Source organism: Spermophilus citellus, assembly GCF_964194105.1.
Source record: "Spermophilus citellus genome assembly, chromosome: 15".
In the NCBI taxonomy this organism is placed as follows: Eukaryota; Metazoa; Chordata; class Mammalia; order Rodentia; family Sciuridae; genus Spermophilus; species Spermophilus citellus.
The window spans coordinates 44,400,267-44,456,436 of NC_138195.1; the positions used below are offsets into that span (position 1 = coordinate 44,400,267).

Consider the following 56,170-nt stretch of genomic DNA (forward strand, 5'->3'; position numbering starts at 1 on the left):
AACTCTCCCAAACCCCACCCACGCGGCTCCTCCAGGAACACCACACACCAACCGGAACTCCCTCTCCCGGAACTTCCCCAACCAATGAAGCCAGATTTAAAGTTAGGTAGTCAGTGTAGTTAGATCGGGTCTAATAACGAGTGAAATCTAAAATGGAGGCCATGCTGAGAATGATGCAGGGAAATGCAGGACAACTCATGGAATGTTAATGAAGTCCAGGAAAAAGCCCAAGGCCAGAGCCCATCCCAAAGAAGTGTTAATGAACAGCCCCCAGCAAACTTGAAGGTGCTGACTCAGAAGTCCTTCCCGCCCAGATTACTTCTTTGGCCCACCTGTGTCCCACCCCTCAGGCCTTCCCACCTACATTCCATCACTGAAGGAACTATAAAAAGGGGAGACAACCGCACTTCCACGATTCCACCTCTTGGGTCCCCTTCTTCCTCCGGGAGAAGTCTTTTCTGCTGTCCTTTAATAAACTTCTAATTTCTACTCTGACCTTGCCTCGGCGTGCTTCTCTGGTGTTATTCTTCAACATTGGGGAAGCAAGGACTCGTCACAGGTCAACAGCCAACAGCGGTAACACCAACACGAACTCCCCAGGCAATCCTCCAGAGAACTCCAAAGTAGGGGGCGCCCGAGGCGGACAGTAAAGGTCTAATATACAATTGAATCAATCCAGCATCATCTTAATGGCTCGCCTCTCAACCAATACTATTGGCAAAATGCCAGGGGTTATTCGGACTCCACTGTGGCTCTCAACACACTTGCTTAATGTGCCTGAGGCCCTGGGTTCACTTCCCAGCACTGCAAAAACAAACAAACAAAAAAATAGCCTTACATTTCTGGCCAACTTACACTTCTGGATGTCTTCCTCTGTGTGTGCTAGGCCAGATAGAGAGAGCCAGTGCAGGGCTTGTGTGGCCACAGTTAGGGCTCCACAAACACTGTACTCCTGATCTCAACTTAGGTTTCTCACACTCGTTCCCAGGAAGTCCATCTTAGTCCTTTCAACTCCAAAGGGATAGGACTCCTTCCCAGCTCAAAGGCCACCTCTTCTAATGCCTACCATGTCCACTTCTCCAGAGCATTACACCTTACTGCATTACATCCACGAGTGAACTACTCTGTACAAGCCCTTTTTCTAGCAAGACTCTGATTTTAAACACCAGAGCTTGGTGTCTCATAAGTGCTTGTATCAGTCAGCTTTTGCTGCATATTAAAACATTACAAAACTTAGAAGTAGCTCAAAACAACAAATACTGCTTTAGTTCCTGGTCTCATGGGTCAGCATTTTATTTTATTTTTTTATTGATTTTTTTAAAAAAATAAATGACAGCAGAATGCATTTGGGTCAGCATTTTAGGCTGGGATTAGCTGGGTGGTTCTAGTCACAGCTGGACTCCCATATGCATCTGTGACCAGTTGCCAGGCAGTCAGCAGCCTCTGTTTCTGGGGGTGGTTAGCTGTCAGCTGAGGCAAGTGGGCCACCTGTCTTTCATCTACCAGCAGGCCAGCCCAGGATTGCTCAAATAGAACTGCAAGGTCCCAGGAACGAGAGTGGTCTTGGGCACATCCTCTCAAGCTGTAGGCTCAAGACGGACACTTCTTCACTTTCACAGTTATGTCAACTACACGGATGTAAGTCAAGTTCAAGTTGAGGAAAGAGACTCTCATGTCCTGATAGGAAGAGAGGAGAGTCACATTGCAAAGATTGTGAGTAGGCAGATGAGGGGAGAATTGATCTGATTTTTCAGTCTACACCAGGGCTCAATAAATACCTCTGCAATGCCTAGATCACAGTGTGTACTCGGTATTTATCAATAGTGCTAAGATTTTTAATCACATCAGATACTGACTCTGTTTAATGCAGTCAATTAATGAGATTTTTATCTCTCACTTCCAGGGAGGGACTAGAAATTGCAAGCCATTCATTTCCATCTTCAGTTTCAGAACAGCAAAAACAAGGGGGTCACAAAGGTAGATTGTGCAAGGTAAGCCCCACCCAGACTTCTCAGTGAAAAAAAAAAAAAAAAAAACTCAACAGGCTTCAAGCAGGTTCCTCTGAAGAGATCCAGAACATCTTTGGAGGTCGGGAATCCTTAGAGACCTTGTCCAAGATTGGCCACCTGAGTCAGAAACCATACACTTTCACCTGTAAACAGAAAGGGACTCAAATGCTTACTAGGCCTTGGACATAGCCCTGATTGGTACTGGAAAGCCTTGTGAATTTTCCAATTGCACAAGGAAACCTCTTGTGCAATTACAAAGTTGTTATATAACTGCTCCCTGAAGGGTCTGCCCTGAACTTAACAGCATAAATTTTCAATCCTAGGGGCTGGGATTGTGGTTCAGCGGTAGAGAGCTCGCCTAGCATGGGCAGGACCCGGGTTCGATCCTCAGCAAAATAAAGGCATTATGTTGTGTCCATCTACACCTAAAAAAAATAAATATTTTTTTTAAAAAATTCAATTCTAGGGTACTTATGAAAGGGGCACCACTCTGCAGACTAAGCTCAACTTCTGTGACTGAAGACCCTGATGGGGACCACTTCCCATTAGACAGTTTCTAGAAGCAATCTCAAGGCCTATTATGGGTTGATTAGTATCTCTCTCTCTCTCTCTTTCTCTCTCTCTCTCTCACACACACACACACACACACACACACACACACACAGAGCTATGTTGGAGTCTTAAAGCCCAGTATCTTTGGATGTAATTCATTTGAAGGTACACTCTTTAAAGATGTAATCAAGGGCTGGGGTTGGGGATCAGTGGCAGAACGCTTGCCTTGCACATGTGAGGCACAGGGTTCGATCCTCAGCACCACATAAAAATAAATAAACAAAATAAAGATACTGTGTCCATGTATAACTAAAGAAAAAAATATTTTTTAAAAAGATATAATCAAGTTAAAATTGAGGTCATTGGTGTGGGCTCTAATCCAATATGACTGGGGCCCTTATAAAAAGGGAAAATCTGTATGCAGACACACACAGGGGGACGACAACGTGAACAAACACAGAGAGAAGATGGCCACATCTAAGTCAAGAAGAGAGGTCCAGAAATATTCTTCCCTCACAGCCCTCAGAAGAAATCAACCCTGCTGAGCCCTTGATTTTGGATTTCTAGCCTCCAGAAATGTGAGACAATGTATTCCTGTTGCTCAGCCACCCAATTTATAAAAGCCCTAGTAGACAAATACAAAGCTTTACATTTCCCCTCTATTCCTTCTCCACCTGTAGGCCCTCATCTATCAACTTTTTTTTTTTTTTTTTTGTACTGGAGATTGAACCCAGAGGTGCTTTACCACTAAGCTACATGCCCATTCTTTTTAATTTTTTTTGGTACTGGGAATTGAACCCAGAGGTGCTTAAACACTGAGCCACATCCCCAACACTTTTTTTTTTGGGGGGGGGGGGTACTGGAGATTGGGCACTCTACCACTGAGCCACATCCCCAGCCCTATTTTATACTTTATTTAGAGACAGGGTCTCACTGAGTTGTTTAGGGCCTCGCTAAGTTTCTGAGTCTGACTTTGAACTCGGGATTCTTCTGCCTCAACCTCCTGAGCCGCTGGGATTACAGGTGTGCACCACTGCTCTAGGCTCATCTCTCAACTCTTAAGGGAAAAGTACATTCAGATGGAAGCAAAATATGAAGACATGTGCGAGTCAGACCCTCCATGCATCCTCCAGTCCCTGTGTCCTCCATCTGGGCCCTCATTTCTGTCTGCAGCTCAGTTACCAACAGCCAGGAACTCAGGTCATTCCAAGTTTCTGCCATTCTGTGACTGAAAAGCAGTTCACCCGGTCACTCTTCTACAAGATTCACCCTGTGAGAGGAACCCAGCAGAAGCTAGGTACTGCAGGTTTGCAGTAGCAGGCAGTGCCCTCAAGGTGCTTTCGCACTACTGTGGAAAGCAAGAGTCACACAGAAGTGACTGTGAACAAGCATCTCTCAGGCTTTAGCCCTGCCACCTTCCTGAGTTTTGCTATATCTGAGCCCCACCCAGTGGTGAACTTGAGTCACTCACACAGGCTCCAGGATCTTGTTCATTCTGCACATCTTCTCCCAGCTCTGTGTTCATGTTCAGTGCCCTGTTGGGTACTACTTCCCAGATTTGGGTCTTCATGGACCAGTAGAATTTTGGGGGGGGGGGTTTACTAGGAATTGAACTCAGGGACACCCAACCACTGAGCCACATCCCCAGTCCTATTTTGTATTTTATTTAGAGACAGGGTCTCACTGAGTTGCTTAGCATCTCACTTTTGCTGAGGCTGGCTTTGAACTTGCAATCCTCCTGTCTCAGCTCCAGGAGGGTAGCATTACAGGCATGCACCACTGCGCCTGGTGTTGATTTTTTTTTTTTTTTTTTTTGAGAGAGAGAGAGAGAGAGGGAGATTTTTTAAATATTTATTTTATAGTTTTTGGCTGACACAACATCTTTGTTTGTTTGTTTGTTTGTTTGTTTTTTAATGTGGTGCTGAGGATTGAACCCGGGCCACACGCATGCCAGGCAAGCGCGCTACCGCTTGAGCTACATCCCCAGCCCCTGATTTTTTTTTTTAATAAATATTTTTTAGATGTAGTTGAACACATAGCTTTATTTTATTTATTTTTACATGGTTCTGAGGATCAAACCCAGTGCCTCACGGATGCTAGGTGAGTGCTCTACCTCTTGAGCCACAACCCCAGCCCCTGAATATGCATTTTTTTCCAGCCACTGTGTTAGGTGTTACAGAGTTTAGGAAAAAAATTGCTGCTTTCCTGAAACTTTTGTTTGTTTAGTGCCAAGGATTGTTGAACAAGGGGCACTTTACTACTGAGTTACATCCCCAGCCCTTTAGTTTTTTACCTTGAGGCAGGGTCTCACTGAATTGCAGAGGTTGGCCCTGAAGTTTCAATCCTCCTGCTTCAACCTCCTGAATGGCTAGAATTACAGGACTACACCACCAGGTCTGGCCTGAAGCTTTAATATGAAAGTAGAGACAGATGTTAAAGGAACATACAAATACATGTTCATTATTACAGTTTGTGAAAAGTGCCTTGCAGGAAAGTACAAGAAGAGAAAATAAAAGGGAGGGCTGATTTAGATTGTGTGGTTGGGGAGGCCTCTTTATGGAAAGTGCATCCAGCAGAGACCTGAAGAGAGAGCCTGAGGGCTGGGGCTGGGGCTCAGTGGCAGAGAGCTTGCCTAGCACATGTGAGGCACTGGGTTCAATCCTTAACACCACGTAAAATAAAGGCATGCTGTCCATCTACAACTACAAAAAATTTAAAAAGAGAGAGTGAGCCTGAGTGAACCAGAATAAGAGGAGAAGAGGGTCCCAAGCAGAGGAAGGAGTAGATCAGAGCCCCAGAACTGCAAAGCCTTGGTCTTTGTGAGGAACCGACAGAACCTTAGGCTGGTGGACAGAGAAGGAGAGGGAACGCTAGAGGCAGAGGGGTGAGCAGGGGTCGGCTGCGCTGGTCCTGGCCATCTGGTATGTCTTAATGCAACTGGAAATCAGAGAGGCTTTTGAACAGAGCCATGACGAGATCGGGTTTGTATTGGAAGTTTCCTCTATCTGCAATGAGGAGAAGAGTTAGTGGGGTCCAGGAAGAACAATGAGGAGACCCTGTCTTCCAAGGAAGAGGTGATAGCAACAGCACACAGAAGATGCAGAAGAGCAGGAGGAAGAATCACCAGAGCTGGGCAATGGTCTGTATTTGGGGAAACCACCTGGCTTCTAGTTCAAGCCATTATGGGATGGTGCCACGGAGAGGAACAGGTTTGGAGAATGGAGTGATCAGGCGTGGAGATGTTTCATGATGTGTTTGAGGTCAGACTGACACATCCAGGCGGGGGTGTCCATAACAAGGTCACCCTGAGTGAGCCAGGCTGTGTCCACACTTTATATACATTTTCTTACTCCAGTCACAACACCACCCAAGGAAGGCATCGTTTGTGCTGTCTGCATTTTAGGGATGTGAAAACTTGAGCACAGAGGCTAAAGGCCTTGCCTGAAATCTTGAGGCTTGTACATGGCAGAGTTGAGGTTCAAGTCTGTCGACTATACTCCAGCCACAGTGGTGCCAGGTAGGCTGAGCTCCCCCAGGGAGCAACTCAGTACCACGCAGTGCCCCCAAATTACCACATCTCCTCCCACAAAGCCCTCAGGAAGGCCCAGACCCAGCGTGCTTGTCCCAGCCTGCTTGTCCCAGCCTGCCTATAATGGACCTGTCACATTAGCCCCAGCCTGATGAGTCACATTTGGGAAAAAAAAAGGACAATTTAAAAATTTGTTAAATAATATCCCCACCACCAACAACTACAAAAATGCTATTTGCAGTGTGCAGAAAGTGGCAAAACATTAAAAAAGACAATGGGGAAACTCACTTGTGATCCTACCTTCCAAAGGTAACTACCAGCCCATTATCATTTAGATGACTGTCGTTTTGATTATATATTTCTATACTTTTTCATGAAAACTATCATTATATACATATGGCTTAAAAACCTGTTGGTTTATTTCCAATAGGAAGAATTCCTAGCAGTGGAATCAGAGTTCAGTAGCAGTTAGGTCAAAGAACAAGCCTTTAGGGAGGTACCAGTGTCACCCTTGTTATAAAATTTAAGGAGGCACTCCCTTTTCAGTGCCAACCCTACTCCTTGAAGAAGCCTGAAAGTAAGTTCCTCCTTAAGTCTGGCACCCATTGCTTTGTTTGCCTCACTCTAACCCCACCCCCAGCTTCTGGGTCCTAGCAAGAAACTAAGATCCAGAGGTGGGTCTTGGAAATGAAGCTCTTGTGAAATGTGCCTGGTTGGGGCTGCGGTTGTAGCTCAATGGCTGAGTACTGGCCTCACATGAGGCACTGGGTCCGATCCTCAGCACCACATACAAAAATAAATAAATAAAACAAAGATATTGTATCCATCTACAACTAAAAAAATAAAAATAAAAAGGTGTGTCTGGGTGGAAAGGACAACTATGTCTGCAAGTACACATGCGATACCTGCTTGTATATCACTTTGTATACCGATTAGTACAGTTAAGCTGCTGTAACAAAGACCCCCCAACACTGGGCAGTTTAAATGGAATAGTTTATTTTTTTCCTCAGGAAACAAGTGATCCAGGGGAGGTTGACAGCACTGCTCTGAAATGGAGAAAGTTATTCTGTCATTTTTTTAAAATGTTTATTCACTTTTTTTTTAGTTGTAGTTGCATACAATACCTTTATTTATATGTGGTGCTGAGGATTGAACCCAGGGCCCCACACATGCCAGGCGAGTGCTCTACCACGGAGCCGCGACTTCAGCCCCTATTCTGTCATTTTTAACATGGCCCTGCCTCTCTGGGTCCAAGGAGGCAGGTGAGTTATTACACCAGTTCTGAGTTGTCAGGACCAGAGGAAGCCACTTTGCCTTGAAGGAGATGACCCAGATGCTGCACACATCACTTTATTTATATCTCCAAGTCCGAATTTAGCCGTATGACTACACCTAGCCACAAGTGAGGCTGAGAAATTAGTCTATGGCTGGGTGGTCAAGTGCCCAGCTAAAACCTATAGATTTTATTACTGAAATGAAGAAGGTGAAATGGATACTAAGAGGAAATTAGCAGTCTCTACAAAAGGAGGGATTTGAGATAGAGGTTCCTGCAATTCAGCAGGTGAGGACCAAGCCAAATAAATAAACATTATTTTTCATATTCGGGCTACTGAGACCTGTGGATATATAGGTGTAAATACAGACCATGTGTCCCCTCTCTAATTATGAGCTACTTGAGAGAAAGGCTGAGACTGACACTGACATATCTGCTACAAAGCACAGGGATGCAGATCCCCAACATGCTTAGGAAGTGTTTATTGATCAACTGTTTAGTCACCAACAGGCCAGGAAACCATAAATTCATTCATCTTCTTCAGTCTTTTTTGTAGACCAGCCTTTCTGTCCCGGACTCACCAGGATATCAGCAGGTGCTCTTGGTTGCTAGTTCAATATCCACCCTTCTCTTTTTCCTTACCACTACATCCTCTTTTTTTTTTTTTTTTTTTTTGGTAGCAGAGATTGGACTCAGGCATGCTTAACCACTGAGCCACATCCCTAGCCCTTTTTTATTTTTATTTAGAGACAGCTCTCACTAACTCGCTTAGGGCCTCACTAAGTTGCTGAGTCTGGCTTTGAACAGGTGATCCTCCTGACTCAGCCGCCTGAGATGCTGGGATTATAGGCACACACCACCTTGCCCGACTGCTCCTCATCTTCGTTAGGGCAGCAGTATGCCAGCCAAGCACTCACTTTCCCTCCCTCTCTTCTGTGTCATGATCTGTTAAATTGTGCTAGTTTGCTACAGCTGTCAAAACAAAGGACTAACAGCATAGGTTAAGCAATAGAAATGTACTGTTTCACAGTTTGGGAGGCCAGAAATCTGAAATCAAAGTATTAGCTGGATGAGATCCTTCTGAGTATGTGAAGGAAGTACCTGTTCTGGGTGTCTGTCCTTGGTTTGTGCATGGCCATCTTCTCCTAGTGCCTGTGTACGCCACCTTCCAGCTGTGCATGCTGCTTGGGTCTGGATTTCCACGTTTTATAAAGACCACTCATGTTGGGTTAGAACCCACCCTAATGCCCTCTTTTTAACTCGATTGCCACTGTTAAGACCTATCTCCAAATAAAGTCACTTCTGAGTTGGGACTCTAACATATCTTTTGTAGGGTGGAGGACGGGAGCGGGGGGAGGAGCAGGATATAACTCCACCTGTAACGCCCCTGAAATAAAACCAGAAATCAGTTGGGGATTTCTGGGCAAGTGTTTACATTGCTGATAAAACAGATGACTCTCCTCCTGCCTTTTGATAGTACAACGTCTGCCACCATCCCCTGGTCACGAGAGAGGAGTCCCCACCAGCTGCAGTAGCCAGACATTTTGTTCTGTGGTTTTTTTTCCCCCCCGACATTGAAGGGGAGTTTGCTATCAGCCGTAACTGAGGGCCTTCCTAACTGTCCCAGCAGCTCCTTAGACTGTCTTTAGTTCCTCTATGTGTGTTAGAGGATGTTCGGAACCTTATATAACCTTAAGAATTTTCTAGGGGGGCGGGGGCGGGGCTGGGGTTGTGGCTCAGCGGTAGAGCGCTTGCCTAGCATGTGAGAGGCCCTGGGTTCCATCCTCTGCACCACATGAAAATAAATAAATACAATAAAGGTATTGTGTACATCTAAAAAATAAATATTTTTTTAAAAAGAATTTTCTACTGTGAGTGTGTATGTGTGTGTGTGTGTGTGTGTGTGGCCATTTAATTTTTTTTTTTTAATTTTGAGACAAGTTTTACTAAGTTGCCTAGGGTAGCATTGAATCTGTGATCCTCCTGCCTCAGCGTCTCCATATATTCCTCTATCTTCTGATATCTTATTCTAAAAGTCAAGCAGAGGCCAGAGCAGTAGCTCATGCCTGCAACTCCAGCAGCTCAGGTGGCTGAGGCAGGAGGATGGAGAGTTTGATGTCAGCCTTGGCAATTCAGTGAGACCCTGTCTCAAAATAAGAAATAAGAAATAAAAAGGCTGGGGATGTGGCTCAGCAGTAAGCCACCCCTGAGTTCAATCCCCAGTACTACTAATACTAATAGTAATAATAATAAAGGTCAGAAAAACAGAATTGTAATCCCAGAAACTAGGAAGATTGAAGCAAGAAGATAACAAGTTTGAGGCCAACCTCAGCAATTTAGTGAGATCCTATCTCAAAATAAAAAACAGAGGGCTGGGGTTGTGGCTCAGTGAAAGAGCACTTGCCTAGCACATGCAAGGCCCTGGGTTCAATCCTCAGCACCACATAAAAACAAATAAATAAAATAAAGGTATTGTGTCCAACTACAATCATATATATATATATATATGAAGCAGGGTTTATTTAAAAGGGGTAACATAGGCTTCTCCCACAAGGGAGAAGGGGGCCATAGCTGGTAACATGGTATCCCCCAAAAATAAATATTTTTTAAAAATAGAAAGTGCTGGGGATGTAGATCAGTGGTAGAATGCTTCTGTGTTCAAACCCCAGTACCACCAAATAGTAAATAAATGTGCAAATAAATATCAGGCAAACTGACAGAGTATTGGAAAGGCAAAGGCACACATGTTTTTTACCTAAATGCCTGCAAAGGCTGGGCTTTGAAGAGACAGAGGATGCTGGGCATGGTGGCGCACACCTGTAATCCCAGCAACTCGGGAGGCTGAGGCAGGAGGCTCAGGAGTTCAAAGCCAGCCTCAGCAATTTATCAAAGCCCTGAACAACTCAGTGAGACCCTGTCTCAAATAAAAAAATAAAAAGGGTTAGGGAGGGGGCTCAGTGGTCAAGCACCCTGGGTTCAATCTCCTGGTACTAAAAAAAAAAAAAAAAAAATGACACAGAATGGAGATGGAATGAGCCTCAGAGAGAGCTCAAGACCTGAACCAGGGAAGTATAGGAACAGGACAAGGGAGTGGAGAGAGAGGCAGACAGCAGGTAGTCAGAGCATTTCTCACCGAAGGATGAGTCATATGGGGGAAGCTCAAGAAAGTCCCAAGGAAAATTTCTCTGCTACCTAAATATGATAATTAAAAAAAATCACAGGGTAAATGAAAACTGGGGAATATCTAGGTCAGGTATAACAAATTCATATGTTTCCAGGACCCAGGTAGTTACATAGAGTAAAGCAGGCAGGTGAAGACTGGAGTATGGTCCCTCTGATGAGGTGGCTGTAAACCAGCTCCAAATATTGCTGCTGTGCTGTGGCCTAGAATGGCTAAACCTGACTTTTTAAAAGCTAGAAATATATCTTTTATATTAGAATATCCAGGGCCGCCCCCCCCTTTTTCTGGTACTGGGGGTTGAACACAGGGGTGCTTTACCACTGAGTTACATCCTCAGTTTTTGAGACAGGATCTTACTTAGGGCTTAATTACTTACTAAGTTGCTGAGGCTAAGTCTGAGGGCTGAGGCTGGTCTTGAACTTGCAATTCTCCTGCCTCAGCCTCAGGAGTTTCTGGGATTACAGCTATGCACCACTGCGCCCGGCTGGAATACCCAGTTTTTTTTTTTTTAATGTTGGCAACCCATCAATCAATTTTGAAAAATTCAGATGGGCCAAACAAAATGCATCTGTGAGCTGGATGTGGTCACCAAAGTGCTATCTCTGGTCCAGCCCCATCTCATAACAAAGCAGTGTTCCACACTTCAGTGTCTCACACAAGCCTGCCCCAGCCCTTCCCAAAAACCGTCCATAACAGAGACATCACTAGAAATCTGCTATACCCTGCTCTCCTAGACAAGGGTCCACTTCTCTGCTGCAGCTTTAGAAAGGGCGCTGGGCATCCATTGATCTTTTCTCTTTTGTATGTTTATTTAAAAAAAAGCCATATAGAAATAATAAATACTCATAGTTCTTCAGGCTGTCCATAAGAGAGTAACAAGCAGAAATGAGAGCAGAGCAGGAGACAGCAGGCTCCATTTAATGGATACACCACGTGATGTGCTTGAGAGACACCCTGTCAGGGGTTCAGCAAGGAATATGGGCTGTACCCACAGATTTTGGAGGCAGCCAGCAAGGAAGAGGACAAAGAAGCAAGACCTGGCTAACAGCAACACTCTGTGAGGGGCAGCTGGGTGGCAGATGGTGGCTAAAGACTGAAAAAGAGATGCCAGGAAGGAATGAAGAGAAACAGAAGGGACCAGGGTCCAGAAATGCAAGGGAGGAGAAAGGGTTTTTAAAAAAATAATTGCCGGGCATGATGGCGCACACCTGCAATCCCAACTACTCAGGAGCCTGAGGCAGGAGGATTGCCAGTTCCAGCTCAGCCGGGGCAACTTAGCAAGACTCTGTCTTCAATTTTTCTTTTTTATCTTACAAAGTGTTGGGTGTGTAGCTCAGTTGGAGAGCACTTACTTAGCGTGCACAGGACCCTGGGTTCCATCCCTAGCATGGAAAAAGAAAAAAGTCAGACAGGGACTAAAAAGTGTCTATTGAATGTGACATCAAAGTAGTTTGTGTGCAATGAATGGCTGAGTAGAGGCCCAGGACAACAGTGGTAGCTAGAAGGGCCTGAGGGCCTGGAGAGGGAAGCTTCAAACTCATGGACGTGGGCCAGCTCAAACTGACGGCAGCAAACCAGGGGGAACAAAGTCCATTGGAGAAACGCAGAACAGGGGCCCAGGAACACTGGAGCCCCTCAGGTTTCTTTTTTATAGAACAAAATAGAGCTTTTTGAATAATTCCCTGCCTTAGATCTCCTCAGACTGCCTTAGCAAAATCAGACTGCACCAGGCACAGTGGCGCAGGCCTGTAATCCCAGCTACTTGGGAGGTTGAGGCAGGAGGATTGCAAATTCAAGGTAATATAGGGGAAAGCTATATAAAAAAATAAAAATAAAAAAGGAAGAAGAAGGAGGAGGAGGAGGAGGAGGAGGAGGAGAAGAAGAAGAAGAAAAGAAAGAAAGAAGAAAAAAACCCACATACTGAGTGGCATGGACAACAGAAGTTTATTTTCTCACTGTTCTGGAGGCTAGAAGGCCAACATCAAGGTGCTGTCTGACTGGGTTCCTGGCGAGGGCCATCTTCCCAGTTTCAGATGGCTGCCTTCTGGCTGTGTCCTCACATGGAGGGGAGAACTCTAACACCCCCATGTTCTTATTAAGGCAGTGGCCCTATCAGAAGAGGCTCCACCCTATGAATGCTGTTTTAACTGCAGTCATCTCCCTGTAGGCCCCGTCTGCAAACACAACTACCTTGGGGGCGGGTGAGGACTTCACCATAAGAATTTTTTTTATATATCTTTGTTTATTCATTTATTTTTATGTGGTGCTGAGGATTGGACCCAGTGCCTCACACATACGAGGCAAGCGCTCTACCACTGACCTACAAGCCCACCATAAGAATTTTGAGACACTGGGTTCAATCCTCACACCACATAAAAATAAATTAATAACAAAATAAGTGTTGGTGAGGATGTGGGGAAAAAGGGATAGTCTTACACTGCTGGTGGGACTGCAAATGGGTGCAGCCAATCTGGAAAGCAGTATGGAGATTCCTTAGAAAACTTGGAATGGAACCACCATTTGACCCAGCTGTCCCACTCCTTGGTCTATAAAATCAGCATACGACAGGCACACAGGTACATCAATGTTTATAGCAGCACAATTCACAATAGTTAAACTGTGGAGCCAACCTAGATGCCCTTCAATAGATGAATGGATAAAGAAACTATGGTATATATACACAATGGAACATTACTCTGCATTAAAAGAGAATAAAATCATGGCATTCGCAGGTAAATGGATGCAGTTGGAGAATATCATGCTAAGTGAAGTTAGCCAATCCCAAAAAAACAAAGGCCGAATGTTTTCTCTGATAAGTGGATGCTGATCCATAATGGGGATGGGGGGAGCAGAGGAGGAATGGAAGAACTCTAGATAGGGCAAAGGGGAGGGAGGGCACAGGAGGGGGCATGGGGGTAGGAAAGATGGTGGAATGAGATGGACATCATCACCCTAAGTACATGTATGAGGACACGAATGGTGTGACTGTAATTTGTGTAGAACCAGAGACATGAAAAATTGTGCTCTATATGTGTACTATGAATTGAAATGCATTCTGCTGTCATGTTTAACCAATTAGAATGAATGAATGAATAAATAATAAATAAATAAATATAGGTATTGTATTCATCTACAAATAAAAATATTTTTAAAAAAAATTTTTTTGAAGAATTTTGAGGGAACACCATTCAGTGTCCAGCACTCCACGTATTCACCTCTATGTCTGCATGTCACCAGACCGTGCTGGCCCTCATTCAAGATTCAAAGAGGACCAGGATGCCCTGGAAGAGGGGCTGGTGACATGGCCCAACCTCACAGCCAGTCATTACTACCCCAGGGATTCTGAGTCCGGCTCAGCAGCGTGGAGGGATGAATAGCCCCACCCAAATCCTGCAGAGGCCATGGTGCAAAGAGATGACCCAGGCAGGCGGACCTGATGGCTAGGTGGGAGTTCCTCCAGGTCTGCTGTGGTCCCTGCCTGCACTGGGAGCTAGGGCCACACTCAGAGCTGAGCACATGGTTTGGAATAAATTAGTTGATGGACAGATGGAAGCCAGGCAGCTTGTGCAATAACAGATTCAATCTTCCTCTCTGATCCCAACTGTGCCTACCCAGTCACCACAAAAGGATTCCCACTGGAAGCCCTGGACTCCGCCCAAGAGAGGCCAGGGCTCCCAGGGCAGAGCACCTCTTGCCTCAACTTGGCCAGCACGGCCTTTGGCTCACCAGCTCTGTACACAGTGTCCCCTGCCTTGGGGCTGGGCCGTTCAGGGCGTGGCTCACCACTCACTGTTTGGATGACTGCATTTCCATTTCAAAAGTGCTCTCTGGAGTTGGAGCTCAAACTCTCAAGTTCAGCACATTCCACCAGACATGGTGTGACCTTAAGAGTACTGCCCAGGATGACGTTCCTTCCACCCTGCAGCCAGGGGCAACAGAGGGGGAGTTGTACCCACGGAGAATCTTCCGCTAAATACCAAGATGGAGAGGAAGAAAGACAGGAAGGACAGGTGTTGAAGTGTAGTAAGCAGGCAGATAATAAACTGGTTTCAACAGAGCACCTTGTTATGCCTAAGTAACTTGAAGCAAGCTATCCTTAATTTTATTTTTTTCTTTTGGTACCAGGGGTTGAACTCAGGGGCACTCAACCACTGAGCCACCCCTATTTTGTATTTTATTTAGAGACAGGGTCTCACTGAGTTGCTTAGTGCCTCGCTATTGCTGAGGCTAGCTTTGAACTCCCGATCCTCCTGTCTCAGCCTCCCCAGCTGCTGGGATTACAGGCATGCCCACGGCGCCCAACCAGCCTTAATTGTCTGAAGTCTAAAATGACAGACAAGAGACCCCTCCAACAAAGCCTCCAAAGGAGTAAATACTAAGACCAAAGCATGGCCCTCTCATGAAATAGCTGGACAGACGGCCATCCCCCCTGTCCCCTCCAGCCCTGATGGACTCTGGCACCTTCTTGGATTCCGTTTGATGCCAGATCACCGTCCCCATCAGCCAAATCTTGGCTGGGCCTGACATTTAATCCTCAGAAGAGCACTCTTAAATAAGGATTGCTCCTCCTACTTTTCAGGCAACAGGCCCAGAGTTCCTGATCATAGAGCAAGCTGGTGGTACAGCCAGCATTTGAACCAAAGCATGTCAAAACCTGTGCATGGTGAACTGTTCCCAGCAACCATGAAAGACTGGAGAAACTTCTGGAGGACACTTTGGACAAGCTAGCTTCTCTGAGGCGGTTTCCTCATCTATGTAATAGGCATGATAACTCTTACCATGCATGGGCTGTTGAGGTATTAAAGATCTCTAACAGGCATCTAGCATAGCACCTGACCCAGCCTTGATGCTTATAAATGTTATCTATTATTATGTATTATTATCACTTTCTCAACAGTCTGTTTCTCATATTTCAAGAGCTCAGGAAATGATACTGCTGAACTCATTGGACTTCAGCAGATGTGATGATAAAGGGTGGGCACCTGAGGGATAGCTGGTACTCTTTAGGAATGCCAGAGATCGGTGCTTGCAGGAGAGAGTCCACAGGACCAACCAGAGCTCTTGGCCCAGCTCCCCCAGCTCCTGGCTGCATGATCCAGGAGCAGTGGGTGACCTCCTTTGAGCTCAGTTTCTCATCTGCAAATTGTAGATAAGGATAATGAGCACCCTGCTCCCATCACAGGCTGTGGCTCAGCTGAGATAATGGTTGTGAAAGTGCTTTGTAAAGTGGAAAAATGTTATCCGGATGTAAGGAACCATTAGCCTCATGGTGATACAGATCTCATGAGGGTGGTTGCATTGCCAAGGGTGGGGACCAGCCTCCCTCAGACCCTGGGAAAGACAGCACCAGAGGGAACAGGCAGCAGAATGTAGGTGAGTTACAAGAATGAGTTTGGGGAAACTAAGGTGGCAAAATACCAGGATGGATGACTACAGGTGGGGTACCCCTGGTTAGGACAGCAGGTCACTTCAAATTTTTGAAACTCTAGGTATATTGATAAATTTTAAAAATTCCAAGACAGGGTTGCCCGTATGCAGTATATTTTGCATTTTCCACACTGGCAATACATCAGGTATGGCTCTAGAGGGTCCTCTGGTTGTGGGGTCAAAATTACTCAGCATTCCCAGTCCCCAACTATTTAGATAACCTCATTTAGAGAGAATATCTAACCTGAGATCACTAGAGGCTCTGTTAGTCTCCCATGGTAGGCTATAGGGGAGATGACAAAAGTATGTCTTTCCTCTCAATTCTCATCTGATAAGCAGTCTTTGGAATATCCAAAAATGGAATACTACCCAGCCATAAAAAACCACACTACTGATAGAAGCTGCGCATATGTGAGTGAAGAAGCCAGACATAGAATAACATATGCAATATGGTTCCATTTCTATAAAGTTTTAGGACAAATAAAACTAATCAAAAATGAGAGAAAAGCTGGGTGCAGTGGTGCATGCCTATAATCCCAGTGGCTCAGGAGACTGAGTCAGGAGAATGGCGAGTTCAAAGCCAGCCTCAGCAACTTTGTGAGGCCCTAAGTTTCCCAGTGAGTCCTGTCTCTAAATACAATATAAAAGTAAAAGGGCTGGGGACGGGGTTCAGTGGTTAAGTGCCCCTGGGTTCAATTCCTCCTAACAAAACAAAACAAAACAAAACAAATGAGAGAAAGAAGATAATTGATTACCTGAGGCTGGAGCTTGAGGTTGGGGTTGGGGGCTGCTGACTGTAGGGGAGTACAAACAATTTTGGGGTATGATGAAAATGTTCCGTATCTTGGTTGTGGCAGTATTCCCAAGGGTGTAAACTTTATCAAAATGCATTCACGCATACACTTGAAAGGCGTAGTGCGGGCTGGGGATGTGGCTCAAGCGGTAGCGCGCTCGCCTGGCATGCGTGCGGCCCGGGTTCGATCCTCAGCACCACATACCAACAAAGATGTTGTGTCCGCCGAGAACTAAGAAATAAATATTAAAAAAAAAAAAAAAAAAGAAAGGCGTAGTGCGTGTGAAGTACACCACGAGCCAGATGATCCACACAAATTCACGTCTGAATGGGAAACCTGAAAAGCTTCGGCCCTTCCCCACGCCCCCAACACTCTGCTTGGGACTGAGTCTAGTTTCTCTTTCTCAGCTTCCAGAGAGGTTTTTGTTTTGTTTTGTTTTGTTTTTGCAGTGCTGGGGATTAAACCAGGGGCCTTGCAAATGCTAGGCAAGCCCTCCACCCCTGAGCCACACCCCCAGCCCCCAAACTGACTATTAAATAGGGGTGGTGTTGAAACATATCTCCCAAAGTTCCTCTAGCTAAGGACAGTCACCAAGAAAGTTAAAATATATTCTCTGGCTAGTTCAGCCTAGCAAAATCTACACACCTAGTCACCTGGCCTTTGTTTCTGTGAATTGTAACTACTCCTGAAGGGACACAGGAGACACAATCTAGTAGCTGCTCCTCTCCAGTTTGATCAAAGTGCATAAAATTCACTTTTTTTTTACATTGATCCCTTATTTCTTATGTGGGTGAGTGGATGGGTGGGCTGTATAATCCTGCCAGTGGGGACCCAGGCAGCTCCCTGGCTGGGCTGCCAGTACCAGTGTGAGTTAGGCAGGAAAGTTGGGGTGTAGGGGTGATCCGCAGGGTCTGGCACACAGTAGATGCTCATTAAGTACTTGCTGAGTTCATGGGCAGTAAAAGCAAAGACAGAGGACAGCTGCAGGCCAAATCCGGCCACGGCCACTTGTTTTGTAAATAAAGTATGACTGGACTCACCTCATTTGTTTGTATATTGTCTATGGCCGCTTTTGCCCTGCAACGACAAAATGAATAGCTGTGACAGAGACTATGTGACTTGGAAAGCCTAAAACAATTACCCTGTGACCATTTATACAAAATGTTTGCTGACCTCTGAGGTGAGGCAAGGAGGGGATGCTTTTAGGAATTAATCCCAGAGCCAGGCATGGTGGTTACACATCTGTAATACCAGCGGGTCAGGAGGCTGAGGCAGGAGGGTCGCAAGTTGGGAGGCCAGCCTCAGCAACTTAGTGAGGCCCTAAGCAACTCAGCGAGACCCTGTCTCTAAATGAAAAATACAAAGAAAAAAAAAGGGCTGGAGATGTGGCTTAATGGTTAAGGGCTCCTGGGTTCAATCCCCAGTACCAAAAAAATAAATAAAAAGTAAAAAATTAATCACGGAGGCTAGGAGGAAGGAAAGTAGAAGAGGTGAGAAAGATGGTGGAGTGAATTCCATTGTCCAGCTTAAAGAAAAAAAAAATTCCTAGATTTTTTTTTTTCCTCCAGTGCTGGGGCTTGAACCCAGAGGCTTATGCTTGCTGGTCAGGCGCTTATTCAGCCACTGAGCTACCCCTACCTTTCCTGGTGGATACACAGGTCAGTGGACTCGATACCACTCTTACTGCCTTCTGGTTCCCTCTTTCTTCCTCACAATGTGCAGGCTGGGAAGCTCAGCGATATTTTCCCATGATCCCTTGTAGCCAGTGCTTTGAGTTACACCAATGAGATGTCCTCCCACAGGACTTGCATTCAGAACTGAGTCGAGTGGCTGAGAGGTAGTGTTGCTCCAGGCATCTGCCTGCTGATGAGGATGCAGCAGGCTTTGTGAGGCTTTGATCCCCATCTCTGAGTTTAGGCTGTGTTGGGGTAGAGCTGCTGTCTGTCCCCAGTCTCATGATTGTGTATGGCTCAGATTCCAAACTTCCCAAGAAGTCTCTCTACAATGTTGTAAAGGTCACTCCTGGAGGCCCAGCCTGGAGCCCCTTTTCTCTAAGTTCTTTTAAGCACCTACTTTTGTCTTCTCTGAATGTCTTTTTTGCTATTGCAACTCACTCCTGCCTGCTCCACTATTTAAAAACATGGAATATGTTGTTTAAGTGAAACAAAGATTAAACAAAGTGTTTATGTCTTCTCTCCCATTAAACCTCTCTGAAATGAGAGTAGATAATTTTTTTTTAGGTACTGGGGACTGAATTCAGGGGCACTTAACCACTGAGCCACACTCCCAGCCCTTTTTTATATTTTATTTTAGAGACAGGGTCTCACTGAGTTGTTTAACACCTCACTAAGTTGCTGAGGCTGGCTTTGAACTAGCAATTCCCCTGCCTCAGCCTCCCAAGCCACTGGGATTACAGGTATGTGCTACCATGCCCAGTTTCCTCTTTTATTTTTTTTAAACATTTATTTTTCAGTTGTAATTGGACACGATACCTTTATTTTGTTTGTTTATTTTTTAAATGTGGTGCTGAGGATTGAACCCAGGGCCTCACACATTCTAGGCAAGTGCTCTACTGCTGAGCCACAACCCCAGCCCCCCCCCCCAGCAACCTATTTTAATCTTGAGGCTTTTTCTTTTTACTATTTATTTACTACTACTACTAATACTACTACTACTACTTATTATTATTATTAGTAGTAGTAGTAATAGTAGTAGTACCAGGGATTGAACCCAGGAGTGCTCAACCATTGAGCCACATCCCCAACCTTTTTATTTAGAAACAGGGTCTTGCTTAGTTGCCTAGGGCCTCCCTTAGTTGCTGAGGCTGGCTTTGAACTCACGATCCTCCTGCCTCTGCCTCCAGAGACACTGGGATGCACCATTGCGCCCAACTTTAGTTTATTTTTATTGGTGCATTAAAATTATATGTAATAGGGGGCTGGGGATGTGGCTCAAGCGGTAGCGCGCTCACCTGGCATGCGTGCGGCCCCGGGTTCGATCCTCAGCTACCACATACCAACAAAGATGTTGTGTCCCCCGAGAACTAAAAAATAAATATTAAAAATTCTCTCTCTCTCTCTCCTCTCTCACTCTCTCTTTAAAAAAAAAAATTATATGTAATAGCCAGGCACGGTGGCACACACCTGTAATCCTAGCAGCTTGGGAGGCTGAGACAGGAGAATCATGAGTTCAAAGCCAGCCTCAGCAACTGCAAAGCACTAAGCAACTCAGTGAGACCCTGTCTCTAAATAAAATACAAAGTAGGGCTGGGGATGTGGCTCAGTGGTCGAGTGCCCCTGAGTTTAATCTCTGGTATCCCCCCCAAAAAATCATACATAACATTTGAACTCATTATACCATATTTGTAGGTGAGCATAACATAATTTGATCAATCTCATTCCCCAGTGATGATCTTTTAAAAGGTAAAAACCCTTAAGGACTAAGAAGCCAGGAAAGGTTATGGCAGTGCCTGAGGAGGGCAACACAATTTTGGAAGCTAGAAAGTGGAGACAAATGACAAGAGACGAGGCTGACTGGAAAATGTGAAGAAGCAGTTAATAAGAAAAAGGCCACTTGGTATCTAGGACTCCAGGAAGGCTCAGCCTTTGGAGAGTCCTGGTACTTCTGTTATGGGGGGAGCGGGGTTTAGAGTGGAGCTGGGAAAAAAAAAAGAACCGATTTGATATCACTGAAAGGAGCATCTGGACACCCCCCACCCCCCGGTACCCCTCCACCATTCTATATGGATGAGGACCTCCTCTGTGCCCCTGGGGGATGAGGGGCTTGTCTTCTCTAGAGGCTGAACAACAGGCACAGTCCAGCAGGACTCTGAGACACCCCAGCTGTGACCTGAGGAAGCTGTACTGAAAACAGAGTCATCAGAAGTCTGCACTGGGAAGCCCATATTCGTAATGGAGAGAGGGTCCCTGCTCCCTCTCAGCTCCAGCTTGGCCCTTAGATACCTGGTACTCAGACTTACATGCCCTGGCAGGAAATCAAGGATGCTCTGGGGAACAATGTCAATCAAAAGACAAAACATCTACAGATACTGGCATTGGGGGCTCCCCTAGTTAAATGGCTGGCCAAGACCCATCTACCCTACAGAGGACCCTACCCTGAGACAAGCCTTCTTTTTTTGAGGGGGTGGGGTACCAGGGATTGAACCAAGGGGCATTTAATCACATCCTCAGCCCTTTTTTGTATTTTATTTAGAGACAGGGTCTCACTGAGTTGCTTAGGGCCTCACTAAGTTACTAAGGCTGGCTTTAATCCTTCTGCCTCAGCCTCCCAAGCCATTGGGAATACAGGCATGCGACACCGTGCCCAGTGAGACAAGCCTTCTTATCCTGTGCCCACTCTGATCCCCATGGAATGGGAGGAGAATTTGCAACTCATATATTTGATGAAGTTCTGGTGTTCTGAATACATAAATTGCTCTTAAAAATTTAATAATAAGTCCAATAACCAATTTTAAAATGGGCAAATGATTTGAATAGACATTTCTCCAAAGAAGATAGACCTTGGAATGGCTTCATGGCATCATGAAGATGCTCAGCATTATTAATCATTAGAGAATGCGAATCAAAAGCACAATGAGGATCCACTCCACACCACCTAGGATAGCTAAAATGAAACACACAGGCATTAACAAGTGTCGGTCAAGGACATGAAGAAACTGGAACTTCACATACTGCTGGAAGGACTGTAAGATAGATAAAAGGCGGGTGATACTTCACTCTCCCTCAAACCTGAGGACTGTATTCTAATTCAGCCTTCATTGGTTTCACTTCATCCCATCTGAGTCTTGCCCTCTAACTTCTTCTTCTATCTTCACCCTTTGCTGTAGCCAGAAAGCCAGCCCACAGCCACCGATGTCCCTAGAACACAAGAACTCTGTAATTAAAGACAGATCAAAGACGGGATACATTTGTAAACCACACACTTTGTAAGCTCTCCACAAATGTAAACTGCTATCTTTTGCCTTTTCCTTCCACTTGAAAATGCGTCTTTCTCTTGCCACATCCAAAGTAGCAGAGCTTTCAAAGTTAAGTTCGCCTCCTCCCCCCACCTCAATTCTGGGGGCTCCACACTGCAGGGCAGGTAGAAGACTTTTGCTCTAAATTCTGGGGGTCTCACCACAAAATCAGTACCACATTATGATCTGGCCCAAACTTCTCTGTGCACATTCTTTTGTCTGCATCCCTGTCAAACACCTGCTGGGCTTTGTAAACAGTGAAATCATCAATGTTTTACTTATGTTAAACCCTTAATCTTTTTTGGCTTTACTCATTAAAGCAATATTCATCCTTGTGATGTGGTGGCTATTGGTCTTTTCCTTTTCCTAATGGTCCTATGTTGTTTTATGTGTGTGTGCAGGGACTGTCTCTGGAAGCATACACAATAAATTGATACCAATGGTTGTGCCTGAAAAGAGGAATTGAGAATCTGGGAGAAAATGGCACCATAAATCTTTCTGCTGTGCTTGATTTTTTTTAAATGCATCTGGCATGCATTGCTTGTATTTAATAATAAACAATTTAAAGTACGAATTCACTTTTTTGTGGTGTTACTGATTGAACTCAAGGGCATTTGACCGTTGAGCCACATCCCCAGCCCTATTTTGTATTTTATTTAGAGACAGTCTCACTGAGTTGTTGAGCAACTCACTTTTCACTGAGGCTGGCTTTGAACTCGTGATCCTCCTGTCTCAGTCTCCTGAGCCACTGGGATTACAGGCACAGTTTCGCTTTACTTATTTTATGCGCGCACACACACATATTTTTTTCAGTTGTTAACAGATACCTTTATTTTATTTATTTTATGTGATGCTGAGGATTGAACCTAGTGCCTCTCACATGCTAGGCAAATGCTCTGCCAACTGAGCTACAACTCCAGCCCACAATTTCACTTTTGGGGGTTATAAATGTGTAGGAAGCGGAAGTTGGCTTCAAGAAAGTAGTGTTGATTGACAACCCCCCCACACACGTTGATTGGCAAATAAACACACACATTGATTGACACACACACGTTGACTGACAGACACACACACACACGCACACGCACACGCACACGCACACGCACACGAAAGTCCTCCTCGTCCTACTTCGCCAGGCTCAGTAACGCTTCACATAGACTCCCTCAACCCACTTCCCTCAGGCCAAAGTTAAGCCCCGCCCTCTAACCCCGCCCCGCAGGTCCCGCCCTACATCACGTCACCTCCGGCCGGCAAGCTTTCCCCGAACTCCCTCTGGCTCCCGCCTTCGCCCGCTTCCGGTCGTCGTCGTCGCCGCTGCTGCCGCTGCTGCTGCTGCTGAGGCTGCAGGCGGAGGCCAGAGGACCGGGCGGCGGCGGCGGCGGCGGCTGAGAGGGCGGCGGCGGGAGCGGAGCGGGACGAGAGAGCGAGAGAAAGCGACCGAGGAGCTAGCGCAGCGCGCCTTGCCGCCCGCCTGAGCAGCCGGAGCCTTCCGGGCCCGCCGCCGCCGCCGCCCGCCTGCCCGCCCGCGGACAAAGCCTAGAGCCCGCGCCCAGAGCCATGTCCTCGTCCGCCGGCAGCGGCCACCAGCCCAGCCAGAGCCGCGCCATCCCTACCCGCACCGTGCCCATTAGCGACGCCGCGCAGCTACCTCATGACTATTGCACCACGCCCGGGGGGACGCTCTTCTCCACCACGCCGGGAGGTGAGACCGCGTCCCCAGCAGCTCCTCTGCGTGCCCGCGCCGCCCCCGGGACCCCGCTCGCGGCTTCGGGACCCTGCACTTTGCCTTCTGGCTGGCGCGCGACTCGAGTCTGCTCGCGCCTGCTCACCCGCCCACCCGGGAACGTGGCTCGAGCGTCTCAAAGAAAGCCCCGGTTCCCGCTTCGTGGCAGTTTGACGAACTCGACCCAGTTTCTCTCCCCTTCGCCTCCTTCCCAGGCGGATTCGGCCGCGCGTGGCACTCTGCGTTACCTTCCCCTCCTGCAGTTTGTGCTCGTTAATGCTTGACTTCGCGGGTGTCCCCCTGGCCTTCCTAGAAAGGAAGTTAGAGAGCGGGATTCAGTTCTGGGACCCTTCGGTGACATGTTTTGCTGTTTTTAAAAACGTCAGGAGGAGGCTGGAATGCAGAGTCCCGAAGCCTCGCCCAGTGTTATCCTGCTTTGACAGCATTGTTTACCTTGTTGGACTAGGCCCCACGGGTGGGGGAGTCCCCAGGCCGCGAGGACAGTATGATACAATAATGCTCAAGTCATAGCCAAGGGGAAGGAGGTGAGAATGGTGGAACGCTGGCAGCCTTAAGGGTAGAGTTTCCGAGTCTCCGCCTTTGGAGATGGATTGAAGGGGGGCTTTTTGTCAAGCAGGACACTCTGGTCAAGTGAGGTTGCCTGATCCTGGGAAAGAGGCGATGCACAGGGAGGTTCCTGGCATTGCTTTTCAAAGGAGGACCAGGAACTGTTTACAAGCAACAGTGGGGTAGAGGTGAAGCTTGTTGAATTGGTCAGGGAGAAGGGAGCTCAAAGGTTGTCTGTCTCTTGCCAGGGCTGTTCTCCAAAGGCAAAAGACTGGAACCAGGCTTCCTTTTAAGTTTAGATCTTTGCCTTCTTTTAGTGACCAGGCAGTCATCCCCTTGTAGACAGAGGGTGGGGACTTCGCTGGCAGCCCCTGCGGTCTACAGGATCTCTGGCCTTCTTTTTGTGGGCAGGGATGGCAAGTTGTACTACAACCAATCCCTGAATCCGTTGCACAATGGCAAAGCTTGTAGAGTAAGGGAACTGCCTTGCCAACACCAAGGAATTTAAATCTAGGAGAGAGAGTTACTGTGGATAGATCTATGGATAGGAAGTGGAAGTTGACTCAAGGAAAGTAGTGTTGATTGACAAATAAACACACATGCACACAAAAGTCTTCTTCATCCTCCCTCCCTTGGCTCAGTAATGCTGAGAGATCCGTGCTGTGCTTCCAGCAGTCCAGAACACGTGTTGCTGTAACAACACAACCAGCTATGATTTTTATTTGGAGAAGAGACTAAACTTTTAGCTATATATTAATTTTCCCTGAGGGAAGAGCCACAGAGGGAACCCCTTTTGCCATATTTCAAAAGCTAAACTGTTGTACTTTCAAAACAAGGGCTTTAAAGATAGAAGCCTGTCTCATACTCTGGATTAGTTCCTAAAATGCTTGGGAAGATTTCTGCCAGAAATACTGATCCATTTACCCTCCCAACACACTATCACTACTGCTTGATCAAATATCACTTAACCTGCCTCCACACAGCTTATATGCATACTTTTGTTTTACATTTAAATACTTGTCATTGGCTCATCTGTAAAGTTGAGTTTGTATTTACTGGTAGATCTGCATGCACAAAGTGATCTGTTTTTGGATACACAAGCGCTCGTTTTAATACTTAACAGAATACAATATCACTGCAGTTGGGTTTAATCACTATTTTAACAGTTTAACTTAGTGCTGATTAGTTGTGGTTGTGTAGTACTTGACATTTTTCTCCTTTGGAGATTTTCTGACCTCTGATGATTTGTTTCCTCTTGCTACACCCTTCTTCTCCCTCTTACCATGTAATTTTATTTCCCAGAACCAGAGTGAAGTTATTATTTGGTCACCTCTAGACTCCCAAACTAACGTGGATGCATATCTTCAGTGAGTTTTGTGTGCTTAGTGCAGTGCTTTGCACAAAACAGAACAATACTCAAAAGTAGGAAATGCAATTGCTCTGAATGGACTTAAAATCCTGATTTGGAGAGATAGGAGGTGCAGATAAGATTTTTAGTCAAGTGCTGGTTTACATTTAGACAAATGAGAGTCAGTAGGCTTATATTAGAAATCTAGGCTAGGTATGATGGCACATGCCTATAATCCCAGCCAATCAGGAGGCTGAGGCAGGAAGGTTGCAAGTTCAAGGCCAACCTCAGCAACTTAGTGAGGACCTAAGCAACTTAGTGAGACCCATTTTCAAAAAAGGACTGGGGATGTAGCTCACTGGTCAAGTATCAGTAGGTTCAGTCTCCAGTAGAAAGAAAATAATGGGGGGAGTACTTTTCCTGTCTCAAACTTCTGGAAACCTGGAGTGGATAACAGTTGATGAGCTGTATGCCTTAGATGATCAGACTGGGCAGATGTGTTTACAACAATGCCAACTTTGTATTTCTCAACCCCTTTGAGAGTCCTTTATTCATTGGATATCACAGGATATCCTACTCTGGAAGTTTCTCAAAATTGCTTTCCTGTGGTTTGGGAAATGAGAGGTGGGTGAAAATACATTTACCATAACATCTTGGATTTCTTGTATTGCTAAAAGAGTGCCTGAAAAAATATTCATTATTAAAAAGGGGAAATTTTTTTTTGTCCTATCTGCTGGATTCAAGTGGTAGAGCTCATGCAGCAGGCCCTAGATCCAAGTGCCAACACCACAAATAAGTGAATAGATTGTAGATAATATTCAGTTCTTGCATTGGGAGGATGCTTCTATCTTTGATGGAAGGTAAGAGTTAGCTTCAGTTTGTATGTGTGTGTTGTTGAAGATTAAACACAGGATGTTGAGCCTGCTAGGCAATTGCTCTCCCACTGAGCTAACCCCAAGCCCTAGCTTCACTTTTATAATATTGGTTAGCCAGAAGGAACTTAATGGCTTTCTTTTATATTTGAAAGAAACTGAAACCCAAAGAAACCCAAATTGGCTGTATCATACAGCCAATTAACGTAGGTGGGTAGTCTCAAATTTAGTACACTGGCTACTATTCCAATTTTTCTTCCACTATATGTGGCGCTGAGGGTCGAACCCAGTGCCTCACACATGCTAGGCAAGTGCTCTGCCACTGTCCCACAACCCCAGCCCCTCACAAACAATTTAAGAGACTATTCTGTCTCTGGAATACTAGCTAATGTGATTTTGCTACTTTATTAGTCTTTTCCTAGGCATGGAACTGTGACTTGGGAGAGTTGTGCTCTGGGGAGTGAACAGACACTAGACCTCTTTTAGCCTTTCTTTTTCATATATAGCATCCTCATCAGCTATAGAAAATAATGCTGTAATGAACAACAAAAGGTCACTAACTGATGGTCTGAAATCTTGTTTGTGCTATAACTCTTCCTTTCTTGCCTTCTGGTTCCTTTCTTCTGCCCTTAGTTCACTGGGGAAAAATTACCTGAAGGCCATTGAAAGAATTGGTAAAAGAGAAGCGGGAAGAAGGGGAAAATAATTCACTTGGAGCGAGCTATATAAAAAAAAATTGTATTTTGGGAGAGACCTCCTTAATCTGGTTTCTTTCTTGGGATGAATGAGTCATACTCTATAGATATGGGGAAGGAGGACCAATTTCTGATGTTTTCACAGCATTTCTTATTGGGTGACTTCAGGCTGAGTATATTCTAGGCCAATACCTTCGGAGCCAACAGTGTGTTTATTTAACTCAGTAACTTCAGTTCTTAACAAGAGGACTGCATTATTACCTGTGAGAAGTACATGGAAAACATAATGAAGAGTATTCATCTCACTTTGCCTTGTTGTTAAAGAAGATACCACCATTTACTCACCTCAGAATTATCACAGATTAATGTGTTGTCATTCTGTAGGAGATTCAGCTTTGGTCTCATATGTCAGCTGCCAAAGTATATATTGAAGATGTCCTTCAGCTTTTATGTTGGATGTGTTGTTGATTTCTGGGGCGGGAGAACTAAATTACAGTCCCAGAGAAGGCAGCAGTCCTCATCCTCAGGGCAGTGTGCCATATGGAAGAAGCACCTCTGCCTGACCGAAGTCAGATAATCTGAGTATGATGAGGGGAAACAGCTCCTATGGGTGGATAGATAATGCAGCATACATGGCAGACATTCATGTACTTCCCTGCTGCTCCCCCAAAGACTCCTGTGCAAAATAGGAAGGAAAGTGATAAATCTACACTGGCAACACCAAGGTTATTAAGGAGAGAGATTTTTGTTGTTGTTGTTGTTGTTGTTTTTAGTTGTAGATGGACACAATACCTTTATTTTATTTTTTGTGTGTGTGGTGCCAGGGATTGAACCCAGTGCCTCACACACTGTGGCACTGAGTCACAACCCTGCCCCAAGGAGAGAACTTTTTGAGAATTTGTCTTAAAAGTAGTTGCAGGGGTGGGTACTGGGGACCAAACCTAGGGGTGCTTTACCATTGAGTTGCATCTCCAGTTCTCTTTTTTTATATATATTATTTGTTTGTTTGTTTATATTTAAGATGGACACAATATCTTTTTTATTTTATTTGTTTATTTTTTATATGGTGCTGAGGATCCAACCCAGTACCTCACATGTGTAAGGCAAGTGCTCTACCACTAAGCTATAACCTCAGCCCCTTATTTATTTATATTTTTAAGGTTTTTTTTTTTAAGCTTTATTGGCATATGATTTTTTTAACTTTATTTATTTTTTTATGTGGTGCTGAGGATCAAACCCAGTGCCTCCAGCCCTATTTTTAAGTTTTGAGGCAAGTTCTCACTAACTGGCTGAGGCTGGCCTTGAACTTGCAATCCTCCTGCCTCAGCCTCCAGAGTTGCTGGGATTACAGATGTGCACCATCTGGATGAGTTGTGGATGTCCATCCATTAAAAGAGGAAAGGATCCTTCACAGGGCAGTTTTTTGGTGAATAGCAGGACTTGTTCTTGGCTCCCAAGTTGTAAGGTGAGCAAATTAATGTTTAGAAGATTTTTGCTGTTCTATTTACAATAGCTCTATTTATAGTTGAGACTGGCAGTAAGTAGGTAAGGCCTAGACTACTATTTCCAGATATAGTCAATGTTTTACTTTGCTTTTTGCAGGCCCTTTAAAATCTGTATGTTCTGCCAGGCAAGGAGGCTGAGGCAGGAAGATCACAAGTTCAAAGCCAGCCCCAGCAAAAAGTGAGGTGCTAAGCAACTCATTGAGACTCTAAACAAAATACAAAATAGGGCTGGGGATGTGGCTCAATGGGTAAGTGCCTCTTGAGTTTAATCCCTGGTACCATCATCACCACCCCACCACGCAAAACAAAATAAAACAAAAAACCTGTATGTTTCTTAATATTCAGCAACTATCTACCCCTGGTGTGCCCAGTATTTAAAGATCCCCTTTACCTGGTTCTCAGACCACAGCTTTAAGCTAAAAGCTCAGAAATTTTGAGTATTTACATCTAAATAAGTAATTGTTTAGATCTCTAGGATAAACACCTTGACAAATAATTTGTTTCATTATGTAGTTTTAAAAAGAAAAACCTCACTAAGCAAGGATAAATTGGAAAAAACAGTTAAGTTTTTGTTATTCCTTGAAATTTTCTAAATCCAAGATCATGTCATCTGTGAATAAAGATAGTTTTTTCTTATCAATCTGGATGCCTTTTAATTGTCCTGGCTAGTGTCTTCAGAATGTGTCACATCTAGTACCATAGTAGACACATATGAATAGATGTGACATGGAGTAAAACATAGAGAATGGTTCTTTGCCTTATTTTTGATCTTAGGGGAAAGCAGCCAGCCTTTCATCATTAAGTAAGCTGTTAACTGGGGGCTTTTTGTTTTTGCATTACTAGGAATTGAACCCAGGACCTTGTATATACTAGGCAAGTGCCCTACCACTTAGCTACATCCTCCATCCTTCATGAGAATTATTTGAGACAGGTCTTGCTAAATTGTGCAGGTTGATCTCAAACTTTCAATCTTCCTGTCTCAGCTTCCCAAGTAGCTGAGATTGCAGGTATATACTACCATACCCAATTTTACTGTGGTTTTTCATAAATCTACTTTATTGGGTTGAGGAAATTCTTTCTAGTCCTGTTTATTGGATGTTTTTAATCATAAAAAGGTGTTGCAGTGCTGGGAAAAGAATCCTGGGCCTTGTGCCTGCTAAGTAAGCTCTTTACCATTGAGCTATACCCCAGCCTCCCAATTTTTTCTTCTATTGAAATGATCATGTGTGTTTTGTGTCTTATTCCATTGTTATGTATTACATTAATTGATTCTCACATTTTGAATTGGTTGTATTCATGAGATAAAATCTTAATTGGCTTTGGTATATAATACTTTTTATATGTTGCTAAATTCAGTTTGCTTAATTCTGGGGATTGTACCCAGAGATTTTCTACCACTGAGCTTCATCGCCAGCCATTATTTATTTTTTTTATGCTTTTTTAAATTTTTGGGGGGCTGGGGATGTGGCTCAAGCGGTAGCGCGCTCGCCTGGCATGCGTGCGGCCCGGGTTCGATCCTCAGCACCACATACCAACAAAGATGTTGTGTCCGCCGAGAACTAAAAAATGAATATTAAAAATTCTCTCTCTCTTTCTCTCTCACTCTCTCTAAAAAAAATAAATAAATAAAATAAAATAAAATAAATTTTTTGAGACAGAATCTCTCTCAAGTTGCTGTGACTGGCTTTGAACTTGGAATCCACTGCCTCAATATCTGGAGTAGCTGGGATTACAGGCAGTTGCCACCACTCCTGGTTTAGTTGTGGACTTTGGAGTCTGTATTCATAAAGCCTATTAGCCTGTACTTTTCTTTTGATATGTTTGGTGTTGGTATTAAGGTAATACCACACTTTTTTTTTTTTAAGAGAGAGAGAATTTTTTAATATTTATTTTTCAGTTTTTGGCGGACACAACATCTTTGTTTGTATGTGGTGCTGAGGATCGAATCCTGGCCGAACACATGCCAGGCGAGCGCGATACCGCTTGACATCCCCAGCCCAAACACTTTATTTTTATTGTTTTTCAAAATGCCCTTCTGTTAGGAACTTTAGATAGGGCGAAGAGAAGGGAGGAGGCATGGTGGGTAGGAAAGACGGTGGAGTGAGATGGACATCATAACCCCAAGTACATGTATGAGGACACAAATGGTGTGACTCTACTTTGTGTACAACCAGAGACATGAAAAATTGTGCTCTATATGTGTACTATGAATTGAAATGCATTCTGCTGTCATATATAACAAATTAGAATAAATATACATAAATAAAAAAACTGGAAAAAATGCCCTCTGTTTATAGCAGAAGTACTGACTATTGTTTACTGGTGAAGATAGACGATTGGCTATAGATTCTCAACTACTTACCTGAAAGTGTGAGACTTGGGATTCTTCTTTAAATGTCCTGGTTAATCATTAGGGCCTCAGAGGAGCTGCTTTTAACACCAGAGATTGATTGTTAGTTGTTGGGCTGTTCCTACATTGGAAGGAAATTGCTCTCTTGTTTAGTAAATTCTTTTGGCACCAGGTAAAAACATTAACCTAGAACTGTGACATCTCTAGGATTAGTATAAGCTCCTTCTATGGGTAAAAGTGGAAGATACTTTTTATTTTTTTTATTTTTTTTTAGTTTTCGGCGGACACAACATCTTTGTTGGTATGTGGTGCTGAGGATCGAACCTGGTCCGCCCGCATGCCAGGCGAGCGCGCTACTGCTTGAGCCACATCCCCAGCCCATGAAGATACTTTTTTAAAAAAAAGTAGTAGTAGTAGTAGTGTTGGAAAGGAAAGAAAGCAATAGTAGGAATGAAAGCCAGGTTTGAATCCTAAAGTGTTTTCTCCGTACCATTAGCAGTGATTGTTAATTACTAGCATTACAGTGACTTGAAAACATCTGTGAAATTGAATCCAAAGAATTGATCCGAGATGCAGTCTACATATTTAGCCTATATTTTCTTGTAATCAGAGCCAGGCATTTCTGGAGAGAAAAATTTCCAGGTGTACAAGCCCAAAGAGCAGTAGGAGTATTTGATATACTTCATTTTGACTCAGATTTCCTGATGGTTGAGATAGACTTAAAGTCGGTAGTCCTTTATTTAAGGGTGGATGGTGTCATATTACCATTTTGGACCTGGTACCTAGCCCTCAGCATCTGATTCAACTCATTTTGAAACCTAAATTCAAGTAAACCAGATTTGTCTAGAGTACCTGTGTTGTTTGTATTGTGTCATGATACCTTTGTCACTGTGTGACCTTTTGCAAATACTTTTAACTTCTCTGGATGTTTTTTTTCATCTGTAAAATGAGAGACTTCCCCCAGATCCTCTGTAAGTTCTTTTCTAACACTGGACCTTCTGAATAGAAAATCATTTGATCAGCTTCTCTTTTAGCCTAGAGTGTGTTCTGTTGTGGAGGTGGCCTAAGTGATTGGGCAGAGTCCATTCTTTTTTTTTTAATTATTATTTTTTTAGTTGTAGTTGGACACAATACCTTTATTTATTTATTTTTATGTGGTGCTGAGGATCGAACCCAGGGCCTCGAACATGCTAGGCAAGCGCTCTACCGCTGAGCCACAATCCCAGCCCCAGAGTCCATTCTTAAACATTAATATCTTGGAAATCTTGCTCCCAAATATTGAATCTTGAAATTAATCAAGGGATAATTGGATAGATATTTCACAAACCTTGGGTGCCTTCCATTTGCCATAGTGTTTAGCCATATTGTTAGAAGGCCCTGAGGCTTCTAGTTGGGTCTTTTGTTGATGTAAAAATTGTCTCTATTAATCTTACTAGTACTTTAGGGATTTGATAGTTTTGCATGCCTAATGTGGTTCGGCCACTGTGGAGAGCCATTCTGACACGTGATTGGGTGACTCCCGTTAAGGGCCTGAGGCGCTCTGGCTGTGTCGGAGCTTTCCCGACCCTTTCCTGATGAGAGAGCCCATCCGTGTGGGGGTGTGCGTGACCACTGACCCCGGAGACCCAATCACTGGCCCTGACCTTGGAGTACAGCCCCCCCTCAACCTTCATTGGATGGAATTCTCCCCTGAATCTCTTGTTCCCCAAATAAAAAGCTACTCCCAGGCGTGTTCGCTCTCTCTCTCTCCTGCTAGCCCAGAGTAATCCTCGCTGCCCTGCTGGGCGGGAACCAGGGAGGCGAGCTGTCTCGGACCTAGCAATATAAATAAGGTAACTGGTTTGTGTGTTTTATTTTGATCTCTTCTAACTAACTTAATGCCTAGAACCTCATTAATGAAACCACTGCGCAGGCCGCGTGGTAGAGGCCACTACCAGTCTCCCTGGAAGATATTGAGACATGCAGCTTTTAGTTTCCTTTGATAGAGCTTTTCAGGAGTCTATTCATCCAGAACCTTCAGGAACAACAATGTTTAAGGCCTGGGGTTGTAGCTCAGTGATAGAGAGCTTGCCTTGCACATGAGAGGCACTGGGTTGGATCCTCAGCACCACATAAAAATAAAGGTGTTATGTGTATCTGCAACTAAAAAAAAATGTTTTTTTTAAAAAAAGAACAATGTTTAAAATTGAAGTTTGGGGCTGGGATTGTGGCTCAGCGGTAGAGCACTCACCTAGCAGGTAAGAGGCCCTGGGTTCGATCCTCAGCACCACATAAAAATAAATAATAAAATAAAATTGAAGTTTGATCATGGATATTCTCTAAACCAGTCAAACACAGACCTTGTTATCATCACCTTTCTAAATAGAAGGAATAAAACTCTTTATAGTCCTTTCTGTATTTTTACCTCTTATTTTCCCTATTTATTATGGGGGTGGGTAGTACTTGCCAAGTGCTTTGTTGTTGTTGTTTTTAAATTCAGTTTTTTGTGGTCTCTGCTGCCCTAGCAGTATTGTTCTCTTGATTTATAAAATAAGTGGCAAGCATTTTTGTTTCAATTCCTTATAATTCTTTTAGCATTGTCACTGATCTTTTAAAGTGTATTTTTATGGTGGTAAATGTATGTAGCATAAAATTTACCTTTTTAAGTGTGTAGTTCATTGGCAGTAAGTGTATTCACAGTGCTCTTATAATCATTACCTACCATTATCCCTTTCCAGAATTTTTTTTCATCCTAAGTAGTGTCTTACTATGGAAGATGAGGATTTTAGTTGACATATTTACCCTTTTCTTGGAGGTGGAAAAAAATATACATATATGTACATACATACATATATACACATACGCACACTCTTCTGTGTACTTTTACCTTCCATCCTCCCAATTTCTTAAACCCATTCTGGTTACTATTTATTAAATGTGGATAAATATTAACATATGTGATTGGCGTTGTTAGTTTTCTGTCCAACATCTATTTCCTCTTCCATGCTGTCATAAATTCCCTGATTTCCTAAGTGGCAGTTTGCCAAGAGCAGGGATATAACCATGACTTCTCTAAGCTAGTCATGGCTTCCCCGGTGTTAGATCTGGTGGGCATCTGACCCAGTTCTGGCCAAATGGGATGTAGGGGGAAATCTGCTAGAGGTTTTATGAGATTTTGCTTTCTGCTGAAAAAAGTCCCATGAGGAAAGCCCATTCAACTCCACCATCCTCTATTATTATATGAAAACAGGACCATCTCAGCCTTAGAGGATTTTGTTACTGGCTTATTCAAGCTGTGCAATTTAGGCAAGTTACTTAACACCCGCTCCCACCCCCCACAAGCTGTCCATTTGTATAAAAGGATGCTTCATTTTGGAAGCAGCCTTGGTTAAACAGAATTGGATGGTAGAGGACCCAGTGAAAGTCTAGTAACAACTACTCTGTAAGTTAATCAGGATACTGTGGACTTTCTGTGCTTTTTTCCCCAACATTTCTTAGATATATATAGCTTGATATATGGATTAATTATTATTTAATCTATGATGCTTGGTTTTGAAAGAGGCCCTTAGGCTTGAATGACCTGTTTCTGTATGAGCCATCTTGGCAAGTATCATTTCAGCTCTCATGGGCCTTGTTGTTTTCTACCATTTGAGAATCATTCGTTTTTAGATCAAAAGGGAGCGCATTTTTTCTCCTCTCTATTCTCCATTAAAGGGACTCTATTTTGCTCCTGACTTTTCCTAGTAATATCAGCTCTAGAGAATGTGGTGGGATCAAGGTATTTTTTTTTTTTTTTAATATTTATTTTTTAGTTCTCGGCGGACACAACATCTTTGTTGGTATGTGGTGCTGAGGATCGAACCCGGGCCGCACGCACGCCAGGCGAGCGCGCTACCGCTTGAGCCACATCCCCAGCCCCGGATCAAGGTATTATATAGAGTTATCCTAATATCTGTTCACTAGGGGATGAAAAAAATTATATTTATCTATAAATGCTCATATTTGTTCTGATATTTAAACATGAAGACTAAGTAATATATGCACATTTTATAAACAAAACAGCATAGAAGCACATAAAATGCCACCAGGTGGCTGGGGACGTAGCTCAGCAATAGAGCAGTTGCCTAATGTATGGGCAAAGCCCTGGGTTCATTCCTCAGCACCACCACCAAAAAAAAAAAAAAAATTGCTAGTGAACTACCATTTTCAACATTTTCTGTTTATAATGTTTGTTTAGTTACCACGGTTGCTATAAATAATATATCATAATTTCTAATACTAGACAATAGTACTGACTCCTTATTAGAAAAGACAAGGAATTTAGGGTATTTTATTGCTTTCTACCTCTCATTTCCTGTTTTCTTATCTATGCTGGAGATGGAACCCAGGACCTCATATATGCTAAGCCAGTGCTCTATCACTGAACTACATCCCCAGCCCCAACTACCAGTTTTTGTAGTTGAATTTTGTTTTTTGTAGTTACCTCTAAAATTCCAAATAATAATAGGTTTGATCCAGTACTGAGATAAAAATATAGTTAAACTCTGTCTCAATCTGTCAACCTTAGTCCTCCATTGTCCTGGAACAGTTTGAGTGTAAAAATTGAAAATCAGTAAATTGTGTTTTTTATGCCTTTCCAATTTAAGAACAAGGAGTATGATTGTTTTCATAGAAAAGGAAATGCAGCCAGGTTGCACATGTAATCCCAGCTGCTTGGGAGGCTAAGGAAGGAGAATCACAAGTTTGAGGCTAGCCTAAGCAACTTATGTAGCTCGGTGTTAGAATACCTCTGAGTTCAATCCCCAGTAATGCAGAAAAGGAAAAAAGAAATTACAATAATGTATTATTTGTATAATTACAATAATGTATTATGTATCATCGTCCAGAAATAACAAATGATTAAAGTGATAGAGCTACTAATTACCTGGAGTTGGTCACTACCCAGTATGTACACAAATCAAAGCAAAGCATCCCACTCTACCTCATGTATATGTACAAATATATGTCAGAGGGAAAAAGTACAGATTTTCCTCAATTAACAATGTGGTTACATCTTGATTAACATTGTAAGTTGAAAATAATCACAGGTTGAAAATGTATATAATACACTAACCTACAAACCTCATAGCTTAGCAGTATAGTACAGAAAATCCAGTTACTTACCCTCTTGATTGTGTACCTGACTGAGAACTGTAGCTAGCTGCCACTGCCTAATATCATAGGTGTCATGCTAGATATTGCTAGACCAGGAAAAGATAAAAATTAGAAGTATGGTTTCTACTGAATTTTTATAGACCTTTTTTTTTTTTTTCCTGTTTATATGCTTATTTATACTGGGGATTGAACCCAGGGGAACTCTCCCACTGAACTATACCCCAGCCCTTTTTTTTTTGAGAGAGGGTCTCATTAAGTTGATGAATATGACCTCACACTTGTGATCCTCCTTCCTCAGCCTCCTAAGTTCCTGGGATTACAGGCCTGTGCACCACTGTTTATGGATGAATTATATATGAATTGTATCTCTATAAAACTTTTTTTGGGGCTGGGGATGTGGCTCAAGCAGTAACGCGCTTGCCTGGCATGCGCGGGGCGCTGTGTTCAATCCTCAGCACCACATAAAAATAAAATAAAGATGTGTCCACCGAAAACTGAAAAATAAATATTAAAAAGTTCTCTCTCTCTCTCTTTTTTTTTTTTTTTTTTTTTTTTTTTTTTTGGTGGTGCTGCTGGGGATTGAACCCAGAGCTTTGTGCATGCAATTGAGCTATATTCCCAGTCCAGTAAAACTATTTTTTAAACCTTGTATTTTATCAGGTCTGCCTGGTTTTTCTTTTTTTTTTTAATATTTTATTTTTTAGTTATAGTTGGACACAATACCTTTATTTTGTTTATTTTTATGTGGTGCTGAAGATCGAACCCAGGGCCTTGTACATGCTAGGCAAGCACTCTACTGCTGAGCCACAACCCTAGCCAGATCATGGTTTTTCAAACTTTCTCTCATAACTCACACATTAAGGCATAATTCCTACTACCTATGCCATAGTTGGTTCAGTTCTTTACTACATATAATTTAGAAATATTGCTTCTGTCCTGTGCTTTTTTTTTTTTTTTTTTAACCACCTCATCACTGTATTTTCCAAACTGGGTAGCAGTATAAAAGTACTGCAGAAGTTAGAATGATCTTGTTTCAAATTGCAGGTTGAATGTGAAAGCTCACCTTTCTGAAATCTAGTCATGAACAAGAGTTAGTTGAGGGCTGGGGATGTAGCTCAGTTGGTAGAGTGCTTGCCCTATGTGCAAAAGGCCCTGGGTTTGATTCCCAGCACTAAAAAAAAAAAAAAAAAGAGAGAGTGTGTGTAGATGACACACAGGTGTGCAAGGTCCATCCACTAAAGCCCCTTCCCTGTTCTTGGAAATCTGTCAGGCCCTCTCTCATCATGTTTGCCATTATTTTGCATATCATCCTAATAAGCCGATTGCTGATTTCGAAACCCTAATAGATTAGAATCCATTTAGAATGGGTGTAATTGGTGTGCAATGGACTGAATCCTATCTCCCAAAATTTGCATGTTGAAGCCCTAACTCCCAATGTGGTGATATTAGGGGATCTATGATGGTATTAGGGACCCTGGGAAAGGTAATCAGGTTTAGATATGATCATGATGGGTTTAGTGTCCTTACAAGTAGAAAGACCTGAGAGATTGCTCATCTGTCATGTGAGAACACCCTTCACCAGAAACTACCTATGCTGGCACCTTAATTTTGGACATCTAGACTCCAAAACTGTGAGATAATAAATTTTGGTTGTTTGAATCATTCAGTCTGATATTTTGGTATGGCAGCCTGAGCTGACTGAAACATGGGGGGAAAAACATCTAATAGTTTTATTCTTTTTATTATAATATGACAGGAGTATTCTTATTTTTCTGCTTGAGAATCTAAAGGTCTCTGTTAGCCGATAGTGGTTTTTTTCTTTCTTTTTTTTTTTTTAATTGGTACATTATAATTCTACCTAGTAATGGAACCTTTTATTACATTTGATACATACACATAATATAATTTGGTCAGCTTTTTTTTTTTTTAAAGAGAGAGTGAGAGAGGAGAGGAGAGAGAGAGAGAGAGAATTTTTAATATTTATTTTTTAGTTCTCGGCGGACACAACATCTTTTGTTGGTATGTGGTGCTGAGGATCGAATCCGGGCCGCACGCATGCCAGGCGAGCGCGCTACCACTTGAGCCACATCCCCAGCCCCATGACCCTTGATTTTCTGAGCTTGTCTTATTTTGCTAACCTAATGCTCTCAATTTCCATCCATTTTCCTGCAAATGACATAATTTCATTCTTCTTGGTAGCTGAATAAAACTTCATTTTGTGTGTCTGTAGGTCATTTTTTTTATCTATTCATCCATTGACAGACACCTAGGCTTTTCCATAATGTGGCCATTGTGAATCGTGCTACTGTAAACATGTATCACTGTTAAATGCTCACACCAGTTCTTTAGGGCAGATACCAAGGAATGATATAGCTGGGTCATATGGTGGCTTCATTCCCAATGTTTTAAGGAATCTCCATGCTGGTTTCCATAGTGATTGTATTATTTTTACAGTCCCACCAACAGTGTAAAAATGTCCCTTTTCCCTTATATCCTCTTTAGCATTTATTATTACTTATATTCTTGATGGCTACCATTCTAACTGGAGCAAGATGAAATCTTGGTGTAGTTTTGGTTTGCATTTCCCTAATTGCTAAAAATGTTAATTTGTTTTGAGAAGAAATTGCTCATTTTTTGATAGGGTTATGTGGGGGGGGTTGGTAAGTTTTTTGAGTTCTTTATATATTCTGGATATTAATCCTCTATCAGAAAAGACACTAGCAAGGATTTTCTCCCATTCTGTAGGTTTTCTTTTCACACTCATTTCCTTTGCTGTGCAGAAGCTTTTTAATTTGATATCATTGCATTTGTTACTTCTTGGTATTATTTCCTGAGCTCTAGGAGTCCTGTTGAGGAAGTCATTGTGCCAGTAGTAATTTAGGTTCTGCTTCTTTAAACTGAATAGCTTTGTAAGGTAATTTTACTTCAGCATATAATATTGCCTTTAATTTGGATGCCTAAACCCTGAAAGCATCACCCTCCACACTTAAGCCTAATGTAAGCAGGGTAGCCACAGACTATTACTTGCCTTTGTTACTTAGAGTTGAGAGAGATGCTGGGCTACCACTTCCTTTTTCCACTGTCAACCCCTTTAGCAGACGTCACTAAGGATCACCACATTCTTTCTTCCTGAGCCAGCTGAGGTCGTAGAATCAGCAACAGAGCTTCACACATCTACTTTGGGCCAACATCAGACATCTCTAATTGTTGCTTAGTTTTGTATCTTATTTATGGTCATTAGTAACTTGAGAAGACCATGACTAAAAGAATGGATAGTACTCTGAGGTATGATTTATGAAATTGTGTAAATTTCAGGTGTACAGGTTCATGATTTTATGTGTATATATTGTGAAATAATAACCACAATCAAGTTTAACACATCTATTATCTCATATAATTACCTTTTTTAGTATATGGTAAGAACATTTAAGATCTACTCTCAGCAGATTTCAAGTTTTTAATGCAGTATTGTTAATTATAGTCACCATGCTGTACATTTAGATCCCCAGAACTTAAACTTGTAACTGAAAGTTTGTACCCTTTGACCATCTTTTCCCCATTTCCCCTGTCCTAGCATCTACCAGTCTACTCTTTTTTTTTTTTAATATTTTTAAGTTGTAGATGGACACAGTACCTTTACTTATTTATCTTTATGTGGTACTGAGGATCAAACCCAGTGCCACACCCATGCTAGGCGAGTGTTCTACCACTGAGCCACAACCCCAGCCCCGAGTCTACTCTTTATGAATCGTACTTTTTTTATACTGCATACAAGTGAGATTATAGAATATTTGTTTCTGTCTTATTTCACTCAGAAGATTCATCTGCCATCAAGGTTTATCCATGTAGTCACAAGTGGCAAGATTTCCTTCTTTTTATGGCTGAATAATATTCCTCTGTATAAGCGTGTGTATGTGTACATTTCATTATTATTACTATTTTTGCAGTTCTAGGTATTGAACCCAGGTCCTCCTCATTGCCAGGCAAATGATCTACCACTGAGTCACACACCCAGCTACACCACATTTTCTTTATCCAGTCACTTAATTGACAGATATTTAAGTTGTGTCCATGTCTTGGCTAGGCTGTAATGAACATGGATGTATAGGCATCTCTGAGCTACTGATTTCATTTCCTTAGAATAGATATCCCAAAGTGATATTGGAGAATTATATGGAAGTTGTTTCTACTTTGGTGATAGCTCACTGGGATTTTTGATTCGTGTTTCCTGATGGTTAGTGATGTTGAGTTCCTTTTTAGGTACCTGATATTCACTTGTAAGCAGCAGGTTTTCATAACTATTGGGTAAAGTGTGCTTTTCAGAACTGTTGTTGTTTGTAAAACATTCAGGTACTTCTTACCAGCAAGCCAATTGTTTTGTGGAATAGAGTTCTACTGTGGGGAGGATGTCAGTCTTCGGAAAAAGCCTTTGACCTAAAGGTGACTGTTTTTCCACATATTTATTTATTCATTTAAAAACTTGTTTTGGACATTTTAATGTTAGGATGCAGGTGAGATATTTATAAATAAGACACTGCTTTGTCATCAGGAATGTAAACTACAGAGAGAGGTCAATAGATGTACAGGAGTCTGTCCTAAGTGAAGTGTTTTGTGCAAGCTAAGAGAAAGAATGGTTAAAAGAAGGGGAGAAAGTATGGCTTAACAGAGGAAGTGGTGTTGAGCAGAAAAGAAGAAAAATATCTTCTTATTGTGTGGGGGTAGCAGTATGGTTTGTTTCCCACACAGACATCTTTATTAATAATGGGTCCTGTTTACCTCTGTTAGGATTTGCAGGAGTTTCCTGCCAGAAGAGGAAGAAAAGGCATTCCAGATGCCAGTGAAGCCTGTTCACAGGTTGGGAAGTTAGAATTTTGACTTGAATTATAAAATCCTTAAAGATTAGAATTAGGTGAAATTCAAACCAAATCCCTTAGTGTTATATGTTGGTAGCCCTTTAATTTATTTCAAATTCTTTTCAACCCTGTTTTCCAGGAACTCGAATCATTTATGATAGGAAGTTTCTTTTGGATCGACGCAATTCTCCCATGGCTCAGACCCCACCCTGCCATCTGCCCAATATCCCAGGAGTCACTAGCCCTGGCACCTTAATTGAAGACTCCAAAGTAGAAGTAAACAATTTGAACAACTTGAACAATCATGACAGGAAGCATACAGTTGGTAAGGGATGCCAGTGTTGGGGACCAAGCGGGTGGCTCTAGGAATTTTTATGTCAGTTTTCTGTAGGTTGAAAAATGCTGATACAACAGGTATAATGATATTTAGTAGATATATGTCTCTGAAGTCCTCTCACCTCCCAAAGTTTATTGAACTGCTTTGGAAGCCCTGAGTTCTAAATTATAATCAAATCTCATTGGTGGGTGGAAAACAATCCAAAGTCAGGGCATGGTTAACCCAAAGTTGACTCTTGGAACCATACCTGAAGGACTGCCTGGTCGAGGCTTTATTAGGCCAGGGATTAACACCCCGCCCTCCCATACACACACACACACATACACTCACATACAGAGAGGATGTCAGAGCTCCCATTTCCATCGTCTTTAGAGAATAGACCTTTTTCTTTAGAAGAAAGATATCTTCTAATTATCTGGGTGTAGCAGTATGGTTTCTTTCCCACACAGACAGACACCTTTATTAATAATGGGTCTTCTTTTTACCTCTGTAGAAGCAGAATAATGATGTAGAAATGGCCAGCTCTTGAGTAAACCTCAGGGGTTGCACTTTGATCCCCCCAGTACTGGGGATCAAACCAGGGCCTCACACATGCTAGGCATACTACAGTACCACTGAGCTACATCCCCACCCCTTATTAATTTTATTTTGAGACAGGGTCTTGCTAAGTTGCTGTGATTAACCTTCAACTTGCCTACTGCCTCTGTCTCCTGAGTCTCTGGGATTACAGGTGTGCGCCACTCTGCCTGGCCTTCACTTGGGTGTTTTTGTTTTTGTTTTTGTTTTTGGAGCGTTGGGGAGGGGGTACTGGGGATTGAGCTCAGGGTCACTTGGCCACTGAACCACATCGCCAACCCTATTTTGTATTTAATATTTAGAGACAGGGTCTCATTGAATTGCTTAGCACCTTGCCTTTGCTGAGGCTGGCTTTGAACTCACAATCTTCTTGTCTCAGCTCCCGAGCCCCTGGGATTATAGGCATGTGCCACTGTGCCCAGTTCACTTTGGTTTTTAATGAACAAAGTCTCAATACATAGAAGGTCTCAAGTTCAAAGCTTCCAGAAGAGTGTGCTCACTTGATCTCTGGCAGAGAGCTCCTAGAAGCTGCTATGTTGTGAGCTATGGACAAGGGTATCCTGGGAAAGTTCACTCGTGTTCTTTTGCCCATTTTCTCTTTCCCACAAGTGATGTGATTTTTTTTAAAAAAATTCCATATAAAAAAGGCCAGCCAAGGGCTGAGGGTATAGCTCAGTGGTAGAGCACTTGCATAGCATGTGCAAAGCCTTGAATTCGACCCCCAGCACCACAAAAACAAATGAACTGAAAATTAAAAATATTAGGCAAAGCAAAGTAAAACAGAATGAGTGCTTTGAAGTAGCAGAGAGTGGGATTGTTTGAATTATTTTCTTGACCCTTATGTATAGGAAATGATATTTTAAAGTGTTTTGCTTTTCTTTTTGTGCTAAACTTTGCGTTTCTTCATCCTACCCAGGGGATGATGCTCAGTTTGAGATGGACATCTGACTTCCCTGTGAGGAGGAGAAGAAAAGCAGCAACACCAATGCCTATGTGTACCTGATCTGGCTGTAGGATCAACAGTGAAGAGACACAGAGGCAGCACCAGCATCCCCAATGCATCTCCACCTCTCCCTCCTCCTCTGTGCCAAATGATGGGAAGATGAGATTCATCTGACCATTTCTCCTCCCTTTCCTATCCCTGCCCAGTTAGATTAGCTTGAAGGCCCTTGGGGTGTTTCCTTAGAACTAAGCAGTCCATAGAGGAAAACTAACTGTGGCTTCACTGGTCATTTCTCTATTGAAACCACTCTCCACTTCAGATTTATTCCAAATCAAGTCTCACTCTACCAGCTGGGATTTCTGGGATACAGAGATTTGGCTGGTTGATCATTATTTGTGTTCTTTTCTTTGTCTCTCTTCCTTGAATCCTACTTGTTTAGTGCTGGGTTTGGGGTCTTTAGATCCAGAATGGGGAAATTACAAAAAGAGGGCTGCTTTCTCTTTTGAGTTTGAGTTGTTTGTCCTTAGGGACAGTTTGTGCAACTCTGATAGCAGTACCCCGTGACGCTGTTCTGAAGTCTACTTCCCTCCTTCCTCTGGGAGGAGTATCTTCTGTCTTTAATATTATAGTTTGTCTTCCCATTCCTTTACTTAGTGCAAATAAATTTGTGCAGATACTTTTAATCTTTACCACTGAAGGGAGTCCTTGGTAACCAGGTGTACTTTACCATTCTTCTGCCATTCCTCCCTGCTTGAATCTTGTTGCTGGCAGAGTTCTCTGAATTGTGAGATCTCCACGTGATTTTTTTCTGCTCCCAGAGCAGGTTCATAAGAAGGAATTGAGGCATTTTGGTCTCCACAGGGTGGGTAAGGACTAATCCTAGTATTCTGCCAGATAATGCCTAAGAATGACCTCTGAAGACTGTTGAACCATTTCAGTACCCACTTTTAGTAGTCAGTTGCTTTAAAATCCAATCAACATTGTGATATTTGTTGTTTCAGATTTCAGTTTCTTCTATTTTGAGTTTAAAGTTGACTTTCAGAATGTTCTTAGAAAAGAACTACATATTTTTCCTGTTTGGATCTGCTTTGTTTGGCTGCTGGGATAAATAAGCATGGGCTTAAAAATGTGTTCCTTTTTTTTTTTTTTTTTAACCATTCCCGTCATACTCTGAATTTTCACTTCCCTTCCCTCCCTTCCTCCCTCCCTCCCTCCTTCCCTTTCCTCTACCAGGCCATCTTTCAAATATACATCAAAGATACCTCAAGTGTTGGTATCTGATAATATCTGTCACTCCTCTTAAATGAGGAGTGACCTTTTATTTTTAAGAGGACTACAGACCTATTTTTAGATATGTTTTCAGTACAATTTTGAACAGCAACTTTTTAACTAAACATCTTCCAATGTTAGGAAGGTAAGAAATGTCCATAGTCTGCTGTTCCATGTCACCATCCTTTGTTTCCCCAGTTCCTTCTGAACTCTTTCCTTCCCCCTTAAGTTTTGGGTGTGTGTGTTTGGAATTTGTTGTGAGTGGTTTATAAAACTGGACCATTCTGCCTTGCTGTGGCTTGTTCAGGAAAGCCTTGTTCTTTTCCTTACCCCTCCCCTGACTTGTTGTCACCCCCCCTTCCCCCCACCCCCCTACTCTCCTGGTACTATTGACTGGCACAGTAATCCTAGGGTGCCTCCCTCAAAAGACTGATCCCTCCATCCCCTCAGAGGAAGGCAAGTAAAGTAGCCACTGGTATCCTGGGAATTTGTGGTTGGATTGGGCGCCCTGAGCTCTCTTAAGAGACCAGATCCCAGGGTGGAAGTAACGGTTCCATTGACTAGGAAAGAAAGCTGTTTTTCTTTTGAACTATGAAAAGACCCTACTTGTGAAGACCTTTTAGAAAGAAGAGAAGAAGTATATCTGCGGAACTTTGTTCTGTTTTCTGCTACAAAAATGTGAATAGTTCAAAGAGTAAAAATCTTTTTTAATAATTGATGTCTCAGGAATAAGCTGGATCTCCAGTGTTTTGGGGATGCTTTGAGTCAAATTGATAATCAGAAAAGTATTTTTTGTTTGTTTGTTTGTTTAATGTATCCCTGTTCTGATTTTAATTAAACTCAAAATTTCGCTTTACATAGTCTTAGAAAAACTTAAATTGCACTGTCATTTACATAAGAAGCTTGCTCAGGACCTATTTGTACCTAGAGCTTGGTTCTTTGGGAGTGAAGCTTTTTATTCTTCATATGCTGGTGGTGGCATCCTGTGGAATCTGACTCCAGCTGGCAGCAAGCAGGTGTCAGTGAGCAGAAGAGTATGTTTTTCTTGATTTTATTGTTGCCTCCGAAAACTTGGGTTCCTCACTCGCCCACAACAGGAAATGGATTTAAAACATGACCAATTTGAATGGTATCAAAATACCATTTGCCCCTTTCTCTCCATCTTGGGGAATTTCGGCACATGACCCTTAATCAGAGGATATGTTTCTAGAATTTGTTGGGAGCGTCTCCTGTGTCATGCAGGAGCTGCCTAGTCCCTTGACCTTTTCCTACCAGAACCTCCTCACTGCTTGGAGTATTTCTTTCCTGGAGGCTACCATTACTAAACATACTCTGATCTCCATAAACCAGCATGGCAAAAATAATTGCACAAGACAACAGATAAACTTCCAGTAGATGGCATCTTTATGTTATGCCTCATAGAATCACTTTCAGAGCAAGCCAGAATCTAATACGTAGTGCTCTGGGTGTTTAGAAGGAACCTCCCAGATGAAGCCCTAAGTGAATATTATTCCTGACTTTCTCTTGGGGAGGAAACACCATAAGTTACTATCTGAATGAGAGTTCTTAAAATCTTAGTAACTATTTATACTTTTTATTTTATGAGGAAACCATGTTTCTATACTTCTGGGACAATCAATCTTCATGACAAATGACCGAGACAGACATATACTGTTATGGTTTTGCCTTCTTTGCAGAAGCAAAGGGTTCCCCAGCTCTCATATTCTGTATTATTTGGTGTATCATTCATGAGAGCACAGGAGTAGAAACTAGCTGGCTTCTAGGTGTTGGGCTTCCAGGCCAAGTTTTTTCCTATCTGTATTAGTTTTCTGGCTTTATAAGAAATTGCCTCCAAATTTAATAATATAGCAAATGTTATCAGTTCTGTAGGGTAGGGGTTTGGGTATAGCTTAGCATAGTGGTTCTAGCACAGGTCTTATATAGAGTTGCAGGCAAGATCTGCACAGGGCTTGCTGTCACTCTGGAGCTAGGCAAACACTACCTACTGAGCTGCATCCTCAACCTGAGAATCCACTTTCAAATTCCATCTTTGTAACTGTTGGGCAGGCTGCCTCAGTTTTCTCCCCACGTGGATCTCTGCAGAGCAGCACAAGTGTCTTCATACCATGATGCCTGGCTTCTCCCTGACATTAGAGGGAGGCAGGGAAAGAGAAAATTGTGGTACCCTTAAACCACACTCCCAACAGAAGATGAAACCAGGGCTGGGGATATGGCTCAGTTGGTAGTGTGCTTGCCTTGCACAAGGTCCTGGGTTCGATCCCCAGCACCACAAAAAAACAAAAACAGGTCAACAGGGAGGTAGGTTTAATCTAAGTGAACTATATTGCTACCAAAAACAATTCTCTAAAGTATGTATCACCAAGCTAGGGTAAGACAAACCTTCTATTCCCCAAAGCTACCTGATGGCTTTGAGAGAGGTAGCAAGAAATGGCAGTTCCCAGGAGAACTGTAATATATGTACACCCGTCTGACTACTAGCTGCTCAAGGATGCTTATGTGCAAAGCTTAGATTTGGTCTCTAAGACTCATTAACCACTTTACTTTCTTTTAGCCAGTAATTGATGGAAGGAATTGGGGCCTACCACTAAAGCTGTCTTAATTAAAATGGGGATTGTCAAGCAAAGGGAGTAAATCTAAATTAGATGTTAGGTTATAGAACCGAAGACAGGAAAGATTCAGGATGAAACAGATGATAGTGTCAGGAAGCCCTACATGAGTCAGTGTATGATACTTGTTATCTTCAGCTACACCAGCTTGCAGGCTTGAGTTAGTTCTCTCACCCAAGAAGCACCTTCACTTTACCAGGGAACACCTGAGAATGACAGCCATCTTTCTGTGCTTGATTGCCCTGTTAAGCCTATGTGTAGGTAGCTCTGTGTGCTCATTTTGTCCTGGGCTTCTTGATGTCATTGTGTTCTTAAAACGAAGCAGTTTTCTTTTTCACCCTCAAGAGAAACCTAGAGGCCATTTGTCAGTCAACACATTCCTGGTGAATGTCTACTTTGGGTTTCTGGCACTTGTTCCCAGCCAAGTCTTTAGCAATTTCAGACATCTTAAAAGATGCAAATTCTTGTTTGGATTTACACTGAGCTCCTGAACATTTCCTTTTCTGTAGCTGTGCTTGCTTTAGCCTGTACTTGAATAAGAAGCCTTGTTGCTGAGGCAGCCATAAGCAAAGTACAGGGCTCATCTCTGAAGCACCTTCCATTGATTTTGGTTTTCCTGCTGATTTGGAGTGGAATAAAAGTAAGTGGTCTTTTATTTATTTATTGGCTCTTTTGGAACTCTCAGGCTTTATCCCACATTCCATCAGAATTCAGCTAGGATTGTGGGGTTTTCCCCCTAGTCCTTCCTGAAGCCAGAGAAAAGAGTCCCTGCTTTGATCCAAGGTAACCGATGTAAAGGGCTCACATTGATGGGATCTCTTTCCCTGCTATTCATTGTGGATGCCAGCTTCTGGAAGCTGGGACATGGCCCTTTGCATTCTCCTCAAGAGAAGGCCTCACTCTCTGGTTCAAGACTGTCCCTCCTTGGCATGTTTTTCGGACTATAGGTATGTAGAAGCAATTTAATAATCTGCGAAGCCCAATCACTTCCCAATCATTTATCGTTTGTTATAAAGAACATTGTTTCTCTGGGAGCAATTCCTGTCAGAACTTTGAAGGGGGAGTAGTTAACCCCATTGTTCCTTTCCTCTCAGATTTTAATTAGAGATGAAATTGGGGTTTGGTTTTGTTTTGTCACTGTACTGGGAATTGAATCCAGGGCTGTCCAGCATACTAGGCAAGTGCTCTGCCACTGAGCTACCTTCCTAGCTCTTGATATCAGGTCTTGAGGAAGGTGGGTCACAATTCAGAGTACTTATACTTTAGGGACATCCTGTGTTCTGGTTACTGTTTCCTGTTTTAGTAGTGGAGTTTCCTTGAGGCTAACTCACAGAAATTTCTAACTAAAGACTTTAAGGGTGATTGCTATGTACTCGTTTTTCCAGTTAATTATTCATAACACCTTTCCCACCTTCTGGAATTTACACTGATTTTTTTAGGCTAGTCCTGGAAGTTGATACCTTTTGACAAAGCTTAAGATTGAGAAGAAAGTTGTTTGAGTCCCTGTTCAAATGGTCTTTGGTTTCTCTCTGCTTGTTCACCTTTGCCCATGGCCCTGGCAGACCATGCTGAGCTGAAACCTTTTCCAGGGAATTTAAACTCTTCCTCTGCCACCTTTCCAAGGTGGGAGGCTGGCAGAGAGATTCTACAGTGCTTGATAATCACTTGACCATGCTGAAATTTCCAAAGGGAGCTCTTTCCGGTGCTTAAAACCAAATTCCAGGACATTAAACTTAAAGGGAATTCCACGAATCCAGCACAGCATGTTCATTCTTGTTGCTGTGTTCCTCTTCAGCTGAGTCTTTAAGAAAAACAAAAGGCCCAGGCCAAGAGAAGTTCTTACTGGGAATGGGGGGGCGGGGAGTGGGGGAGGAACACTAGTTTGAGCTAAGGGGCCAGTTGGGCCAACCATCCTACTCCTTCCTGGTGTCTGATCCAAATCACCAAGTCCCTTGCACCAGTGCCTTGCCTTTACCTGCAGACGAGCCCGTCTTTTTCCACCGGGGTGAGGAGACCTCCACAACCCCAGGGTAAACCTTAAAGAAAGTGTTTAGAAGAGCCCCGAGGATGCTCATGTATTCTAGTGACCATTTTAAGCATCTTTTAAAAATATTTTGTATAAAAAGCTTCCCTGTCTAGTACCACCAGTTCCAACCACATCAAATGGAAAAGCAGAGACTGTCAGCACTTTTCTTGGTCTTCCTGTCCTCTCCCTTGATGTGTTTGTTGTCCCTCACCCCTCCCATCCATTCACTGTTGGGATGGTTAACGGAGGGCACCATGCAGTTCTGAGGCAGTCCCGTGTGATTCCATGACCAGTTTTTGTTTTTAACTGTTCTTCCAAACCAGCAGGTGTTTGGAAATTAGCGGGGGGGAAATCAATTCTCACCAATGGTTGCTGTTACAGTTAAATCAATAAAGATCTTGAGTATCAATGTGGAGTCTTGTGCTGAAGATTGAACCCAGGCTGTTGAACTTGCTAAGCATACACTTTACCCCTGAGCTACTCCCTGCACACACCCAGCCTCAATTTGGTGTTTTAGTTTTTTCAAAGTTTCAGGTGAACTGTTGAGGGTTATTTCACATCTGTGGAGTCTTCGCTGATAGGGCAGAGAGTGGAGGTAGTTGGCAATTTTGTGTACATCATCCCTGAGGAGGCCCACACGCCTTTCCCTCTCTCAGAAGGGCTGTTTCTGGCCCTTGGGAGCCTTCATTAGACAAGTGCAAGTCTGGTGTCTTAAACCAAGGTGTGCTGCATGAGCATCAGACTCCTGCTGTTAAACCAGCAAGTCCCCAAATTAATACTAAAAAAAGAATCGTCCTCTCATATTTTACAATCTGTGAACAGAGCCCACATGACCTTTTCCTATAGGAAAATTATTATGTGGGCTCTGTTCACAGACTGTAAAAGGTCCAGTTTTATTTCCAGTGCAGAGGTTAAAGGCAGAGGCCTTGGAGTTGGGTAATTTCATTTCCAACGTTGCTGCTGGGAGCTGAGTCGCCTCCATACAGCAAGATTCAAGTCTCTTGTGCCTTGGTTTTCTCTGGAGTGAAGAAAGTTTTTCAAATGTGAAAGGGGAGCGGGGGTTCTAGATTGTCATGAGGCTTGGGTAGGATCATGGAGCACACACAACCTGGTTGCAGATACAGAAAGTTCAGGATAAACAGTTCTTGTTAAAGAACTCAAGCCCAGCTCTGTTGGCCTGCACACCCAGAAGCTAGCTGTTCAGCTGGGTCTCCATTCCCTCCATGTGCAGGTGTGGGAGTGGAGCAAGTTTGACCACTGAACAGGCACCCAGGCTGGGTGCAGTGGTGCACACCTGTAATCCCAGCCTGGCTCCTGTCTAAAGAAAGGAGAAGAACAAAAAAACCTCTGTAAGGGAAGATGGGGACAAAATAACCTGGAAAGCGCTTCCAGACATCCTGTGCTCTGCCCTAAAGGCAATTAGGACAGAGGGATAGGGTCTTATTGATAAAAAGGGAGGTTTTTCAGGGTGGAGATAGCTCTTGGTTATGGTGCCATCTAGAGGCAACAGCCACTTCCTTGCCTGTGATTCCATGTTTCTGCTGCCCTCTTAAAATTTGTCTGTTTTTACCCCCTGCCAGCTATGAATAGTAATGCATCCATTTTTTCCCCTTAGAACTTGACTTGGTACTGCTGAAGGAACACTAAGTGAAACTTTGCCTTGAGAGCAAGTTAAAATTACTGTAAGCCCCAGTGCAGGCAGGACAGCGGTGCTCAGGCAGTACTTGCTCAAAGACAGAGTGACCAGCCAGCCCACAGCCTCAAGCTGAGAGCTGCTTCCCAGGTTAGGGCAGTAGGCTTTGCCCACAGACCTCTGGCTGGGCAGCAGAATGACCCTGCTGTGTCACTGGCACAGGAAGCACTAGCAGGGGTCAGGCATGGAGTCACCACTTTGTGCCTGCATTGTCATCTTGCAAGGGGAAGCAAGGCCTTGCTATCAGGGAGGTCTGTTCTGAGTCAACAGAGAAGCTGACTAAATGCTCCCATGAGCTAGAGAGCCAGAAGTCGGTCCATCTTCCACTTTCTTGGCCCAGGCTATGTAAGAGCCATTGGGTAAAGATTTTTGAAAGCCCTGGGATGGTATGTGTGTGTGTGAGTGAGAGAGAGAGAGAAAGAGAGATGCTGGGGTTAAAGCCAGGGCCTTGTGCATGCTAGGATGGTATTTCCATTTCTGAGAACTTCAGGCCAAGCCAGGTGCAGTGACACATGCCTTTAACCCTAGCTACCTGGGAGGCTGAGACAGAAGAGTGGCAAGTTTAGGCCAGCTGGGGAACTAAGAACTTCTTTAAAAACAACAAAGGCCCTAAGGTTGTGGTAGGGTTGGGTTCAAGAGTTTGATTCTAAAGGCCAAGGTGATACAAAGCTAGGTGAGCAAAAATTTGTAGATGGCTGTTAAGGACAATACCCTGTTGTGGCCAGCCCATGAGGCCTCCTGGGGTCTAATTCAGGAAAGAGAATGGGACAAGCTGACCTCACAGGGTTGCCCCAGCCCTACTGTCCTCCAAAGTAAAATCAGATGCAGGATCCCATTTGATTCTGAATTGGGCTAACCCCAGAGCAGGTGCGTTTCCATTCAGGAAATGAGTAGCTAGATTAGTACTGCTACTGAGGTTTCTCAGGCCCAGATCTGGTTCTGGCAAGTCCAGCCCCAGCCTGGGCCAGGATTGTCACCTTGATTCAACTGAGGCTACAGATGAGTCAAGTCAGCTCAGTGAAGTTCCCATACAGTTGGGATCATTCTGTGGCTGGAGGACCAGCTGAGAGGCTTCCTGGAAAACAGGGTAGGGGATCAGTTTCCCTGGGCTCACACGCTTCATAAAATGTACTCCCCCGCCACATAGCCCCTGTTTTGGCAGTGCTCAACAAGGTTAAGCAGGTAAGAAGTGCTGCCTTTTCCATCCAGAAGATGAAGATTTGTGCTCAGATATTCTGCCACAACTTCCTGTAGAAAAACTTGGGGTCCTCTTTCTGTAGTGCGTGTGCAACCTAGAAGTAAGCCAGTCTCAGAGCTGACAAAGGCTGGGTGTGGTGGCACACACCTGTAATCCCAGTGGCTCTGGAGGTAGAGATGGGAGGATCGCAAGTTAAAAGCCAGCCTCAGCAACAGCAAGACATCAAGCAACTGTCTCTAAACAAAATTCAAAATAGGACTGGGGATGTGGCTCAGTGGTCGAGTGCCCTGGAGTTCAAGCCCTGATACAAAAAAAAAAAAAAAAAAAGAGCTGGCAAAAGAATATGCCAGGGACTGGTCTTGACAGGCCTTACAAGCTTTGGAAGGAGATGACAGGGATAAGGCCCCAGAGGACAGCCTATGGCTTAAAACTCAAGGTCTCTGAGCCCACCAAACAAGACTTTTTTTGGTGGTGGTGGTGATCAGACCCAGGGCCCTGCACTTTGCTAGTTATACAGGTACTCTACCACTGAGCCACATCCTCAGTCATACCCAGAATGTATTCTAATACACCCCATATGAATGTTAGCACCCACCGTCTTGCACTTTACAAGAGGAAGCTGAGCAGTGTATACTCAATTGAGGTCACATAGCTCAGTGACTACAGTCCATGTCTCCTGCCACCCAGAATAAGTCCTTAATCCCTGCTCAATAGGAACCGCAAGGCCCTCATTAATCGCACACATTGAGAGGAGGAGGTGAAGTGTCACCGACTTTAATAGACTCGAGTTGTGTCTGCCAAGCAGACTGACTCAGGGATGTCTGAGGGTTCCAGCTTCTGTAGTCCAACATGGCCAATCCTCTAGGAGTTCCTGGCTCTCTTGTTAAAGGCACCAGCTGGCCTAGGAGAGCTAGACAATGGCTTTATTGTTTATGCAACTCATTAGCAGAGACCATGCCAGGGAGCCTCTGAACACAGCCAACAGATTGCCACTGGCCAACCAGGAAGATGTGCAGGACTCCCCCACCCCAGCCTGATGCAATGAGAGCCAATAGTTTTAATCTAATAAATTGATACTTAATCTTTGAAGGAGAAGCAGTGGTTCACAGACTGCTTTGGAAAATACGCCAAAGCTATAGATCGCCTTGCCCCACCTCAAAAATAAATGCACATTTGCTCCAACTTTGCACACAATTTCAAGGGGTTCATGAATTTAAATACAAATTGGGTAAAGAATTCTTGCGCTTGCACTTTTACTTGCTACTGTCTTTTTGATAAAAAGAAAATCCAGCAAGCACTTTGCCCTCTGCAAGGCTTTCTCTTCCCTCCTCCTGACCAGGGCCTCTGGGCTTGGCCAACCTCACAGGGCCCTTCATTTACAGAGCGGGCAGCCCTTCCTCTTCGGTTCTGCTGGGCAGAGCTGCTTCTTCCCTCTGTTTCTTCTCCCTGGATAAGTGTAACGTCTTCCAGGAGCTTCCCAACCTTCTGGAGTGTAGGCAAATCTGACATCCCTCCAGGATGTGGTCAGAGGCACCCACACTCTTCCACGATCATGTCTTTATGGTGCTCTAGGAGCACTCTGCCATTATCCACATACAGCATGCTCAGCGGCTTGGTCTTCACTGGGGCACAGCAGGTGGAAGGGACCCGATGGGGCTGGTAGCGTTTCAGCAGACTCTGGAAGGAAGGGGAGGAGAGTCAGTTCACATCCCTACCAGTAGGTCAGAAGAGTATTATTTCTAGGTAAGGAGTAAGAAAGTGAGAGTGGAAAATCATTTATTGGCAGGGTGGAGTAGCACATGCCCGTTAGTCTAGCAACTCAGGAGGCTGAGGCAAGAGGATCACAGCCTCAGCAACTTAGTGAGGTTATAAGCAACTTTGTGAGAACCTATCTCAAAATTTAAAAAATTAATAAAAAAGGGCTGGGGATGTGGCTCAGTGTGGCTCACTGGTTAAGCACCTCTGGACTCAATCCCCAGTACTAAAAAGTAAAAATTAAAAAATCAGTTTGTAGGTGCAAAAATAGAAGAAAAATGATTTTCACAAAAGAATCAGCATCCAGCATGGCAATATATCAACTCTAACAGCTAAAATAGCTTTGTACAACCTAACCAAGAGATTCTAAGGCTCATGTTTCTGGGTAGAGCAGTAGCTAACTTACAAGTCCTACTGTTCTAGCCTAAAGTGAATACCAACTTTAAAAATATTCCAAGAAACTGCTGGTTTAGTTCCAGAATTATGAAGCAGAAGAGAATCATGTGGAAGCTCTTATAGGATTTGTTTTGTTGGCCAGCGAAGGGCAGGCAGAGTCAACAAGAAGAAAGGTGACACCCCCTTGACACTTAGGAACCTGTTCCTGTGGACATCTCTTCAGATCAGAGTGTGAGAGCTCACACTGGGGACTGCCTGGGTTTCCACTTGGTGGCAAGGCAGGGGGCTAGTGGGGTCAGCGGCACCTCTGAGGCTCAGGAGGGCCTCTGCCTAGCAGTCCTCTGAGGCTGTGGCCCACCAGCGATTCCCTTGAGGAGCTCAGCTTACGTGGTCATGCTCCTCAGAGGCCCTGAATCTGCCTGGGACTTGGCACCACAGAGGATGGACTACAGGTCCCAAAGATTCACTCCAGGCTTCACGGAGTAGATTAAAACACTCCGGTCCCTTATGACCTTTGAGAGCAGGGCAGGGCCACCTCTAACACCAGGCTGCCACATCAGGCTCTATATTCTCTCCATCTCATCCTCCCTCCTACACCGGTCTTTTCCCACTCCCTCTGCCACCTCCTAGCCCTTACGCTGACTAGTGGCCCCTGGTGGCAGCTTCTGGCCTTGTCTACTCCTGCGAAATGAGTACTCAGCTACAGTCTGAGGCAGCAAAAGTACAAGGGCTGTAACAGTGTTGTTTGTAACCATGGACCCATAAACAGAGCCCCCATTTCACTAATGAATCAAACACATCTAGTACCTGCTGCCTACTCTATAGGCTGGGTACCAATAATCTCATGAACCCTACAGCAACCCTATGGGATATGGCACTGCCTTCCCCATTTCACAGGTAGGAAAGCTGAGATCCAAGAGAATAAGCAGCTTTCACACAGCCAATGGGTAGGAATCAAAAAGACTCCTTCCTAGAATGTCAGGGCTAGAGGGGACCTGAGACCCTCTATTTTACCCCCACTCCCTAATTTTATGAAAGACAAGAAGTCCTAGGGAAGCCTGTGTCAAGGGTAACCCCCCCACTTATGGCATGACTCCACACAGGCTCTATAGGGTAGTCCCTGAGTCCTCCTAGGCCCTCCCATAGGATCTGGCACGTGGTAGGTGCTTGAATGGCTATAATAGACTGAACGTGGTAATTCGACAGCAGAGCTGGAGTCCTGTCCCCCTCTCTGACAGCACGTCCCCAGGGCTTACTGCCTTGGCGTCACACCTGGATGTACGCGTGGTTGGTGGGGTGGAACTCCTCCCCCACGGGGTTAGGGCACTCTCCCTCGCAGCGGTAGGCGTTGTACTGCTTGGGGTAGATGATCCAGGAGCCCCACCCAATCAGGTTGAAGTCCACCTGGAACTTGACCTTCCGACACAGCTGGCTTCTCTCTGGCAAGTGATGCCGCCGGTGTCTCAGGACCCTCTCCCGGGAGAGCTGTCCCTCCTGGGCCCGCCAGGAGCTCTCAGCTTCCCACAGCAAGGTGGCGCCACCCAGCCGCCTCTGCTCCCGGGGCAGGTTGGAGTAGAGCATGAGGAGCACGCTGGTGCCAGTGACAGAGGGGGTGGGGGAGGGCTGCCAGCACTCTCTGGACAGACTGGACATCTGCTCCTCCAGCGCCCTGGGGTCCTTCAGCCATTTGGAGAGGGGCTTGGTCACCTCCAGGACCATGCTGCCCGAAGAAAAAGTGACCTGGGACAAAGTGATGGTGAACAGTTCCATCCGAAGACGCCTCAGGCAGTTGCCTGGGTCCTTCTCTGTGTCCAGTTTTGGCTGGTGGAAGATCTCAATGGTGAGCTGGCCCTCGGCAGGGAGGTCCACGGGGCTGGGCAGCTGCAGCCGGAGCTCAGCCCATGCCAGCTCTTCTTCTTGGCTCAGGAAGGAGAAATCAAAAGCAAAGGTCCAGTTCTGCCCATCCACCTCCACATCTGGGAAAAACCAGAAAAGAAGCAGAGTGAGAGGGGGTCCCCCACCTCAGTCCCATGTTAGAACCCTAGCTTATGTCGGCCATCTCTTACTCTCACCCCCTGCCCTGTGGAGGTAATGTTCTTGAGTCCATTTTAAAGATAAGGAAAATTAAGGCCCAGAGAGGTTGTCCATCTGGGAAGGTGACACAGTCAAGAGTCAAAAGTACATCTTAATTTCCTGATTGCCAAGTCCAAACCCCAAATCACTGCTCCACCAGTGAGTGCCCTTTTGGAAACAAACTGGCAAGAACTGGATCAGTCAGGCAAGAGGATCACAAGCCTAGGCAACTTAGCAAGACCCTATCTCAAAAATAAAAATTAGCCAGGTGTGGTGGCACACACCTGTGATCTCAGGGACTCAGGAGGTTGAGGCAGAAGTTTGAGGTCAGCCTCAGCAACTCAGTGAGACCCTGTCTCAAAAAATAAAAAGGACTAGGGGTGGGCTGGGTTTGTGGCTCAGTGGTAGAGTGCTTGCCTAGTATGTGAAGCCCTGGGTTCTATCCTTGGCACCACCTAAAAATAATAAATAAATAAATACAGGTATTGTGT

The 56,170-nt window shown here is 43.9% G+C and overlaps 2 protein-coding genes across 2 annotated transcripts in view; one reads left to right on the forward strand and one right to left on the reverse strand.

The window, feature by feature from the left end:
- Nucleotides 1–23,014: 23,014 nt before the first annotated feature.
- On the forward strand, nt 23,015–47,553 carry EIF4EBP2 (eukaryotic translation initiation factor 4E binding protein 2). The gene is made up of 3 exons (XM_081267115.1): nt 23,015–23,442; nt 40,926–41,111; nt 42,616–47,553. Exons 1-3 carry the CDS (start codon nt 23,298–23,300, stop codon nt 42,645–42,647), a joined length of 363 nt encoding a protein of 120 aa, XP_081123241.1. The 5' UTR covers nt 23,015–23,297; the 3' UTR covers nt 42,648–47,553.
- A 5,426-nt stretch (nt 47,554–52,979) lies between these two features.
- The window catches only part of NODAL (nodal growth differentiation factor), a gene marked incomplete at its 3' end in the record, with an annotated part of 9,381 nt that continues 6,190 nt past the window's right edge, over nt 52,980–56,170 (reverse strand). The window contains exons 2-3 of the mRNA XM_081267107.1: nt 54,879–55,582; nt 52,980–53,132 (exon numbers count right to left, since the gene is read on the reverse strand). Coding sequence (XP_081123233.1) covers nt 52,980–53,132; nt 54,879–55,582 — 857 coding nt within the window. The remainder of the gene's footprint in view (nt 53,133–54,878; nt 55,583–56,170) is intronic.

What these genes read in the sequence shown, in the direction of transcription:
- EIF4EBP2 (XM_081267115.1), top strand. Translation starts at nt 23,298, where the DNA reads ATGTCCTCGTCCGCCGGCAGCGGCCACCAGCCCAGCCAGAGCCGCGCC. An exon ending in CTTCTCCACCACGCCGGGAG is followed by an intron (nt 23,443 to 40,925) that starts GTGAGACCGCGT and finishes CCTGTTTTCCAG; the next exon opens with GAACTCGAATCATTTATGAT. An exon ending in TGACAGGAAGCATACAGTTG is followed by an intron (nt 41,112 to 42,615) that starts GTAAGGGATGCC and finishes CATCCTACCCAG; the next exon opens with GGGATGATGCTCAGTTTGAG.